At 37.9% G+C, this 72,089-nt stretch overlaps 1 protein-coding gene, 1 non-coding gene and 2 pseudogenes across 3 annotated transcripts; 3 read left to right on the forward strand and 1 right to left on the reverse strand.

Moving 5' to 3' along the window:
- Nucleotides 1-13,220: 13,220 nt before the first annotated feature.
- On the forward strand, nucleotides 13,221-14,899 carry LOC149821202 (protein CANDIDATE G PROTEIN-COUPLED RECEPTOR 7-like). The gene has a single exon (XM_089982002.1). It carries the CDS (start codon nucleotides 13,353-13,355, stop codon nucleotides 14,667-14,669), a length of 1,317 nt encoding a protein of 438 aa, XP_089838128.1. The 5' UTR covers nucleotides 13,221-13,352; the 3' UTR covers nucleotides 14,670-14,899.
- Nucleotides 14,900-20,712: 5,813 nt separating this feature from the next.
- LOC149821203 (protein CANDIDATE G PROTEIN-COUPLED RECEPTOR 7 pseudogene) lies at nucleotides 20,713-22,134 on the forward strand (annotated as a pseudogene).
- A 26,045-nt stretch (nucleotides 22,135-48,179) lies between these two features.
- On the reverse strand, nucleotides 48,180-48,285 carry LOC149821204 (small nucleolar RNA R71). Its single transcript, XR_016426922.1, has one exon. It is a non-coding gene; the product is annotated as a small nucleolar RNA R71 (small nucleolar RNA).
- A 19,171-nt stretch (nucleotides 48,286-67,456) lies between these two features.
- On the forward strand, nucleotides 67,457-70,817 carry LOC149821205 (receptor-like protein kinase HERK 1 pseudogene; annotated as a pseudogene). The gene has a single exon (XR_016426465.1). The product of XR_016426465.1 is annotated as a receptor-like protein kinase HERK 1 pseudogene (transcript).
- Nucleotides 70,818-72,089: the final 1,272 nt, after the last annotated feature.

The following is a 72,089-nucleotide window of genomic DNA, read 5'->3' on the forward strand; positions in this document are numbered from 1 at the left end:
AGAAATCACACCTTTCATAAGTACATATCGTTGTAACATTTGAGCTTCAATAGTAAATGTCGTTCCGCATCTCGCTCGTTGTCAAAAAATGATATGCCTTGTGAGACCTGGATTCCGGTTGATGATTTATGCTATTTACACAATGACGTATATGTCAGCCACAACGATTTGCCTTTATATAGAAAATATTGGAATATTATAACACAAATCACGGTTGTAGTAATATATTATCGATTTGTGGGATATTGTTTTGTTTGTTAATATCGATTTGTAATCTATTATGCTGAATTATCGTATCGATTTGTAATATATTATGCGATATGTATATCGATTTGTAACATATTATGTGTTTGCTAGTGTCAATTTGTAAGATATTTGTATTATGATATTGAAACTTGTGAGTGCGGCATTTACATTATTGCATGATTGCGGTGGTGATTTGCGTATTCAAATCGTTGTTGATTTAGCGATTAAAATTGAAATTGTTTCACAGCATCATAGCTGTCATTAAATCACTGTCACGTGAATCGCTATCGTCAACACACATATATAATAAATTGTTTCTTTTATTGGCACGGTAAATAACAACTCAATGCATAGTATAGTATGATGCAACTGACGATCATGACAAATAACATGAAGAATGATGTGCATGTAGATTTAATTTTGCATGGTCAGCAGGAAGAAATCCTTTCGCCTCATAAGTGTGTGTAGTTTTCATTCTCATCCTTCTTCCTTTGCTTTTCCTTCTCTTCGTCATCCTTCTTCTTCTTCTTCATCCTTAGTTCTTCCTCATCTTTTTTCGTTTGCTTTTCATCTTCAATATTTGATGGATCAGGCTTTGCATAATAAATATCCAACAATTTGGTCTTGTCTTTTTCATTCTCAATATTCATTATATTTTGGTACTTTACATAACCCTCATATATATCGGATTGGCGGATGATTTCTCCAAGAGTCATCCCCTCCAATGGTGAAGGCTTTCTTGTCTTATAAATTGTAGTCATTGCTAACCTGTATAACACATTAATTTAACCGCAAATCGTTGTAGAAATCGAACCCTTCATAAGTACATATCGTTGTAAATCATAAATCGCTACTGTATTAAATGTATAAATCATGGCTGCTTTAAATGTATAAATCATGAATCATAAATCATAAATCGGTTAAATCGCTACTGCTTAAAATGTATAAATCATTGTTGTATCAAACAAATCACTGTTGCATTAAATGTATAAATCATTGTTAAATTCAAACATACAAATCATTGTAGAAATTTAGCCCTCATAAGTACATATCGTTGTAATGTTTATCCTTCATAAGAACAAATCGTGCTAACTATTTTTCGATGCCCAGAAGGTGAATATGTACAAATCGATTTGTTTCAGTACAAAAATGGGTATTATTTAGCATGAATAATACAACCAGTTGTAAGATTTAACATTCGGATTTACATAACAAAAATCACTTTTTTTACATAACGAAACCATAAACAAAACTCATCGAAAGGATACGAGTTTTGCTAATCCGACAGTAGAGGAGAAACACCTAGAAGGTAGATGCAGCCAATGGTGGCAACAATGCACTGACTATGCTCTAATGGCAGTAGATGATGAAAATGGGTGCTCCGACGACAGCAAACGACGACAAAGGGTGATCCCATGACAGCAGACGACGTCAAAGGTTGTGTCGTCAAAGGAAACTCCTCTTACAGCAGATGGTGCATCGTCAAAGGGTGAGTCAAAATGTTTATGACGACATATTGCGAGGAGCTCCTGTTAAAGCAGAATCGTTTACTCCTTAGGGCGAAAATGATGATGATTTTAACCTTTTCTCTCTTCTGGCTGGAGGACATTTTTGTCATTTACTTGAAACATCGTTTCATAGCGCTAATGGTGGGAAAGGGTACTTAAGTCTTCGCAAACAAACTGGACTCCGATGCTAAGTGATGACGACACACAAGGGAAAACAAGCCCCACATGATTACATACGTGGCGCTCATTCAGACCCGAGAACACACACCTGCATGTTTCGGGGGGGAACATATAACCTGCTTCGATAATGGTTGGTATGAGTATTTATATAACTTTAGAAAATGGTGCAGTTTGCTAAGATATAGGAAAGCATATCTCCTACTTGTCATGCACAGCTTGAACTGTGCTTCTATGCCATCTTTATGTTGGTTGGAGTGGTAGCTGGTAACCATGTGGGACATGTAAGACCACATAATGGACTTTTCCATCAGGGTGTGTCTTGCTCACAATTTTACGTATCACCAAAAAGTTGATGAAATTTTGTAAAGGACACATTGTTATTGTGATTACGAGTGTTTAGTTCAAAGGTAATTTGCTCTACAAAATTTGGTCAAGGAAAATTTACACTTGGTTTAAGCTGTAATTAGCTATGGTTGACCCATCCAAAACCATTGTGGGCTCGCTGGGGGGTACATGTTATTCTTGTTTCTTTGTTTAAAATGCCATCTGTTTTGGTGAAGTCTTTTTGTTGTTTAGTGGCCTCTCTTTCCTCTTTTGTTGAGACACATATAATGGTATATTGTCTTCTTGTTTTCTTATTTTTTGATATATATTGGCAATTGTGTGATGTATTAATGAGAATGAGAAGGATACGCATTATGAATGGTATGAATAGGTATATCCAAAACATGAAGCTCGGTTGGATAGAAATAAATCATGATGAGGTCTTTGTTCCTAAAATATCTGATAATTATCTTATAAGAAAAAAAATAATACTAGATCATGAAAAAATATCAGAAGTCAAGAGATTATATAATGTTTAAAAATTTGATATGTTAATATATTAAAACACACTATTATGAAAGGATAACTAAAATGTGCTGAACCCATTAAAATCTAGAAAAAGAATTTTCATACATATCATGCTCTTTCAACATGTCTATTGGTGTCATTTTGACAGAAACCTTATTTTATGAAATATAAACTTTTCATGATTCAAAGGAAAATTGGAGAACCTTCTTTCTTATTTATCGGATACCATTCTGTGTTGACCATTGCGATGTACACACATGCACATACACATAGAGTCAGTAACATATTGTGCATCTAAATATACCAAGAAACATAAACAATGAGTGGGTCCCTGTGTCCCACTGAGCAGGGATCCATTTAGACCCTATGCTAACATTTAGCTTGAACAATGATTAGAAACCACCCCAAACATGGTAAGAGCACAACATAGAAACAATAGGGAACAACCCTATCAATTAACTGCATTACACGTTGCAAAACACATTTACATTTTCTAGGACATATTGTGTGTTAGCAGATCATGGAACTTGGATGTGTCCTTTTGATATGCTTTTGTATGACAGGATAGAGTGAAGAAGGCCACAAGGGGTCCTTATTGTTTCGATGAAAAAATTATATTTGGAGCCTAAAAAATTTACAAAGATTTTGGACTGTTGATATTTTGAATATTATAAAAACCATCCATATGTAAGAATCGAACACTTCAAAAGTTGAGCCCTATAAAATCAAGTACGTAGATCATATATATACAAAGAGAATTTAAAAATAAAACAAAAAAACCTAAAAAATCCATCAAACACGTATCACATGCACCTAATGTTCAAGCACCTATGCTTTACTCCTAATTTAATAGTATATATTGAGTCAATCATCTACACTCTATCATGTAAAATATACCTCATTCACTTTCTAATTAGGAATGTATTTCACCGACTCTCAGTAGGTTACTCCTTATCAGTCATGAATTCATAATTTCTTTATCTTACAAACAAACTCAAATAAGTAGAGCACACATTGTTAGTCTTGGGTTTGTTCAGCAAATTTCATAACCTCATCACAAGCTAGGCTGCCACTTATTTTCTAACTCAATTGTAACACAATCCATGTGTGTGAGATTATTTGTTTCTTGATGATACATGATAAATGATATGAATTTAGAAAGATATAGTAACTATATAATTACCAAACAATAACTATAGATGAAACACTCATAAACATAAAACTAAGCCAAGAAAAGGACAATAAAAATAACATATCCCAAAAGCAAACCAGAGAAAACAAAAACAACAATAACTATAGATTGAAGATCAAACTAAAAGGTTCACAAAAAAAGAAAATCAACCCAAACATCAGAATAAAACAAGAACAAATCTTGAAAGCAAAAAGAAAGAATAGAGGAAAAACATAAATGTCAATAAACAGAAAGATAAGGCAAGCAACAAATGAATATGACACAAACAGATTCAGTAAGAAAAGCACATGTGACACACAAAACAATAACTATAAATGAAAGATCACAAACAAAAATGTTTACAAGCACAAAACTAAAGCAAGGAGCGAACAAATAAAACAAGAACATATACAATGACAAATAAAAAAAGAATAGATCCTGGAAGCATACCAGAGACAACAAAGGGAAAAACATAAATGTTGACAAGAAACAAAAGATTGAAAAGACAACAGAGACAGTACATAGCCAAAAAAGAAAAAATATACCGTTTGTATAATGCAATTTGCCTGTGTGTTGCCTACTTTCGCACAATCCAAAACAAATGACAAAAATCCATCATATGACTGCATGATGAATGTCTGCATCCAACTATCAAAGAGTGCAACTTGGTTGAGCACATTCTTATCCCTTGTAACTTGAGCTAACATTTTGCACCAGCACAACATAACCAATAAAAATGTTAATTATTTACCACTCTATGGTTACATAAACAACCTTCTTCTTTTCCTTGTTTGGTTGGTTTTGACGGGTGCAAGAGTATAAAGGTGATGCACTTTTTTGAAGGGGCTAGGTTTCAAGCAGCTATTGTCACTTTCGTAAGCAACTTTTGTCACCTCCAATTGCAAAAGTTGCCACAGGTACCAAGTGTCAAGATAATACTCACAAACACTCTCTTTTTTCTCAGCATCCACATGGATACATACACAACACATACTAAAAAGAAAAATAAGTCAAGTATATCTTTGAATGCAAGATGACAAAATAAAAAAGAGATGTTGATAAATGGCAAAAAAACTTTACCGAAATAGATGAAATTTAGGTAAAAAAAACAAGTACCCTCCAAGTACCCAAAACTTGCATGTAGCACAACAAGAACACGATATGTGACGATAGGGCCCACATGAAGGTATACCTGACACAAGGCAATGAGCACACATATTACCTAAACCTTAAAAAGCACAAAGTTGTTAGAGGATAACCAAGGAGGGTCTCATTCATCACACCACATACTACAACACCATAATAAACCTATATGTCAGAAGAGAATTACGACTCTTACTACAAAAAGAAAAAAGAGAAAAAAAATAGGTATACCCTCAAACACATGACAACAAAAAAAAGAAGAAATGTCACTAAACAACAAAAAAGCTTTATTGAAGCAAATATAATTTAGGAAAAAAAAACAATAGGTACCCTCTAAGAACGTGTATGGAGCAACAAGCAGACGACATGTGGCGATGGGTTGAAACCAAACGTCGGGTCTTGGATTTGATTTAGAATATGGAACTTTCTCAGGCTTTAGGTATGACACTGTTAGAAGTCAAAATCCGAGGATGGATATGAGATGCAAAGTAACCAAACACCCAAAAAAGGAAAAATTACCAATGCACACCGCAAAATCTGCTAGTGTTCTAACAAAAAATTACAATTTTATTGTGGTATTAATGTTTTTATGAGGTATTTATTGAAAAATAAGTGATTTTAATTTTTATATATTTCTTATTTAACATTCATCCTAATTTTTTAATATATTTATCATTTGTTGATAAAAACACAAAGAAAACAAAAAAAAACTATTTTTCATGTATTTCCCATCTTGTCATTGATCTTGTAAGTAGGGGTGTCAATGGGCCATGTTTGACCCATACATCAGGAAAGGGTATGTGGCACAAGGCAAAAAGCACATGTGTTACCTAAATCTCAAAAAGCACGAAGCCACTAAAGGACAACCAAGGGGGTTCTCATTCGAGTCCGAATCGGGTGCAATATGATTGCACACAAATTTGTGCATTAAGTACCCGATCGCCCTCCATGAGGTCCCACATTTGACAGATATCTGTAACGTCCCAGATTTCCAAAACAAAGCTAAGTTAAAATTTTCATGAATTTCTTTTTTTTTCCCTTGCAGTGAAACTTGGAAAAACTTTTAGTAGCGGAATCAGACAATAATGAGTCGTCAATTTTAGAAAACTCCGAACGCATTACAGGTATGTGATCAAGCAATTCATTGACCACCAAAGTGTTCTATTTTATCGAAAACCACATGTTTATTACAACATCACTGCTTGGAAAAGCAACATAGGTTCAATAAAAGAAAGCAGTACAACTCTATCTAGAGAAACCCTTAAACTTGATGTCGCTTTGCTCCGCATATCGCAACACAGGTTCAATACACGAAGTCTCCATAAAACGGGGTTAGAACCACTGATGGTCTGTTAAGCAAGCAATCATGCATCCATTTAACTCAAGTAAATACGTTGACCACTCAGGGTCGCAGTTCATAATAACGACGCTCAAGTCTCCATGACTTAACGTATATCACAAGAGCCTCCTCATGGCTATGAGTTTGAACATCCGCTCAAGTCTTCATGACTTAGCGCAAGCCTCTCCCAGGCTAAATGTCATGCTCAAGTCTTTACACTTGGCATATCCGTATCCCACACATCTAAGGACAGCTCCTTGAGCTTCGCTTAATCGTGCAGATACAATACAGGTCTTTGCTTAGTCGATCCAGTCGTATACCGATCATGACAACTTCACAAAGGTTATGCAGGACTGACTCAACAACGTCCATCCACTCATACATTCAAGTATTGCTGAACATAAGCTAATGCTTTGTTTCGATAATTAACCCCTTCTACTGAGCTTAAGGGATGTATATCTGAGCACCAACGCGATGATCTGGGGGTTGATTATTCTATGTATTTTTAGATACCCCAGAGGCCTGTTGACCCCATCCCTCTAGTAGGAAGGTACAATCATACCGGAAGAAGTCCCTACTAGGTATTCGAATGCATTCTGCTACTGCAGTAGTTGGGTTCAATCCTTAGAATTTAAGGATAACCACGACCTTCATACCTCTGAGTGACGGAAGCCATCATGAACTCTATTATGTTCGAGAATAATATAAGTCACTCAAGGCTACACCATCACCATCTTCCTCGGTGAGAAATTCTGAAGGGGTCTGTCGGTCTGACAAGCTACTTAATGCATGCCTATAGGGCAGCTGTTGAGAAGTATGTACTCGACCTCATTCAGTGTGCCCCTAACACGGTCATCAACCGTGGAGTCTTTTTATTTTATTCATATGCATGCTTGACTCTGCTCTCGGCACTGCGGCCATCACGTGCATTTCACCTCTTTTGGGTGGACAACGTACTTTGGCTCTGCGGCCCTTACAAGTCTAGTTGTATGTTAGTCTCTCGATGAGCATGCATATGACACGATCTCAATAGATCGTTTGCTCGATGTATTTTTATGCAATGAGCTCACAACCTAGTCAAGGCACAACAACTACTCTAACGCAATGGCCCTTACGAGCAAGGTGCCCTTACAAGTATCAGAGAGACAAGTCATTCTGACATCGTTCCAACAACGAGCATCGTTCTGCCATTTAACCGGTTCTAGCAGCTCTTCTGTCAACCATTTCGTCAGCACCTCCCCTGCTCCAATGGTAAAGATGCAACGATCCTTTCTACGTTATAGAAAGTGTTCATGAACTGTGTAGCAACTCCTCTGTTTGACGGAGTAACCTGATACATTTTTTCTGAGCTATTTCTAGCTTCTTCAGAAATTCCAGCAACACTTCCTCTCTTTGATGGAGAAAGCGTGCATTTCTTTTAACCATTTCAGCGGCATCTCTCTTCTTTGGCGGAAAAATCGCTATGCTAAACTCGGGGATGAATATACATCATTGTATGTACTTTGCATCCATCAAGGTTGATTGGAACCGTGGGCCATAGCCAGGCCATACACAAATGACTTAATCTTTACGAAAATGCAGTTTTGTGCAAAAGTGAAGCATTTCCAATAGAGGGTTCATTCGTTAAGCAAAATCTTAATCGATGAGCGATAAGAGAATCACATCGGCGATTTGGAGTTGATCTTCATTTGAATGCTCATTTACGCGCCATATATGTAATATAAGCAGAAGCCTGTGCTTTATATAGCGGCGACATAAAAGAAATGCATATACTTATTGTTCGGGGTATGTAACCGAATAAAATATTATATATATATATATATATATATATATATATATATATATATATATATATATATATATATATTTGCAGAAAGTAGGAGCCTTGACGTCATTCAACGCGACGACGTAAGTTAAGTGCATAATCGAAAATTGCAGAAAACAAGAAGCCTTGGCATCATATGACGAAACAACATAAGTTAAATGCATAATTGGAAGTGCACAATAAAAAATTACAGAAAACAGGGAGCCTTAGCATCATACGACACAACGACAAAGGTAAATTATAAGGCCTTGGCGATATAAGACGCGACAGCAGTTACCAGACGATATACATGAAGTTCAGCATCCAACGAGAGTTACGATGCAAGCGGGTGAACACCGAAGTATTTCGAAGGGCTCAACCAACAACTAGGGTAAGATACCATTTTTAAGAATGCATATACTGCGTATTTAACATATAATCCGACGATAGTTACGAGGCGAGCGATTGAATACCGAAGTGTCCCAAAGGGCTCAACCAAGAACTAGGGTCATATACTACTTCAGAAAGTATATGCTATATACAAACAAGCAAATACTTGAAAGAGATGAATCGACAAAGCAAACTTACTTCGAATCGCGAAAGAAACAACTTCGATCCTCTTTTCGAGAGGTCAAACTAGGTCAGATGAGTTCGACCTAGTTGAGAAAGGAGAAGAGTAGGTCAAGCTTCTCAACCTAAGTGGTTTGAACCAAACTGGGTTCGGTCCAAGTCAACTGAGTTCAGTAGGTTCGGACTTAGCCCAAGTAGGTTGGGTCTGGTTCAGAAAACCAAACCAGAATCTGAAACCAAAAAGGACTTTGACTTTGACTTCAAACCAAACCAGGTTAAAGTTAAGTCAACTGGGTTTGGACCAGATCAAGTGGGTTTAAACCAGGTCAAGTGGGTTTAGACCAGGTCAAGTAGGCTAGGTCCAGATTAGGCAGGCTCAAGCCAGGTTAGGCAGACTCAGACCAAGTGGGCTAGGTAGGGGAGGTTTAGGAAGGAGGAGAGAGAGAGAAGGCTAGAAAGGGGGGGATAATTTTTTCTAAAGGGGGGCACCTCTATTTATAGAAAATGAAACTTGACCCCCAAGTTTTTCTTTTACCTTTATGCCCTTTGCTTCTTTTTAATTTCAAGAGGTTCCTTGGTGTGGGGCCCACATGAAAATTTAATGAGATATTTTTGTGGGTCCCACCAGATATTTTCTGAGAAATATTTTTGTGGGTCCCACCAACATTTTCGTGGGTCCTGCAAAAATTTGAGTTTTCAGTGATTTTTTTTTTCGAAAAATTCTGAGTATGTCATTCCCTTCGTATTGACGTAACTAAAAAAGTTGGCTCGAGAAAATCTCTTGATTTCGTTCAGGTAAGAAGTTATGACTTTCAGAGTATTTGAGCATAAATTTGTGAAGTGACGAATATACTAAGTATAATTGGTTCATTGAAATTGATTCATTTCGTATTTCGAGTATAAATGCTATTTTCACCGATAAATGCCTCATAAATTTTATTTAAAAATTATACTAAAAAAGTATGAGTCTTACACTATCCCCAAGATGGAGGGTAATTAGGTGCTTAATGCACAAATATTTGTGCAATCATATTGAACCTGATCTTTTCAAGTTCTCATTCAGCCTTACTAGTATTGTTATAGTCCAACCTTCACGTTCAAGAAAAGAAAAAGGTATTTTCTATGAAAAATGCACCAAAATCTCCTGAACCTTTTTCTCTCGTTGTAAAGGTCCTTGTATTGAGTTCACTTGTAGATAGCCATCGTACATTTGTATCATTAATAAAATCTATCTTATTAAAAGGTTCCGGTGTTTTTACAAGGTAAGCTTTTTACCAAAACAGCCCTTTTTACAACCTTTTAGAAAATAACCCTCAAGTTATTTTTGAGAAATATCTAAAACAGCTTTTTTACAAAAAAAAAAAAACCCTTCAGTTTCTTCTCTTCTGTTTTTGCATTTCACTAGTTTAAAAAATCCCATGAATCATACCTATGGAGCATCAAGTTAAACAATGGTTTAGGAACCTCAAAAATAAAATAGGAAAGAAGAAAGTCCTGCAATATTTTGGTGAAAGAAACTCCTCACTTGTCCATAATTGTGTTCTAAAGATCCTCTAAAAAGAACCTTTAGGTCGTGAAGGAGATGGTGAATCACTTTCACAACCTACTCTTCATGGCTAAGAAATCCTGACGTCTTAACACTTGTAGAACCTTCCAACTTAGTCTGGATCCTGATCCATTTAGTTGTCCGCATAGAGCTGCCATGGTGTTTTCACACAAAGATCCAAACTCCAACTAATCCACATTATAGTCACAAATCTCCCTATCGGGATTTTCTAGGCAAAGAAAAATCTTGCTATAAAAAAGAATTGCTTTTCTCAAGAAGCTATGGGCATATTTAAATTTTAAGTAAAAAATATTAAAGATATACAACATATATGAATATCACATTAATAACGCGACAATATCACGACAAGAACATGATATTTTTAAAATAGGCAATTGTTTGAAAATATTGTTGTTTTTTAGATAATATCGGTTTATGAAATTTTAGAAAACAGTTGATATTTGTGACTATGATCCACATATGAATACATCTTTAAATCAGTGTGATTAATCTCACTGTTGATTTTTTTCTTGGTAAGAAAAAAAAATCCTCACGAGATTTTGAAAAAAGACATTTTTTCGGAGAAAATATTAGGAAAAAACTCAAACACAAATAAAAAGTGAAGACTCAGATCAAAAGTAAAGAAAATAATTCCCCTTATGATAAATTCGAATATATTAAAAACAGCAGTAATTTGAACATGCCATTATTTAGTTTGAACTTTTTGAGATGTTTACTCGGACATTCTCAGAATGGTTTCCGTGGAAGCAGGGGTGATCCCGTTGGTTTTGTGGCCTTTTTTCTGTGCTGAAATACCATACTACATTTGCGTAGCAAAAACTTTATAAAAATTGTAAGTTATTGATTTTTGAAATTTTATAAAAACTTATAAATACCCCAAGAAATGATTCCTATAAAAACAACCACATAGATCACATCTGTCAAGATAAAAAAAATACTGAAAATCCAATAGCATGTTTCATTTAGAACGGTGTCCATTTTGTAGGTTTTCATTATATATATATAAACTCATAACCTTGGATGGGTTTTTCATTGAACTAAAGGCACGTCCGATTTGCATTGGGCAGAAAATGCACATTTAGTGGGGGTTGCTACCACCACCATTAAATGTGCTTTTTATGAAAAAAATGGCACTTCACCTCTGATCTTTGTGTGATCAAGGGTGGATATGCATCCGATAACATTGAACGATTCGCGCATTCACTCTGAGCTACTATATATATATATACATATATATATAGAAATATGAGCATTTTCAACACTTTTTTTTTGGCAAATTCAGCGTGACAAATTTGCTAAGAATCAACCATTGGATCATGTATTTTCAATGAAAAAATGTGACTTTTTGAATGCTTGAATATTTATGAAGACTATGAGCCATTGATTTTTAAACTTAAAAAAACGAGGTATATGCATCAAAATAGGATGATTCAAGAGCATATTCTTATAAAACCAAGCATGTAGATTACATTTGTACGGTTAGATTTAAGAAAAAAAAGAACAAAACAATCTATGAAAATAATGGCTCATATTCTAGTGATTATATATATATATATATATAATGCATGTGTCAACGACCATTTATTTCTACATCCATTTATATATTACATGATATAAATGGTTGGCCACAGTGGCCCAACTAGTTATCCTCACATTTCTTTTAGGTTACTCGTACAAAACAAGTACAAATTGGGATCCATATTATTTTCTCCATGTTTTATTGAATGCGGGGCCCACACAAAAAAGAGCAAGAAGTAATCCGTCGGATTATTTGGGAATGGGGTGCACCCACTTATCCATAAAAAAATGGGAGAAGTCAGGGTATTTCATCTCCCCATAGTTGCTGATCTTGACTTGTTCCATGCCTAGGGAATGATCGATGCGCCGTTTCGAAACGAACACGCCATCAGTCCAAGATTCAGACCCTGTCCCAGTATGAATCCGGGTCAATGTTAGTCCCAAGCCCCAACCCGTTGACATCCTTATTTCCCAGGAATCAACCAGCTCCAAGTCCTCATACTCAAAGCCACCCAAAAATCCACGATTGCGACAGAATGGAGCTATGGTACCACATTATTGGCCCAGAATAAGGGTGAAAACGGATCACATTTCCCCAAACCTCTGATCCAAATCCAACACATTGTTCTCCCATATAGTCGTTAAAATAAAGTTCGCAGGCAGATTCAAATCCCATCCTTACTTACAAGGACGACATTCCAGTAAGATTCTGATCGATAAATTCTACAGGATCTATATCTGGATCCATATCAATTCCAAGCACAAACATTTTTCACATTTTATAAAATGACTTAGGGATGTCAACGGGTTGGATGCAACCCGACATACAATCCAAATCTGAAACTGATTAGTCAGATTCGGTAGCCAAATCCGGACCTGATTAGAAATTGGATTAGGTTTGGTATTGAGTTTTTCATTGAAACCTGACCTGATTCCGATTAAAATCTTAATCCCACTAAAAACAAAACCAAATTAAGTGTAAATATCGGGTTTTAATCTAGTTGGATCTGGATTCAGTTTTTAACTTTTTCCATCCGACTCTAAATCCGAAGCTGAATACTATCCCGACTAGGTTGGATCCAATTCGATTTTATCTTTTTTTTCATGGGAACCTGACCTGAATCCGACCCATTGACATCCCTAAAACCACAATTCAACCTGTTTTTCACCAATCCAGTATAAAAATTAAAATTGGACTCTGGATTCAACTCTGGGATTGGGACTTTCAACCAATTTCGAAGTCGAATCTACAATGATCCGATCCGTTTCCTCCCTTCAGAGACACCAGATAATGGCCCTCGCCCCCCTCGTCTTACATAACATAACCGACACCCCAACCAAACACGAAAGAAGAGAAAGAAGAAGAGAAAGAAGGAAAAGAGGAACACAAAGACAAAAGAAGAGAAGCCGAAAAACCAGATCCGATCCCGCCGGCTCAAATCCGACCACCGTCCATGGCGGAACGAGTGGCAGTCCTCCTCCCTCTCCTCCTCCTACTACTCCTTCGAACGGTTGTGGCAGAGATCAAGCACCTGCGGATCGACTCCGACTCTCGCCCGATGATCCTCTTCGAGGAGTTCGGCTTCACCCCGACTGGCCACGTCACCATCTCCCTCTCCTCCGTCTCCTGGTCGCCGGAGGACCCCTCCTCCGCTGCCATCTTCGACCCTTCCTCCATCGGCTTCCTCCTCATGTCCGAGGAGTCCCTCCTCCAGATCCTGGCCGATCTGGAGCAGTCCCCTCGGTTCTGCGTCCTCCGCAGCCCCCACGCCCAACTCCTCTTCGACTTACACAGCCTCGACCCCACCACCCGCGCCTTCAACCAGTCCTTCCCCGTCACCTCCCCCAACCAGTACAGCCTTTTCTTCGTCAATTGCCGACCGGAATTCCGGGTCTCCATGGCCGTCTGGACAGAGATCTACAACCTCGACGGCGACGTCCGCGACTACCTCCCCGCAGGCCAGACGCAGCTCCCCAAGCTCTACCTCGCCTTCGCCCTCCTCTACTTCGCCTTCCTCTTCGCTTGGGCCTACTTCTGCTTCAGGTTCAAGGACGCCGTCCACCGGATCCACGCCCTCATGGCCAGCCTCCTCCTCGTGAAGGGCCTCAATCTCCTCTGCGCCGCCGAGGATAAGTTCTTCGTCAAGCGCACGGGAACCCCTCACGGCTGGGACGTCGTCTTCTACGTCTTCCAGTTCCTCCGCGGCATCCTCCTCTTCACCGTCATCGTCCTCGTCGGTACCGGATGGTCGTTCCTCAAACCCTTCCTCCAGGAGCGCGAGAAGAAGGTCCTCATGATCGTCATCCCTCTCCAGGTTGTTGCCAACATCGCCGCGGTCGTGATCGATGAAACCGGGCCGTTCTCCAAGGATTGGGCCACTTGGAGACAGATCTTCTTGCTCATCGACATTGCCTGCTGCTGCGCCATCATCTTCCCCATTGTCTGGTCGATCCGGACGCTCCGCGAGGCGTCCAAGACGGACGGGAAGGCCGCACGGAACCTCGCCAAGCTGACCCTGTTCCGGCAATTCTACATGGTGGTGGTGGGGTACCTTTATCTAACGAGGATCGTCGTCTTCGCTTTGAAGACGATCGCTGCGTATAAGTACAGGTGGGTGACTACTGCTGTTGAGGAGGCCGTGACCTTGGTGTTCTATGCCTTCATGTTCTATATGTTCCGTCCCGTTGAGAAGAACCAGTACTTCGTTCTCGATGAGGAGGAGGAGGAGGCTGCTCAGGCAGCTCTCCAAGATGAGGAGTTCGAGCTGTAGATTTCGAGAATGCTCTGTATGGTTCGGTTAGGTTTGGAGAATTGCAAACCATGGGGAGTGAGGTTCATTTACAGAAATCTTTCTGGTCTTTGTTTTTTGTTTAATCAATGATCCCATCTTAGAAATGACTTGCTTTCCTCTTCCAAAGATATATGTTTTAGATTGGAACAGGAGTTGATTGTTTGAATTTGTTATTCACGAAATCAATGTTACATGTATGTTCGATGTGATCTAGTTTTGATTGCATAATTCTCTCTCTCTCTCTCTCTCTCGTGGAGTTCGGTTGTTTAGCAAGTGTTCCATTTTTCTTTTATTTTTTTTAAGTCTAGTGTGCTATGAACTTGTGGACACAAGTAAGGATGAATACGTATGCAAATAATATGTTCTTGAACGTGATTAATATATCATAAACGTCTCTAGAGAAATCATGATGGACAGGGTATGAAGGTAAAAGAAGTGAGGACTGAGGAGTACTAATTACACTCTCAAAAGGTCAGCGAGAAAGTAAGGCTGCATAGCTGAAAAGTACCTTGCACATTTTTTTTAAATAATGCGGTGCATGCTTATGATTGACATTTGAATTCTGGATTACAATATGTACATCAAGATATCGAAGTGCTGAATTTTGATATAGTTGGATGTGCATTTAGCTACCTAATGTATACATAAATAGAATCTTTAATATAGTTTTGCTTTAATAGTTTGTTGAGATATGATATACTTTGAGGAAAAGTTGTAGACACATTAACCGTGGATGGTAGTGGGAGACTGACCTTATGTCTTGTTTAACCCAATGTAGCCTATATTGAGGAGAAGATATTTCAAAAATACTGTTTCTTCATTGCATAATGTAGTTAAGTTCTCATGATGGCCTCTACTTTGGAAAGGATCCTGTAGATTTCCCCCTCACCCTCCTCTTTTTCTTGCAGCTTGGTGGTGGTGGAGGAGGAGGAAGGCTATTGATGCTACTTTAATTGATAGAATTTTTGGAAGGAAAATACAAAATATTGTTTCTCAAGCTGTTCAATCTTTGTCTGATCTTTATGTGTTGTCTCTGTGGGTCCTGTTTCTCCATTTATTTTCCATAAGTCTAAGCTCTTATCCCTCTACTATCCTCCTCTTACTGCCTTTGTAGATGCTTGTATCAGTTCCCAAAGACTTCTTTCCTAGATGTTCTCCTATATGTCGCATGCATACAGATGTGGGAAAAGGACACAATGTGGATGTGCTTGGTACCACATGGCAATTTTCAAGAATTAGGTCATGGAGATATGATTTTGCAAACAAATGCATCTTTCTTAACACAAAGCATTGAAACATAAGGATTGTCTCAAATGCAAGCTCTTGAACAATAATTCTAAATCAATATAGTTTAAAACATCAATTAATAAAACTAAGTTGAAAGTAAATTATAGTGTAATTGGTGACATTTTAAAGAAAAAGAGTGCACATGAATATAAAATAAGTAGTTGAGATTATAAAAGGAAATACATAAAATTGATGACACAACAAGGTTGTAAGTATCGTGTCGTAACCCGTATTGGTCGGGCCCAAAGTAAGATACGAATCATATCATATCGTAAAAAATCATAAAATTCACTAAAAAGATCTTTAAAAATCTAAAAAACAAAAAAATATCATATAATACAAGAACACAATTTATTTATGTAATAAGATTAACTAAACATAGAGATCTTCTTAAACATTAAACAACCACACATTTTGTTATGCAGCCACACATCTAATCACCACAAATACAATCGGTTAAGACAAAATAATGATACATTCAAAAGCCAAAAAGTTTTCATAATAAAAGTTAAAGTTACATTTTTTAGTTACAAAATGCCATGCTAAGGGGAAAGACATATAAGCTAGATTTCAAAAACATATGTCTATATATAAAAGTCATCTTCAGTGTTAAACTTCGGCTCAATGATTTTCTTCGTTTATTGCATCATTCAATGTATTGAGATGATGATGAGTCTTCTTCATCTTCTGAATCAGGGACCACCTCTAGCAATTTCTCTCTTGCAAATATTGCACTTTCTCGTGCCTTTCTTTTATCATCTTCTATAAGACTAGTAAGAAGCTCAATACGAATATCAGTAGTAATGCGATATGTACATAATTTTAAGGTGGAGTTGCTATTAGCCCACAACATGGCATTTAAATCTATACAATCCTCAATGCATTACAAAACCACAAAAGTTACACTTCACTATTTCTTTCAAACACATCTCCAAGTCCATTGATGTACAATATTTCAATGTAGGATCCTTTGAAAGGCATCCTTCAAGACCTCCACCCTTCGTCGACCTCTTAGAGTACGAATTACTGAATCTAATCACTATAAAGATGTAAAACAATGCTCAATAACATACTCAGGGACAATTTTGAGTTCTAAGGGCACAAAAAATGAGATTACGGGTAAAAAAAAAAACTAAAAGTAAAGTAATATCTTCTAAAAACATCAAAAAAGAAAGGAGCTTACCCTCCTTCAACTTCAATCATACACAAATGAAACAAAGAACAATTATTTTTTACCTTATCTCACTTTCTTGAGTGAAAATTAGGTGAAAATGCACTTTTACTTAAGAAAACTGCAAAAGTCTTCTTGCTTGCGCACGGATCGATTCCCAAATCACACTCACGACTCCTAGGGTGTGTGAATATCCCTTTAATGGCCTCTATACAAATTAGGGAGTCAGCCCCAAAGTTACCGGAAGCTTCTTAGGTAGGTGGGAAGCGCTCTTCTCGGAAACTCGCTTTGGAAGCGCGATACTCCTCGCTTCCAAAACTTCATGGGAATATCGATTCCCCCACATTTCTTCTATGCTTCCCACACACATGGTATATGTTTCCTATATGCTTTTTTGAAGTTTCTTTTCATGTTTTTCATGTATTTTCTTTCATGCGTTTTCATTCCCTTTCTCTAAATTGGTAACCATCATTGTTAGATTTTAACAAAAATTTAACTCTTACTGAGAAAACATGAAATATAAGAATAATCAAATTTATTTTATGTTTTATTTGCTTCTTGTTCGATTCTTATTCAGTTACCATATTGCTTCATTTTTTATTTACATTTCGCTTTCAAATTGATACTTCGCTTCCTTCTTCCTATAAAATTTCAAAATACCTCGCTTCTCGCTTTCGCTTTCTATAAATTTCAAAATGCCTCGCCTCTCACTTTCGTTTTTCGTATCGTTTCCCGCTTCTGCTTGCTAGTTTGGCAACCTTGGTCAGCCCTCAATAAGTATTTAAAACCCCAAAAGAAAAACTTACAATTCGGCCCTTTTTAAAGTACACCGAAGGTGTATCATATGATACGGTACGATGCATACGATACAGATACGATACATACGATACAGATATGATACTCACTAGTATCGTGATACAAATGTATATTGTATTGTTATTTTCCATAGTAACAATACATATAGTACCGTATCATACGATATGGTACGATACTTACAAATTGTGACAGAGTGTTGACTGACATCGGTTTGGCTGTGTCCATGAAGTGTCTTGGTGTATTTGGGGTGTTGTGTTGTATCGATGTGGGATACCCATGCTAAGTGAAGTATTCATGTGACACAAGTTCTCCTTTAACTCAACTACCATCGAAATTCTTTTGAGATGCTCATTGCTCATCCTATCTCTTGGATTTCTGTAGATATCAATCTTAGATTCACTTCCAAGTCACTTGCAAATTTCCTAACTTCCTTGTTGATCAACATTCTTTACTATGAAATAGTATACATTCTGCATCTTTCGTTGGAAAATCTGCCTGCAATAAAATCATGCCTAATTATTATACTAGTATACTGCTAGCTTTTCCGAGCATACCACTTTTATATATGGCATGTACAAAAGTTTAGAATTTCTAAAAAGTCCTACTAGCACTCAAGCAATCGAATATATTGCACCTTACACAGTAGTGCCTTTTATCTTAACTGTTACCTTCCTTTTTTTAACCACTAACCTTGCAAAGTGTACTCCATTTTCATTCTATTAAATTGTAATCCTTCTTTGTCTTTTCTTTGATAGGTAATGGCCCTCTATCTATCATCTTTAGAATGAAATATTTTGGTTGTCTAATCTATAATATATGCATGAAAATTTACATTCTGATGTTTTATAGCCGTAGATTTCAAACATTGACAACAAGACCTCATTATGTACCTTTGATATGTTAATGGCACAAATGAACTTGTCAGAATAGATAAATTATATCAACAATAGCTCACCTTTTCTAATGTATTTGACTATTTAGATGTGCATTGACACTCTCAATCTGTGTTTTAGGTGAATGCAGGTTGAGTTGGGGTGAACCAATGTATCCCTCCTTTATGGAATGAAAATATCTTTATAGTTATGCATTGAAGAAGGAAAGCAAACCCTAAACATGGCTTACGGATGGTTAGGGAATCCACACTAAAACGTGTTAGATTTGTAGCAAGTGTAGCATACAGGAATTCTCTCAGGTCTTGGTTAGTGGTCTGGCTGCACGTTCATGGTAGGCAGTCTAGTTGGACGCTTGTGGCTCTGCACTTACAAGTGTAATTGTAGCAAAAATTGTATTGCATTCGTGAGTTGTGGCCTAGTGAAGGCCAAATTCATCATTCATTCAGTATCTCTCTTTCTATGCAAAGACAATCTTCCTTGACTATGATGCAAGGCAGTACATCTTTTATATATCTGTTTATTAAAACCTCCACTGTAAATTCCCATAGTAGATTGGTTGGAGAACACTGAAGCATCTTCTGCAGATTATCACCCTTCACATGGTTTGCTTAGTGGGAGTTAACTTGAGGCTGCAGAGTCATCCAGTCATCTTCCTGTTTTCATCACATAGATACTGTAATTTACTCCCATGTAATATCCAACTACATACTGTTAATGAAGAATTACACAAAAACAACATGTCCTGTGTCCTTTAGGTGGTGTCCATGTGGCATAGCCTCCTGTGTAATTTCTCGGGACTTTATTCATTAAATATGACCAGGTGTCACTTATGAGTGAGCTGACTTGTTCAATACATGTATTAGGCTTCTATATCTTTTGTAGTGAGTGGGAATTATTGGCATAAGAAACATGATTTGGTTTATAAAAGAGGTAAGTTCAGAACATAGGTTGGTATTTAGAGCATGAGAGTGGGCCGTCCTAAGGGATAAATACAATTCATCATTTTTCTGTTCTAATACTTGCACCCATTCAGAAGTAGGCAGTTGGGTTATGTCTGACTGAACTGTGTCATATTCCTTGAGAGTTGAATAGTCATTGTACATTGGTTTTGCATCTCCTTATCTTCTCCATCCAGGACAAAAAGCTGACCTATTGTACATTGGTTTTGCATCTCCTTATCTTCTCCATCCAGGACAAAAATCTGACCTATACCTTATTTGTGTTTCTTTTTCATATTAAGGGATTGATCTTAGAGTAGTTTATTTGGTTATGAAGCGAACTCTAGTCATAATATTAAGGTTGCTTATTTGTAAATCAGTAGTGTTTCTCTCCTGCAGATCATATAGGGCGATTTGGTCAACTTTGAATTATAAACATGAATAAGGTATACCTCACGCCATTGTGTCCAATGCTTAGACACCACATGCATGTGGCGTGTGTGTCTATACACACACACACACACACTACTGTCTACTGTATGTACAGTATAGTTGGAAAATCATAGGTGCAAGTTGTATCCACTCAATGTGACCTCATAGATGTCTTCAGCATGGTTTGTTAGCTAGGGATCACACTTTGAATCATTTTTTTTTAGTTGTAAAAATATGATTTTTTGAGTCATGAAATTCTGGTACATTGTGGGCAGTTGATTTTTGAATCCCATGGAAAACCAACTTACATGTTGGAAAAACATGATCCAAAACCTGTTTTCTACCAAAGAAACTATAGATTTCATATATAGAAGGTTGAATCAACCAAAAAAGTGGAAAAATGTGAAAGGAGTGTTGTTTGTACTAGATTTCATGTATGAACTATATATATATGGGTAATACATCCATGCTAAATGAAACATGCTAAATGGGTTTTTTGGCTTTTCCGTTATTTTTTTTCACGGTTCCGACCCCATAAATGTGTTGGGCATGGTTGATTTACTAGGAATCCACACTTGGATCATGTGTTTTTTATGAAAAAATGATATTTGGAGCCTCGAAAATTTACATAGATTTTGGTCCATTGATTTTTCGAACCTTATAAAAACCCACCCATGTATTGGAATCGAACGCTTCAAGAGCTGATCCCTATAAAATCATGTACATAGATCACATCTGTATGGTCAAAATTTAAAAATAAAATGAAAAAATCTCAAAAAACTCATTTGGCATGTTTCATTTAGCATATTTCATTTAGCACAGATGTATTACCCACATATATATAATCCAAAACTCAAAAAGAGTGATGTTTTCTACTAGATTCTGTGTCTCCATGTCCATCCGCATTGAGATCTACAACCTTGACGATGATCCACACGACTACCTCCCCGTCAACCAGACGCAGCTCCCCAAGCTTTGCCTCGCCTTTTCTCTTGTACTTTGCTTTTTTCTTTGCTTGGACCTACTTTTTGCTTCAGGTTCAAGGACGCCGTCCACCGGATCCACTTCTTCATGGGCGGCGGCCTCCTCGTGAAGGGCCTCAACCTCCTCTGCATCGGCAAGGACAAGTTCTTCGTCAAGCAGCTGGGGATGCCCCATGGCTAGGATGCCATCTTCTACATCTTCCAATTCTTCCGCGACATCCTCCTCTTCACCGTCATTATTCTTGTCCGCACCAGATGCTCATTCTTCAAACCCTTCCTCCAGAAGTGCGAGAAGAAGGTCCTCATGATTGTCATCCCTTTCCAGGTTGTTGCAAACATTGTTGCAGTTGTGATTGATGAAACCGGGCTGTTCTAGAAGGAATGAGCAACATGGGGTCAGATCTTGCTCATTGACATTGCCTGCTACTGCGCCATCATTTTCCCCATTGTTTGGTCGATCCTTCCACAAGGTGTCCAAGACCGACAAGAAGGCTGCATAGAACCTCGCCAAGCTGACCCTGTTCTGGTAGTTTCTGCATGGTGGTGGTGGGGTACCTCTACCTTACGAGGTTCATCGTCTTTGTGTTGAAGATGATCACTGCACACAATACAGCTGGGTGAGTACCGCTGTCGAGAAGGCGGTGACCTTGGTTTTCTACGCCCTTCATGTTCCCATTGAGAAGAACCAACACTTCATTCTGGATGATGATGAGGAGGCTGTGCAGGTGGCACTCTCCAAGATGAGTTCGAGCTATAGATTTTGAGAATGCCGTGTGGTTCGATTTGGTTTGGAGAATAGCAAACCATGGGGAGTGAGATTCATTTACAGAAATTCGGACATCTTTCTGGTCCTTTTCTTCTTGTTTGTTTCATCAATGATCCCACCTTAGAAATCACTTGTTTTCCTCTTCCAAAGATTTTACTGGAATTGAAATTGGAATTGGAATTGGAATTGGAATTGATTGTCTGAATTTGTTATTCGCGTCAATGTTAAATCTATGTTTGATGTGATCTAGTTTTAATTGTTCATAATGCTCTCTCTCTCTCTCTCTTGATGTGTGTGCGGTTTGATTTTTTTTTAAAGTGCTTCATCCTTTTTCCTTTCAGTCTAATGTGTTAAGAACTTGTAGTCACAAGGGTGGATACATATGCAATTATATGTTCTTGAACGTGATTAATATATCAGAAAAGTGCCTATATAAGGCATGGACGTTGTAGATAGTGAAACATGCATGATTTGGAGTCCGTCGATTGAGTGTCCATCTCACCTGAGTTGTGTCTAATAGAGTTAATTCACTTAACGCCCATGAACTTAGACATACAGAAAGATAGCTGATGGTATAGATTTTCCCTTTATTGCTATATATTTGCTTGCTTCTTCTTGGTCCCTGAGAACTCATTGGTAGCAATTGTCAACTATTTCATCAATACATCTATGGAATGTTTGAAATGAAGGTAAAAGAAGTGAGCAATACTATTTTCCATCTCAAAAGGTCATTTTCCCTCTTTCTCTTCAATGTTTGTAGGTGGGTCTTAAGGGGGTGTTTGCTTCACCGTCCCTGCCTGTCGGCGAGATGCCTAGTGCTTGGGGCCCACACATGTTTGCATGCTCACACAAATGGGGGATGTGTGGACGCTTTTTCAGTGCATTTCACGGATGCAAAAACAATGTCCTCTGCAGTTTCGTTCCCCTCCCCCTGCCCCATGGAATAGGGATGATGAGACAATGCATGACAAACACAAAAAATAAACGGAAAATGATCGTAATGTACAAATAATTTTACCTAATTTCTTAAAAACCTTATAATTTTTATATTCCTTCGATGTCTAAAATCACAAATAGTTGACATCGTTAGGGCTTTTTTACCTTTCACAACTGCGAGTTGAGGCTTTATTGTGATAAAATTGTACTGCCTGCCAGTTAGGTTGAACTCACACTTAAATTCAGAATCATAGGTTTTTTTATGCGGACTTTATAAACTTGAATAAATTTATTTGCGATTTTTGGTGAAATTAAAACCACCAAAATCACAAATATCTTGCTCTTTTGTATATACATTAATATTTTGCATAAATATATTTGCGATCCTCTTGCACATATCATACTTTCTCATGTATACATTTTGAAATCGTATAAATTTATATGCGAAACCACTTACCACTAAATTTGCAAATAGCCTACTTATTCACATATACTGCACGATCTCACATAAAGTTATTTGTGAATATCTTTATATCGTAAATATCATACTTTAGTATTTACAAAATTATGACAAATATATGATATTTCTTATATTTTGCGGATTTCTTGAATCATATATAAACCCACTGTGGTCTCCAACCTGCGTATTTTTACATAATCTAAGATTTTTTTGTCTTTTATCCACAACCAATGGTCCTCAACCTGCTTTCCTTTTGATAACTAATCTAGGGTGATTCACAAATTATTTTATGCGAGATCGTGCAATATATATGAATAAGTATGAATATTTGTGATTTTAGACATCAGAAGAATATAAAAAATTATAGGATTTTTAGGGATTTGGGTCAAATTATCTACACAACACGATCATTTTTTGAAAAATAAAGTGGCAGTTGGATAAGGGAAAAATAAAGTGGTAGTTTTCTTATCAAATTATCCATACAACATAACATGTCATGCCCTATTCGCAAACCGAACAAACATGACACACACAAACTCTCTCTTCTTATCGTCCTCGTTTTTTATCTTTGGCTCAGTTGCGAGCGCCTCTATCTCTTTCTCACACACACACTTTTATAGATCGTAATGCTCCCCCCCCTCTCTCTCACGCACCACATACACTTTTATAGAGTGTAATACCTGACACAACATTAAGGCCAGGTAGGGGTGTGAACGGGTCGGGTTCAATCAGACCAGACCCGTACCAAACCTATAGGGTTCAAGTACGGTGATAAATAAGAAGACCCAATTAAGGCTTGGGTCCAGACCTTCTGATTAATACATGGAGTTGAGTATAGTTTGTGAATTTTTATACCAAACCTAGGCCCAACCCAGTTCCAATTAAGACCCACAAAATGTCAATGTAAAAATGATAAAAGATATTATTTTACTAAGTATGGCCTGGGTTTAGTTCATGTAATTCTTATCGGGTTTGGGTATGGTTTCTCTTATGGTGGGTCTGATTAGACCCAAGTCCAGACCTATAACCATACCTGAAAATCGGGGCCAGGTCTAGTTTCACCTGAGTCCGAACCAAACCCGACCCGTTGACACCCCTAGGGCCAGGTGTTACATTAGATCACAAGTCCAATTAGGGTATGGTGCGATAAGACCTGGGCTACGATTCCATATCTGATTTAGTTTAGTGAGACCTAATTATTGACTCAGGCCTGGTTAGACTAATCAAATCTTGGTCTTGAGCACAAGACTCAAGTTTGATGAGCATGTATGTATAGGTTGAAAAGAGCGTGGTTAAGGCCTCACAAAATACAAAGTAAATTAAATTAGAAAATACATAATTATAGATGAACATGAAACCTCCTTTGACTTCTTTAATATAGAGCCCATTTTTCAAGAATCACTTGGGCTTCTCCAAGATCCTTTAAAGAAGGATTTCAAGAGGTTTGGGTTCAATAAGTGGTTTGGCTAGGATTTTTGGTTAAGAACTGATTGAACATGTTTAAGGGGTTTTAGAATGACCTAAAGATATCTGTAAGGATCTGATATATGTTCTAGGGATTAGGGATATCAGGTTGAGTTGTGGAAGATGTTGGTGAGGTCGAACGGGCCAAACTATGTGTTTTCTAAAATCAGTAAGTGTGATTTCTGTCTTTCGACTGTGGAAAATAGGTAGAGGCTTAAGCCTCGGCTCCACCTAAAAAATCGATAGGTGGGCAAGAGTCGACTTAAACCTGGTCTTAAGCATGTAGAGTAGATCATCTAAGGAAGTTCTATATGGTCTTATAACCAAAACTTTGGAACTTATAGTTGTAAATTCCTATGATTGGCTTATAAAAATCCTCCGCCAGGGTGCAATGGTTTGGGTGTATCTGTTTCATCCCCAATTTCTTCTCCTTAAGATAACTTGTTCATCGAGATTTCATGTTTCCATGGTTTCATTCTTAGCCCACCTTCTTGAAAAACATATTGATACAAGGCAAAAGAGTGCATTTTTTATAAAAGTTTTTTCAAAAGGATATCCAATCTAACTATAGAAAATTTTCAAATACATCCCTGATTGTATCATATAATTCAACTCCATTGGAATTGATTAACTTGTATGAGTTCCGAAGGACTTGTTTGACAACATGGGGTCCCTCCCAATTAGGATGCCACTTTCCCAAGCGATGTGGTCACACATGGTGAATGAATTTTAGACCATCTCATTGAAGAATCGTTCAATCACATTTAGTATAGTATCATTCAATTTTTTTCTTATATTTCTCATTGTGTTTGGCGATTAAGAGTCTCTTCTCATCTAAGAGAGATAGTTTAGCTTCTAGAGGCATTTTTAGAGCAGCAGCTACCCTCAGTGAGGATAACTATACGTGGAGATAAAAAAGCTTGAGTCTCATACACAACTGGAAAGAAGTGACATTGGTGAGTATGGGATGGTACAACTTTTTATGACAATCTCGATCAGTTTGTACTGTTCTCTCAATTATGTGGATGAATGTTCTTGTTCCATTGACCACATGGGTAACCACACGGTGGTCTCAAATTTCATATGTTATGGGGTCGTTCAATGCTGCCATGCGATTGGGTGTCATGATATTAGTTTTTTGTTTTTGTTTTTTTATTTTAAGAAAAGGGTGTCATGATATTGTTTATGCTAATATCGATGATTGGATCCCGTCGCACTGATTGTGATATCAGATGACAGAAAAGGTGACTTGGACTGTTTTTCCATCCAAGACCCATGGAACTGATCAGCTCTCGTTGCAACCACTGAGATGCAAACAATTCAGATAAGCACAATATGTCACTGGTTTATATGCAGAGCAAACGTATAATCTTCTTTAGGAAAGCTGTAAGAAGGAAAAAAAAAGAAAGAGAGAATAAACGGAAAGACTAGAAACTGACGATACAAAGAACAGAAGGCATAAATGCACCCATCCCAATAAACCCAATGCCAGAAAGCAAGCCTTAATTAGAGGAGGATGAGCAAGAGAAACGAAGCGATTGCAGTCCCCGCTATAACACTTGCACTGCCCCTCTTCCAGTATGGATTATCCGCAGAGTTTTTGGTAGTAGTTCCATTGTGGGTAGCAGACCCATTGCATGAGTTCTGAGGGCCACACAAACGGGGATTGCCAGAAGTGCTGCGATGTGCATGCATAAACAATTAAGGTAAGTTTATTACAGCAGGTAAAGATCTTTTTATGCAGAAACTTAGTTCTTTAGATTCTTTAAATTGATTGTATTTGTTAGTTCTTTAGAGTACAAAATGGAGAAAACCTCCTTCTGTGCACCAGGGCACACACACACAGGGTTTAGTATCTTGTAGGGGAGGCCCCTTAAGTTGGCCTCTGTTCCTAGACAGGTTCTTCGTCATCAAAAGAAAAAAAAAAATGGAGAACAACTATTTCGGAGACTTGGAAAAGGAAAACTAAACAACAAAATAAGTTGATTGTATTTCCAAGGCCATGGAGTCAACACATCCCTAACTAGGTCAAATTAGTAGCGTTTTTTGTTTTTTGTTTTTTTCTTAAATCTAGCCTTTTGAACGTGATCTACATGATTGGTTTTAAAGAGACTGGCTATTGAATCACCCGATTGTCATGCGTAAACAGGATTTTTAAGGCGTGAAAATCGATGGTATAGATTTTTCACAATTATTCAATCATCCAAAAATCTTTTTTTTTTGACAAAAAAAGCATGATCCAACAGTTGATTCCTAGCAAATGAACCATGCCAAATGCACCTGCAGGGTCAGATTTGCAAAAAAATATAGAAAATGCCTACTTTATACTTATTCTCATATTTTCAGAGGGTTGACATTTGGTACTAATCAAGGTATGAAACTATTGAGCTAGAAATCATAAGTGCAAACTGTATGAACTGAATTTGGCCACACATATACATGGCTCTTTTGCTAAGAATTAAACCTTAAATCGTGCTTTTTTGGATGTAATAACATGATTTTTTTAAGTCATGAATCTTTAGTACATTTTGGAATGTTGATCTTTGAAACCCTTGAAAACCTGCTCATGTGTCACAATTGCATGATTCAGAGCTTATTTCCTACTAAACAAACAATGTTGATAATATTCACAGGGTCCAATCTAAGCAAAATCTAAAAAATATGAAAAGTTTATTTCTATGAAATAGTTAAGCACCTTCAATATTGCCAAATATTTACCTATATATATACACACGCACAAAAAGGGGGTAACGGCTTCATCTGACAAAAATCGGATGTGCCTGAGCATGTCCAAGTGTTGTTTATATAGACATTTAGCGACAGCCTTTGACCGCCGATCTGGTCTGAAAAAAAATACTTTTTTTTTCTTTAAAGTGTTCTGCGCGTGCACGATGTAACGTCGAACTCTTTGTGAGTTTGACGTTACACACTACTCTCTCTCTCTCTCTCTAAGTATATATATATATATATATATATATATATATATATATATATATATATATATATATATATATATATATATTGCAGCAAGTTACAAGAGTATCTAGGCTTAATTGTTTTATGGCTTTAGGACATGGCAATCTTCCACCGGCTTTTAATGAGGGAAAGCTTTTGTTGGGGTTCTATCCAAGCTCCTCTAATATGAACCCAACTCTGGTGGCACATGAAACCAATAGTTAGTGGGTTTGACTAGAGCTCATTAATTTGGCGAAGCAGGTTATATGTTCCCCCCCCCCCGAACAGGGCATCTCATGATCGGGGGTCCCAAAGAGAACCACGTATGTAAGCATGTGCGTCTCGTATCCCCATGTTTGTCAGCATTAATTAGCGTTGGAGTTTGATGCGATTGCAAAGACTTAAGTACCCTCTCCTCCATTGGTGCAAAAAAAAATGACGGTTCTTGAAAAGGAGTGGTTGTAAAGACTTAAGTGCCCCGAAGATGATTATTTAAGACCCAGTCTCTGCACTGCAGGATTATCCGAGAAAGAAATCTCCCCTGGAGGAGGCCATGAACATCAACCCTCTTACTCTCTCTCCCTTCTATTTCTGCTTCTGTGCACATCCATTAGAAGATCATACATTGCTCCATCAAGCACCGACTGACCTGCACAGGAAGAGGGTCTGGGGGCTCCTCCCAGCATGGGTAGCATCACCAGTGTGGGTAGCATCATTCAACTTGAAGAGTTATGGAGTCTGATTCAGAGCTTTTACCCTTACAGAAGGGGGGTCTGAGGGCTCCTCCCAGCGTGTTCATGGCCTTTTGCCCTTACAGGAGGGGGGATTTACATTTCGTAGAACACCCGTCACCGGAACGAGATGAACACCCGTCACCGGAACGACGGCTCCGCTGAGACCTCCTCGCTAGGGAGAGGAAGACGACGTGGTGGAGCTTCTGCTGGCCATCCTCAGCGTGACTGCACCAACTGGGTTGCTGTCGAGGAGGAGGGCGAGAACGGTGACTCTTAGCTTGGGCAATCTTTCTTTTGATGATTGTGGTTGTAATGTATCGTTGAAGTTAAAATGGGGAATAAAATGACAATAAAATTTGCTGAAAATTTACAGAAATAAACTAGACTCAATAACGAAGACCCCACTTTTTATGGATTTGGAACATGACCTCTGGTTAGGGAGATATGACCCTGACAAGTTGGTTATAATTCGGGTAGCGATTTACAACGATTTGCTTACTGAATAACATTACAAATCGCTATAGCGATTTGCGGAAACACTACAAATCGCTATAGCGATTTGCGAAAGAATCTACAAATCGCTATAGCGATTCACGGAAGACACTACAAATCGCTATAGCGATTTGCGATTTGTAGTGTCTTCCGCAAATCGCTATAGCGATTTGCGGAAACACTACAAATCACTATAGCGATTTGCGAAAGAATCTACAAATCGCTATAGCGATTCACGGAAGACACTACAAATCGCTATAGCGATTTGCGATTTGTAGTGTCTTCCGCAAATCGCTATAGCGATTTATAGTGTCTTCTGCAAATCACTATAGCGTTTCGTTGGAGACCCGAAAATACTACAAATTGCTGTAGGAAAGCCCGATAATACTACAAATCATTGTTGGAAGGCCAAAAAAAAATACTACAAATTGCGGGATCCGCGCCGGGGGGGAGCCCCCGGACCCCCCTCCTGTAAGGGCACATAAGTAGAGAGAGAAGGGAGAGAGAGTGAGAGGGTTGGTGTTCATGGCCTTCTCCAGGGTTTTACAGTGTTTTACGAAGAATGAAGAAGAAGAAGATGACGATGGAGCAATGTAGGATCGTCTGTTGGATGTGCACAGAAGTAGAGAGAGAAGGGAGAGAGAGTGAGAGGGTTGATGTTCATGGCCTTCTCCAGGAAGAACTCTTTGTTTTCCTTGATTTCTTCTCTAGAGAGAGAGGGTTTTATAGTGTTTTACAGAGAAAGAAGAAGAAGACATGTTTGTCCTTTTTTTGAACAGAAAAAGAAGAAGACTTTGAAGACTCAACATCATCCTCGACTTTCTGGATGGAGGACATGTTTGTCCTTTTTTTGAACTATTTGTTTTTTCTTTTTTGAATGAAGGGCATTTTTGTCATTTTCTCAAACCATCACTTTATGAGAAGAATAGCAAGAAAGGGTACTTAAGTCTTTGCAACAACACCAGAGTCCGATGCAAAGTTATGTCAACATACACGGGAATACGAGCCCCATGTGCTTGTATACGTGGTGCTCATTCAAAGCCCCGAACACAGACGTGGGATTCAGTGAATCATCGGGGGCGAACATACACAACCCTCCCTGCTTCAACGCATGCCTCCATTCATTTACGGTCTCCGACTCTCCATACTCAACTCCTTATCATTCCGGTGCTTTGCAAATGCAAAATTTGGAGGCCCTTAGGCGGTGGTCTCAAATTTCAGAGAGGCCAACCGACCCTGATCCTGTGCCAGCTTTCCTTGAGTAAAACTCTTCCTTGATTCATTCCTACCCATGGTGAGGATGTGCTTACCCTGTGCCAGCTTTCCTGATTCATTCTTACCTTGCTTGAGGCTGGACGTGTTAACATGTTTCTTTCCTTACAAGGCATTGTTCTGTATCCGATTCTGAAGTGATCTTATTACTCACAAGAAAAGAGAGTTAATATATTTGCTGTTATGGGCTTTATCGTGACTAGTTGTAGAACATATGAAGGTGTTTGGCAAAGGGAAATAATCATAATTTAGAAGCGTGAAATTTCGTGCTTCTTTGAGGCACTTTTTGTGATGCAGATGACTGGAGATGTGATGCTAACGAACACCCAAATAGTGTTTGAAATGTAGAATCCTACAAAACTACGGGATGACAGACATCCTATAAACTATAGAGAAACGTGCACACACTCTCTCTCTCTCGAACACGGACCCATTACTCTCTCTCTCCCCGCACCCACCAGATTCTCTCGCTACCGTCCCTCCCCTTTCATCTACCGTCCCTTCCCTTTCGCCCTTTCATCCAAACACCACCCTTTCATCTACCATCCCTCCCCTTTCATCTACCGTCCCTCCTCCTCATCCTTCCCTCCACCCCGAGATCCATCGGAGATCCGAGAAAACCACACTGGTTTTCGCCGGAATATCCACATCCGGGGGTCGTTTCCGGCGAGGTCGACGCTGCTGCTTCCGAACCTTGCGCATCCACAGATCCGCAGTCGTGTGAACATTTCAGTCGTGAGATTGGGGGTTTCCAGTGAAGGTGCGGAACCCTAGGATTGATTTTCTGTCCCTTCAGCCGCGACATCGCTCCTTCTACCCCTCTTCCACAGCTCCGATAGATCTTTGGTTGCCTTCCTTTCCACTCCTGCTACTGCTGTGGACCTGAGGTTTATCCGGTGATCGGTGAAGGCGACATTCGAGTCAGTGTAGCAACCCTCTCTTGCCCTTGCCCAACTTTTCCTCCTTTCCCCTCCAACGGCTGTTGTGGTTTTACCGGTGATTTGCGTCGGTACTCAGCCACCGGCGATCGACGTTGTGGTTTGAGATCACGTATTGTTATTCACATGGGAGTTGCCTCTGTCTTCTTCCAACGTTGCTGAGCTGCAACACTCCGATGCCAGCTTCGCCCTGCCATCGCAGCGTCGTCCCTCACCACATCAGAGCCACCAACGCCCGACCTCTACAACATCGTCCCTCACCGCATCGAAGCCAACACCAGCTGCAATCGCCCACCATCCTTCAGGCATCAAGCTCTTTGGCGTTTTGACTGCTGAATAGGTCGAATAGGTCGACCTCCTACTGCATCCATCGACCATCCCTCCGGCAGCCAGGTGCTCTCCCCCTATCCTTTCTTACTCATGAGTTGCTCGTCGCGTGTTTTTTGGGGTCTTGCTTCTGATCGCTCTTTAGGAGCAAATCGAAGGGCCCTCCATATCATTCAGGATGCACTTAATGACTGTGGTGCAGCATTCGCCCTTCGACGGTGGGGTCTCGATGTTGACCTACCGTTCAGACTCAAGCATCAATTATTTTTCAATCTCTCGGATGTTTTCGGTTCATGCTTGGATGCAGGCTCTCTTCATATCTCAGATGTCAGAAAATTTATCTGCACCGTCAGGAGAGAGCCTCTCGAAGCATGTTCTGTCATGGCGCTACTTGACCCGCCTTTCTTTTTTTGGGAGCTTCCACATTGAGTCACTGATCGAGGCTGGCAGCAGGTTCAACCTTCATGGCAACACTCTTTTTGTGCCCTTCGCACAAGATCTCAGTTGCGTCGCTCTAGACCAGGAGATTGGTGGTGCGCTTCATGTTTTTCTCTAAAATTTTAGAAACGCTTTGATTGCCATAGGTGTGGTTCATCTTTCCTTGCTCGTCGTCATCCTTTTTGGAAGCGAAGGCGAATAAGTGTTCCTCACAACCATTCAACCAGAAAGCCTCTTCACTCCCATAAATTTCCTATGTTGGGGAGCCACATTGCCTGTCAGAGCTCTAAGCGACCTTCACGACGTACTTCTATTTCGCCATGGGTGCAGATTGAAGATCTTCAGGAGCCGAAGATTTCTTTTCGTGCCATCAAGATTGGGACTATCTGGGTCCCGGTCCAGTTATCTCATGCTCTGCTCAGACAGTTCACCGAAAAATCATTTTCTCATACCGCTCTGGCTATATCATCACCTCTGGCATACGTTGCCAAACGACCGTCGAACGTGCTGCCGGGGGGCCCCATGATTTCTGCTGCAACTAGTTTTGATTATTATCCTACCGGTGATAAGTCCATCAGTATTTTCCATGCTCATGCCCATCACGATTTCTCTATCAGTGACTCAATACCTTTCACGACTAGGGCCCCTTCTCGAGGTGGATTGGCAGCTTGGTTAGGCAGTCATGCAAAAGGTGGGAAAAGGTCAATTTTGCTATCGTCCTTCATTATTTTTCCATTGAGGCATTTTGATTACATGGCGGTTCACATTATGGCGTTTAATGCTCATTCCACTGAGGCTCACAGATGCATGATTATTGGTCTATCGGTTCCTTTTCCTTTATCGTCAGTCGTCAATGAGGCCACCACTACTGCCTCTACCGTCACTGATTCTGTGTGTAGTTTTTGGACGTGTGTGGCTCTCCATTCCACTTCACCGGTTCCTCGACAGTCTCTCACTCTGTCGCCTTTGGGTGCTGAGGTTGAAGAGGCAGCCCAGATGCTTGATATCTCTCTCTCCTCATCATAGTTGATTCATATAACTGTCGATATGGTTTCTACCATTTCAGCAGTCTCTACTATCCTAGGTGGCTCCTTAGATCCTTCAATTGATATTGGCTCTGGTCTAAGGGGTGATTCCCCAGGTTCTTCGAGGGCTACTAAGCGTACGGAGGTTGTTCGACACAGGCATGTCAGCAGTGGTAGTAGAGGCAAGAGGAGCAACCCTCTCAATGTTACGACTTTCGATGGCAGGTCTCCACGAAGGTCGGCGAGGCCACACACTCCCCGGATTTTTCCAGATTGTGTGTCATGAAGTCTCTGTGTTGGAATATCAGGGGCTTGAATTGCCCATCTAAGCGTACGTTTTTGGCTAATTGGGTTAGATAGGAGAAGCCTGACCCGATTGCTATCTGTGAAACTAAGATTGATGAAGTTTCTCGTTCTGTTGCCTCTGGTATATGGAGGGGTGCTGACTACTTTTTTAAGCCTGCGGTCAGCCATGCTGGTGGTATCCTTATTTTGGGAAAGCAATCTTTAAATATTTCTCAACTGGACATTGGTCTGTTTTCATTGTCTGTTGCCCTAACTTTGCAGGACAGTGGCAGGAGGGTTGTGGTCACTGTTGTGTATGGCCCGAATCACGCTGTCATGAGGCCTGCTTTATGGAACGACTTAAATAGGATCGTCATATCAAACAGAGAGTATCATTTTCTTATGGGGGACTTTAATTGCCTTTTGTCTATCCAGGATTCTAATAACCTCGTTCTTCCCAATCCATCCATGCGAGGTTTTCAAGATTTTGTTAATCAGCATCACCTTTACCCAATTCCTTTTATTGGGGAGCATTACTCTTTGTCGAATAGGCAGATTCGCCCATGCTGCAGAGTTCTTGACAAGGTTTTTGTCACTCCAGATTTGCTGGATCTCATTCCCGATGTCAAGTGTGTCTTGATGGCTCCCTCTATCTCGGACCATGGTCAGTTAATCACTATTTGGGGGGATGGTTTTAAACAAGCCAAGAGTTTTGTGTTTGAACAATGGTGGCTCCAAGAGGCAGACTTTTACACTATTATTTCAGACTCTTGGAACAAGCCTTCCAATGAGCAGTGGGCAGCTATCCGGTGTCATGAGAAGTTGTCTCGTCTCGCTAAGGATATCAAAGCTTGGCTCCACAATCGAGATGTGGCTAAATTTCATCAAATGGCTACTTGGGAGCAAGAGATTTCAACATTGTATCAAACTATGTCTTCCCCGGAGTCTCTATCTGATTCTCACCTGCAGAGTTTGCAGGATAGATCTATTGACTTATCAACGCTTTTGAAGAACCGGAGGGTCAAAGAGGAAATTAGATGGAAGCAACGGGCAAGGGTGAAATGGCTTGCGACCGGAGACAATAATACTAAATTTTTTCACTCATATGCTTCTCATCGTCATAGGAGGAATGTCGTCCCATCAATCACCATTGGGAGCGTTTCGTACCTTAATCAACATGTTATTTCAGCTGTCACTCAGTATTTTAAAGATTTATATTCTGTTTCACTTACTGCGAAGGGTGTCATTGGCCCTGTTTCTGTCGGTTCGATTCGGCAAGATCAAGCCAGAATTATGCAAATGAGGTTCTCTGAAGATGAGATTTTTAGGGCCATCAAAGGTTTGTCGGGGTGGAAAGCTCCAGGTTCTGATGGGTTTCATGTGGATTTCTTCAGAATTTTTCGGTCTTGTGTGAAGCCTGATATTATTAACATGTTTGATGAGTTCTATCGCAACTCTAGATTGCCTATTCAAACCCACTTGGCAATTATTTCTTTAATTCCGAAAGAGGATGTTGCCACTGATATCTCTAGGTTTCGCCCGATTTCTGTTATGAGTGCCTTTTATCGGATGATTGCTAAGGTATTGGCTAATAGATTGAAGGTCGTGGCTCACCAAATTTTTTCGAACTCTCAGTTCGCCTTTATCCACAATAAGAAGATTCACCATTCATTCATCTTGGCCTCTGAAGTCATTCACTCCTTACATATTAGTGGCCAACCCTATTTTCTCTTAAATTGGATTTTCATAAAGCCTTTGATTCTATGCATTGGCCCTTCTTATTTCAAATGTTATCCAATTTTGGCATTGGTCGTCATTTTTCTGGGTGGGTGAGGGAATTGGTCTCTAATGCTCATGCCATGATTAAGATTAACAACACTAGAGGTGGCCAAATCAAGTTGGGGTGTGGATTAAGGCAAGGCTGCCCTCTATCGCCTTTGTTGTTCAATGCCATTGCTGAGGGTCTCGTGGTGTTGCTCAAGCGTGCTGCGGAGAAACGCCTGATAGATCCTCTAGATGTTCCAGATTTTTTGGACCATATTCTTATTTATGCTGATGATATGATTATTTTTTGGCGAGCAAACGTGCAGCAAATGCTTAGATTCAAGCTTATTCTCCAGTTCTTTCTTTCTCTTTCTAGGCTTTCCCTAAATGATAACAAATGCTCTCTTACTATGTTCCATGTTCAGTCTCCTATGCTTGCAGTGGGTAAACAGATTTTTAATTGTGCAATCTCTGAGTTGCCGATGACATATTTGGGTCTGCCGTTACAAGTGAAACGCCTCTCTTCCGCTGCTTGGGCTCCAACTATTCAAAAAGTGAAAAGCAAGCTTCTTTCGTGGCATGCTTCTTATCTCTCCATTGCTGGCCATCTGACTTTAATTAGACATGTTCTTTCTTCTATCCCTGAATTCTTCATGTCAATGCTCGTGATGTCTGTGGGCGTGGAGAAGCAAATTTGTCGTTTAATATCGGATTTTCTTTGGTTTGGGTGTCAACTTAAGAGTAAGCGCCATTTGGTTGGTTGGCGAACGGTGGTGTTACCGAGGCGTATGGCTGGCTTAGGTGTTTTTGCTCCAAGACAGAGGAGTATTGCTCTCGTAGCCAAGAAATGTTGGATGGCCCATCAACCAGGCTCTCCATGTGCTTGCTTGCTCCATGCTAAATATGGTGCTCCTGATTTATCTCTTTTTCGCCATGGAACCCGGGGTCTGGCGATCTCGCAGTTGCGAAGCATGTGGCTGAGAGCCTTATCGTCCTTCAGAGATCAAACTGGGGATGTTGTAAATTATGATCAGTGGTTGCAATGGGCGATTACTCCAAATGGAGCGTTCCACACCCACAAAGTGTATAGATCGTTGCTCTCCCCAGGGGCAGATTGGTTCCCTGAGTGTGCGTTATGGGGTAAGGGCCCTTCTCCAAGATCTCGGTTCTTGGCTTGGTTAATTTTGCATGATAGGGTTCAGACTCACAGTTATTTAAAGAAGTTGGGCTTTCAGTTTCCAAGTTGGTGTGTGTTGCGTCAAGCTGCTGAAGAAACTACTTTTCATTTATTTTGGTCCTACCCAATCTTTGTGGCCCTATTTAATAGGACGTGGAGATCTCCGAACGTAATTGTCAAAGAAGAGTCTTTTGCGCTTGATCTTCTCCTGGGCCCTATTGAAATTAGATGATGCAAGCGATGGAGATTGATCTGGAAGACATGGTTGCTTACTACTTGGTGGTTTGTTTGGATGGCACGCAATGATGCTACTTTCCGTCAAATTCCGGTCATCTTTAATCATCTTGTCCATAAAATCCTGGTTGATGTATATGCAATATTACGTATGCATCTTAGAGACCTCTCCTCTCATCTGAACGACATTCACTCAGCGGTGGTTTCTTCTAATCCTGCGGATCCTGGTTGAGTAGGCTTTGTTGTTTTGTTGCTAGCTGTCTGTAGTTTCTTTTTCTTTAGCTTTGTTTTTTCTATATTTTAGTTTTGTTTCTACTTTGTTCAGTTCATGGGTTCAACATTTTGTTGATCTTCATGAGTATTAATGTTGATCTTCTTTCGTCTCTCTCTCTCTCTCTCTCTCTCTCTCTCTCTCTCTCTCTCTCTATATATATATATATATATATATATATATATATATATATATATATATATATATATATATATATAGAAAGAGAGAAATTGGTATCTGCTCACACATTAGGTGCTAAATGATACGTGCTAAATAAGGTTTTCTGCCTTTTCTCGCAATGCTGACCCCATAAATGTGTTGGGCATGGTCGATTTATGAGGAATCCATACCTGGATCATGTGTTTTCAATGAAAAAATGATATTTGGAGCCTCAAAAATTTTAGACCGTTGATTATTTTAACCTTATAAATACCCACCCATGTGTGGAACACTTTAAGAACCGATCCCTATAAAATCAAGTACATAGATCATATCTATATGTTTAGAATTTATAGATAAAATGAAAAAAGACTGAAAAACTCATTTAGCACACTTATTTAGCACCTAATATGTGAGCAGCTAACAATCACTATATATATATAACCAAATTGTATATTCGAGAAATTATGTATATTTATATAGCGGAACTATAAATGTTGTTAAACTGGTTCCATATGGGAACAGTTGACACTATTTCAGTGAGGCGATTCAGCGGATGTTCACATGATGATTTAACCCATAAAAATGCTATTTTGCGAATTCAAAACAAATCAAAACTTTGTTCAATCTGAAACAAGACCAAAATTGACGTCAAGCTTGTTCTAAACTGGAACAACCCGACTCTGAATTCAGCAAGGGCATCTCAGCAGATTGGACATCAGTTTTGAACAGAAAATTCAGACCAGTTTCGCAGTTTAAGCATACCAGAATACTAAGCCAAACAGATGTAGAATATGTTTGCAGGCCAAATAGATGTGTGTGAAGTGATGTCTGTGGAATCAAATTTCACGTATACACCTAATACACATAACAGAACCTTAAACAAACAGTTTGGGACTTTTAGTAGGCACTCCCAAAATGTAAACAATAAATCCAAGAGTGCAATCACTAAATTTTGTCATTGATTTACATAGAACAGATGCTAAAAACTAAGATAAATCTAATTGCAAATAAGACATTCAATGTTCAAGCCAGAAAAGAACAAACTTTATTTTCACACATTCATTTGGGAACAACAGTAACCGTTTTGATTTCAATCAAGAGGATGTCAAACTAAATCTTGGAAGGTCGGTTTGACGTCAAATGCAAGAGAAAATGTGAGACGTCCAACCATGTTTTTGAAACAGTTGTAAACCAAACAGTAAGTTTTAATATATTCAATTAATATGTCATCGAAACAGGGTTTTGAATTACATTAGCACATATTGTTGAGAATAAATTAAACTTGAACAATGTTTCTAGAATTATTGAGCATGTACAAGCTTCAGAGTTTTCTAGAATTATTAAGTATGTACAAGTTTCTAAGAGTCCTTTAGAGTTATTAAGTAGATACAAGTTTCTAAGAGTCTTTTGGAGTCTCAATACATCTAGAAAGGTCTAATTAGTGCTATAAAAGCCTAGTCTAAGAGTCATTGTATGAATCCAAGTGTGAAAAGCCTTTTTGAGTAAAAAATATTAGAAGTCATTATTCATCATCGTTCTCCATTTTTCTCTCCATTCTATATTTTATTCTCTTCAAATTGGTATCAGAGCTTTGTTCGCTTAAAATGAACAACTTTATTTCTCTTCCTTTCATCCCTCAATTAGCCAAAGAAAATTACGGCAATTGGAGTATCCAAATGAAAGTTATTATTGAATCTTAAGAATTGTGGGAGATAGTCGAAAAAGGCTATGTTAAAGTTGAAAATGAAGAAGAAATGTCACAGGTTCAAAGAGAGAGTCTAAAAGCATCGAGAAAGAAAGATAAAAGAGCTCTTGTGGTAATCTATCAAGAAGTAACCTCAAATAAAGTCGCTTTTAAGAAGATTGCGTGTGCTACTTCCTCAAAGCAAGCATAGAAAATTTTAGAAAGTTCATTTAAAGGAGGTGAAAAGGTAAAAAGGGTCTGTTTGCAAATTCTTTGAAGAGAGTTTGAAGGTTTGCATAAAATAGAGTCAGAATCAGTTTCTGATTATTGTTCACGAGTATTGTCTATAGTTAACTAATTAAAAAGAAATGGTGAAACTATGGAGGATATTTGTGTCATTGAGAAAATTCTTCGTTCTTTGGATTCAAAATTTAACTACATTGTGGTAGCCATTGAAGAATCAAAGGACTTGAATACCATGATCATTGATGAACTTACGGGCTCGTTGCAAGCTCATAAAGAAAGGCTAATAAAAAAGAAGAAATAAGTAGTTTTGGAGCAAACACTCCAGTCAAAATTGTCTCTAAACGAGAAGAAGGAAAATTTCAAAAATCAAAGAGGTCGAGGACGTGGTCGTAAAAGAAGTGAAAGCTTTAGAGGAAAAGGCTCATATGCTCATGGAAGAGGCGATTATTCAAGCAAGGAGAATGGCTTGAATCAAAATTAAAATTTCAAAAGCTCGCAAAAAGGAAGAGGTCATGAAAATCAAAGAGGGAGAGGCCGTAGCTATTTTGAATGCTACAATTGCCATAAACCTGATCATATGGAAAGCGAATGCTGATACAAAGAGGAAGAATGGTATGATGCTCGTTTGGTGTATGAAAACAAAAACTAAGAGCAAAATCATGACACTTTGTTGCTTGTGTCTCATGGTAAAGATCTTGATGATGTCTGGTACATAAACAGTGGTGCTAGCAAGCATATGACAGGTAGCAAAAATTTATTTTCTAAGTTGTTTGAATCTAATTATGGTGAAGTTAAAGTAGGAGATGAAAAGACTTATAAAGTTAGTGGTATTGGTGAAATGGAGTTCAAAACAAAATTAGAAAAAATGAAGAAAATGTTTGAAGTTTATTTCGTTCTTGGTTTGAAAAATAATTTGCTCAGTGTGGGGCAACTTTTGAAGAAGGGATACAACATTCATTTCCATGACATGGCTTGCTACTTGTCAAGGAAAAAGCAAGTTATTGCAAGGGTTGTAGTTGCTTCAAATAATCTTTTTTCACTCACTCTTCAAAATAAAAATGTCTTGTTTTACTAGTATTGATAATAGAGTTTCTATGCTATGACATGATAGATATGGATACATGAATTATAGAAATTTGAACTTGCTCTCAAAAAAGATGATGGTCAAAGGCTTGCCTCAAATTGATCATCCTGATGAAGTTTGTGAAGCATGCCAACTCGAAAAGAAACACAGAAATTCATTTCCTCCTCAATCATCATGGCATGCAACAAGACCTTTGAAGCTTATTCATTCAGTTCTTTGTGGTCCGATGACGGTGACATCTTTGGGAGGTAATCGTTATTTTATCTCTTTCATTGATGATTACTCACGAAAAGTTTGGGTGTATTGTGTCAAAGAAAAATCTGAAGCTTTTCAGAAATTCAAAGACTTCAAGGCGAAAGTTGAAACATTTACTAGGCTGAAAATCAATACTTTGCAGACTGACCGCGGAGGTGAATATTTTTTAAATGATTTTAAAAAATATTGTAAGGGCAATGGTATTCAACATGAAATGACGGTCCAACATACACCACAATAAAATGGTGTGTGTGAAAGAAAGAATCGAACAATTATGAAGATGGCCAAATGCATTCTTAGGAAGAAGAAGTTGCCAAGAAGATTTTGGGCAGAAGTTGTTTTTTGTGCAGTTTATCTTATTAACAGATCACCAACAAGAAGCTTGGAAAATTGCACACCACATGAAGCATGTTATGGTTCAAAGCCTAGTGTTCACCATCTTAAGGTATTCGGGAGCGTGACTTGTGCTCATGTTCCAGATGCTATGAGAAACAAATTGGATGATAAATCAGAGAAGTGTATTTTCATAGGTTACAACGAAAGAAGCAAGGCTTACAAGCTGTATAACCCAGTGACAAAGAAGATTGTGATCAGTCAAGATGTTTAATTTGATGAAAATTCCATATTTGAAGACTTGGAGGTTGAAAAAGAAAATTTGCCTATCTTTTCTTTTGAGATCAAAGAAAAAGAGAATGATCCAACATTTGAAAATAATGAAAATGGTGCCCATGCAGGAAATTCTTATGCTTCCCCAAGTTCTTCATCAATCATCCCTATAAGAAAAATGAGAAGCATCCAAGAATTATATGACATCACAAAAAAAGTTAGTCAGAATGATGCCATATTTTTTGCCTTCTTTGCAGGTGAAGATTCAATTTCTTTTGATGATGCATGTCAAAAAGAAAAATGGATGAGAGCCATGAAAGAAGAAATTGCTTCAATTGAAAACAATAATACATGGGAGCTTGTAGATTTACCACCACACAAAAGTTCTATTGGAGTAAAGTGGGTGTGCAAGACAAAAATGAATCTAGATGGCTCTATCAACAAGCATAAGGCAAGGCTGGTAGCAAAAGGGTACAAGCAAAAAGGAGAAGATTTTACAGAGGTATTTTCTCATGTTTCAAGACTTGAGACTGTTCATTTAATTATTTCTATTGCTGCTCAGAATAATTGGAAGCTTTTTCAAATGGACGTAAAATCTGCATTCTTGAATGGTGTTCTTAATGAAGAAGTCTATATTGATCAACCATCTGGGTTTGTCAAGGAAGGGGAAGAAAAGAAAGTGTACAAGTTGAAGAAAGCTTTGTACGGGTTGAAGCAATCACCCAGAGCATGGTATAGCCGCATCAATTCATATTTTAAAAAAATGTGGATTTCAGAAATATCCATATGAGCATACTCTCTACATCAAAGTCAATTCAGAAGGAAGATTCATTGTTGTAAGTCTTTATGTTGATGATCTAATTTTCATAGGGAATGATGTGCAGATGTTGAATGAGTTCAAGAACTCAATGATGGCAGAGTTTGAAATGACAAATTTGAGTGAATTGTATCATTTTCTTGGTATTGAAGTTTATCAAACCAAGAAAAGAATTTTTATTTTGCAGGAGAGCTATGCAAAAGAGATCTTGAAAAAGTTCAAGATAGAGAATTTAATCCAGTTTTGACTACATGCATTTCAGGTTTGAAGCTATCTAAAGAAGGTGAAGAAAAACTTGTCAATTTCACTATGTTCAGAAGTTTGGTTGGAAATCTAATGTATCTCACATCCACAAGGCATGGCATTATGTATGTTGTCAGTTTGGTGAGTAGATTCATGAAGAAGCCATATTCAAATCATTGGGAAGCTGCAAAAAGAATTCTAAAATATACGAAAGGAACTATCGATTATAGAATTCTTTATGAAACTAATGTTGCAGTCAACCTTATTGGTTATACTGATAGTGACTTAGCAGGGAGTGTTGATAATAGCAGAAGTACTTTAGGTTATGTATTTAATCTTGGAAGTGGAGCAATTTCGTGGAGCTCAAAGAAACAACCAATTGTTGCGCTTTCTACTATGGAAGTAGAATATATTGCTGCATCTTTTGCAGGTTGTCAGTTAATTTGGTTGCGTAGAACTTTAGAGAGTTTGAAGCAGAAGAAAAATAAGCCAATGACTTTTTTCTGTGACAACAACTCAACTATCTCAGTTACAAAAGATCCAGTTCTTCATGGAAGGACGAAACACCTTCGGATTTGGTATCATTTTCTAAGGGAACTTGTGCATGAAGGTGATGTTCATGTGGAGTACTGTAGAACGTAAGATCAGATGACAAATATTTTCACAAAGCCACTAAGTGGACAAGTCTTCAAGAGAAATGCAAAAAGATTGGGCGTAAGGGGCAAGTTTAATTTATAAGAGGCATTGTTGAGAATAAATTAAACTTGAACAATGTTTCTAAAATTATTGAGCTTGTACAAACTTCTAAGAGTCTTATAGAATTATTGAGTATATACAAGTTTCTACGAGTCTTCTAGAGTTATTAAGTAGGTACAAGTTTCTAAGAGTCTTTTGGAGTCTCAATACATCTAGAAAAGTCTTACTAGTGCTATAAAAGCCTAGTCTAAGAGTCATTGTATGAATCCAAATGTGAAAAGCCTTTTTGAGTATAAAATATTAGAAGTCATTCTCCATCATCGTTCTCCATTTTTCTCTCCATTTTATATTTTATTCTCTTCACATATGTGATTCTCTCTCCTTATGATTCAATTTCAGCAACACAATAATCAACCAGAAAATCGATCTACTCAGTATTCAAAAACAGATTTGACCGACATGATTATTCTCAGAGCCATATACAGTATTCAACAAGCAATAATCAACAAGAAAGAGAGGGAAAATGTCTAAATTTGTTAGCTCCTACACAGGATGCCAGCCAATACAAAATGGTGTCCTTCTACACATCCTTAGCACCCACATGGACCACTGGCTGGAGGTCGACGCATGGCCAAGGGGGTGTTTGTTTATAGCACATGTCTAGGATAGCCGCAAGAGGAGCACAATAGATAGAGGGAGGGGATTCAGCACACGCTAAGCTCTTCTTTTTTTTTCAAAATGTAAAAAAACCTCTTTTTCTTCTCATTTTTGTTCTTTTAAGGAAAATGTGAGAACCAAGAAAGGGGTTAGGTTGTTGCCCCCTAGGCCAATGGGAGTAGTTCTCCACCTCCTATTGGGGCCAATAGAAGGCTTCCCTTTCTTGACCCAATGGGAGTGGGTTCGCCACCTCCCATGGGAACCAATGGCATATATTCCTCTTCAAGGTCCAATGAGAGGAACCACCACCCATTAGAACAATGAGAATTTCTTCCACAGCTCCTACAAGCCCAACAAGCTATCACCTCAGTGCTGGCTAATGAACTATCTTTTGGATCCATAAGTTAGAAATTGGAAAATCTAAACCCATAATGGAAAAATATCCAGATCCAAGTATAATGGATCTCAAGCAAAAAGAAAGAGAATATTGGATTAAAGAAATTAGATCCAGATCAAAACTACCCATTACACCCTCCAATAGCCCTAAAGAGATCCTAACGGGCTATTGGAGCTAAATCTAGATATAATGATTCAATCAAAAATCAAAGAAATTATTTAAAATAAAAAATAAAAAATAATTTCTAAGTCCTAATGAATAACATTTCTGAATAAAATTAATGTCTAACAAAAATCTGAAAGTTCAGAAAAATTAAAATTTAAAGATATTTTCATCTTATATTTGTGATGGTTTGTGCATTCGGGTCTGATAATACATCTTTCTCAAACATGTCTTCTAGATGCACTGCATCATTTTATATTTTGGATTAGCAAGCTAGAGTTAGTTGTTGATCTAGTCCGGCATCCAGTTCAAGAGGATCCAGTTATGTTGATTTCGACTTACCTCTCAACCTCAAGAAGAGTTCAGAAGACTCAATAAGTATTGTAAGCCAAGGAAGATCATTACCCATGTCTGGGAGGTTTTCTAATGAAGAGAAATTTTCGTAGGAGGAGATTAGAACTATTTTCAATGTAGAAAGAGTTTCTAATGTTGAGAAAACTTCTACTATTGAGAGGATTCCTAAAAATGTTGGGATTAAGCAAAACAATGTTAGGAAAGGTCTCCCATTGAAAGATGTAACAAATCATCCCTTTTAATATAAATATCTATAGGCTCCCTCTCTTATTGATTATAAAGAAAGAGAGAGAAGAGGCCTTTCATCATGGACGTAGATCCTCATCGATCGAACCATGTAAAATCTTTGTGTTTCTTGCTTGTCATGTGATTGTTTGATAGGCCTAATATTTTCACATGGTATTAGATCCAACAACTTAGTTTGTTTGTCCACGACTCCACGTCAAGGGAAGCTTTAATGCGTCATCAAGTAGTCAGTCATCTAGTTGGCTTCTTCCGGTATCGCATGTCCTGAATAATTTTTAATATTACATCAATACTATGCTTATTGCTGATAATTATGTATTGTGGGCAACACAATTTAAGTTGTTATTGATGTCTTATGATTTCGATGGGTACGTAGTGATGGAGCACAATAAGGGCTACATCTTCACACTCAAATGCATGCATTTTTATAGCTTTTTTACATAATTGTTCATGCTTAGTGCTAGAAATTGCACAATAGAGAATTAAAGCCGAAATTATAATTTTGGGTTTTAGAGCATAATTTTGGATTTGGATCTCAACAGAGGATCCAATTGGTCCAACCCATAACCCCAAGACCCAAATTCATTTCGATTGGATTCAAGGTGCAAGGTGGATTGGATATGGGATCCATAAAGTCAACACCTTCTAGAAATTTAAATTTTCGAATTTCTTTTTTGCATGTGTGTAAGGTGGCAAGCACCACTTGCCAAATTCTTTTAAGCATCTGACAAAAAGGAAAGAGAAGGAGGAGAAGGGAGCGAAATTTCCAAAGTCTCCTTGTTCCTTCTTCATCTCATACTCAAAAAAGAAAAAAAAAGGAAAAAGTCAAATCTTTCTTTTTCATCTATCTTCCTTCCTCTCCCTTCCCCTTTCAAGCATGAATGAGAAGGGGCAAGTGGTGGACCAGATGCACCAAAATAGGCTCTTTTGAATAAAAGCCTCAGAGAAAGAGGAGAACCCCATTCTTCCTCTACATTCACGATTTTTCCTGTGCAACTGCCCTCCTCCTCCTCTGCTCTAAATCGAGTACTAGCATATCTGGTAAGCCTTGTGTTTCTTACACTTTCTTCTCTCTTCTCCAACCCTCTTCTACATCTGAGGCAAAGTCGAAGGAGTTGTCCAGCCTAACCCCACCAACACTGCACACGAAACCCGCCATTGAGATAAGAATCATCACCTTATATCCCTGTCTCTTGTTTGACACAAATTTGATAGCCTTCTGTAACTTTAAAAATCTTCAAAAAAAACATTTTTCATTAGGGAAGGTTGTCCTCAACATTCTGTGACTTTTTTGAGAAGAAACACATTCTGGATCAGATCAGAATCACCCAAATACAAAATTAGGTTTTTAGATCTGAAATAGGCCTATCCGATCAAAAACAGCCAGGTTCAGGCAGTTGTCGATCTCCGATCAACCTAAAATTTGGATGTTGCAGAGAACACATCCAACAAGTATGTGTTAAATTTTGGCGTGATTTCATCCAGAGATCTTGCTTATAAAATCTGAAAGTCGAGGGGCATCCCTAATGCCTGGCGCAATCAAGATCTGTGAGTTCAATATTGTGTAGCACATATTTCCTTCATTTTTTTGAGTTTTTTTATTTTTTTTCTTTTGTATTGAAGTTCTGTGTGTCTACTTCATACTTTGATTTTTTGGCAATTTTTACAATATTAGAGCATAGAGTTTTAGATGTCACATACCGATTAGCTGGATCCTGTCAGGAAATCGACTGATTGGCACTGTTGACATCTTTTTATGTTCATTTTTGGTCAAATCGAGCCTAGTTTGGGGTTGTAGTTTGTTGATGAACACAGAAAACTACAGTTAAAATTTCATAGCCACCATTGTTTAGAGCAGTCAGTGGTGGAGATTTTAACACACCGGTTTTTCTGGGTTTGTCGCAGGACAACATAGATTCAATTAGGCTTGGTGCATGGGCTCAAGTGTTGATTGACCCAAGTTTAGTTTGCATGATTTTTTGCCATTTTTTTTCTGTTTCATGTTATTTTTAGGTTGTCTAGAGTCATTTCTAACATTAGTTTGAGTCGGTCAAACATTTAGTTAGATTAAGTTTAGTTTTTTCAGTTAGCTAGTCAACTTCGTTGACTCGGTCCAATCGGCTAGCACAGGGAAGGGTAGACTAATCCTTTCACTTGGGCAACGGTTCAAAGTGAACCCCGACATCATTTTGGAGATCTGAGCACTTATGCTACAACAGACTATATGCTGGTTTTTTGTCAAAAACCAAACCTGGTCTGTTTGCAAAACCGATTCAATCGGCTAGGCCCGAATCTAGTTGGTGGTGCAGTCTAGTCAAAGTGTTGGACTAGACCGTTTGCATAGTCATGTTTAGTCATTGTAGCTGCATTTAGGTTTATTTTTAGAGTTATTTAGGTCTACAATTTTTTTTTGTCATAGCGTGCATTTAGGTCTGCATTTAGCATATAAGGTCTAGATTAGGTTGGGTTATACTAACTCTTGAGCAAGCAAGTTACTTTGGTTTTGTGTTTGCAGTGTTTTGCAGGTGAAGGCAACAATCTCGCGCACATCACCATGACAAGGACATCAAGTTGCTGATTTTATTTACTTTCAATTTTATTTTTATTTTCATGTAGTTAAATTAGATCTTAGGCCAATTTTAATTTGGGTTGTATTAATTTTTATTTTTCGCTCGAACACTTGTAATAGGCTTGGTGCTCGATCGTTTTCATATTTTTTTTTTATTTTAAGGCAATAAAGAAGTGTGAATTATGTAGAATATGTAGTCTTACTTCGTTCTCTGTAAATTTGACCCAGACTTCATTACTTTCATGTGTGAACTGGTTATTATTGAAATTTGGTGTACGATTACACTAATATTTTATTGAAAAATCTACTTCAAAATACATTTCAAAGCAAAAACACACCAAATTTTTAGCACCGTTGCCAAAGAATGATGCTTGAGGCTAGGTATTCACTTTATTGCCTAGTGTTTGTTCACGAATATCTAGGATTGTTAGTTTGCTTTCGTTCATTATTTAGGATTGCTAGTTTAATTTCTTGCTTTATATTAAGATTGTTAGTTTGCTTTCATAAATTAGCTAGGATTGTTAGAACCACAGTTGTATATTAACCCTAGAGCTATCTTATTTTTACTGCCCGACCCACCTAATTAGGGTACCCAACTTAGGTGACCGAGCATTTAGTTGGATTATTGTTAAGATAACTCTATTGTTACAAGTGTGTGATTGACTGTTTATTTGCTTTTGTTATAATTGCATGCTTCGTGGTGTGGTTTGATTGTGATTGCACGCTAGTGTAGGTAGAAAGTCATTTCTAAGATGTTTGCTATACCGAGTCTAGATGCGGTATATGCAAGGGCGATGCTCCCAAGACCCAGATCTCCAACTCGTACTTACCAATCCAGAATGTTTGTTTAGGAGTTGTTCTCCATAAGCTAGCACAATGGGTGAGGAGGTCCTAACACACCCACTTAGGGAGTACATCATTCCTAATGAGTACTCCCCCAACCTCTTATATCACAAGACTGGATATAGGGGCAAATACATTTGAGATCAAGGCTAGCATTATTCAAACGCTTCTATCTTTCTATGGCCTTAGTAATGAGGATCTTTATCTTCACCTTAATGAATTCTTAGAAATTTCCTTGACTATGTGAATGCATAATTTTGTCGATGATGCCTTAAAACTCACACTTTTTCCCTTCTCTTTGAAAGATAAGGCAGAGCATTGGTTAAAGTCCATTGACTCGATTCAAATTACCACATGAGAGCAACTTCAATTTTTTTTTAAGAAATACTTTTTCATTGGTAAAATGAATCAGTACAGGAAAGCAATCACCAACTTCCTACAGTTAGAAGGAGAGAAATTTCATGAAACATGGGAAAGGCTCAAGGACCTCTTGAGAAGATGCCCTCACCACTAAGTACCTAAATGACAATTGGTGCAATATTTTTATGTCGATTTTACTGAAAAGAATCGTCAGATGGTGAATGCTGCTTGTGGGGGCACATTCATGCTCAAGAACGAAGATGAATCATGGTGACTTTTTGAATCATTGAGCAATAACTCTATGCACCATGCCTTATCTTCGAGGTTTGAAAGGACCACTTTCGATCCAATTGGTCCTAAAAAGGGAGGAATTCTAGAAGTTGGATCCAACCAAGAGATGCAAATCAAAGTGGAGCAGTTGGCCAGAAAAGTGGATCAACTGTTAGTTGGCCCAACTGCATTGAATCAAGTGTGCGAGCTTTGTGCTAGCCCCACACACTATATAACAGTCTGTCTAGTGGCACCTCACTATCCTAAGTTTATTAAAGAGAAAGTGAATGCTACCCAAGGTTTTGCCAGACCGATGTATGATCCATATGCACCTACTTATAATCTGGATTGGTGAAATCACCCCAATTTTCGATGAAGAATTTCACAAAATACCCTGGCTCCAAACCAAAACCAAGGAAGACCCAGTGGGTTTGGCAGTTTTCAAAGACTAGTGCTTCAGAACTCTCCCTTGTTAATGCAGAATGCCCATCAAGAGACTTCGACGAGTCAGTCTTTTAAAGAGAATCTCTTGCAAGCATTCACTGATATAAAGGCCAATCTAAATTTCTATACCCAACCAATCTTAAAACTTGAAGTACAGATGGGGCAATTGATGGAGGCCTTAAGCAAGAGGAATGAGGAGACATTGCCTAGCCAACCTCTGGTCAACCCGAGAGGCTAGGAACTGACCTAACCTGGTTTGCATTTCATAGAGTCCCATCATGAGCAAGCCAAGGCTGTCTTAACCTTATGTTCTGGTAAGGAGCACAAGAAGAAGACGACTCAGAGAATGGATGCTCCTACATCCACACCCTTTCAGTCACCACCTCAGAACCATTTAGAGGAAAAGAGAAAAAATTTGCAGGAAGAACCTTCTACTTCCTATGATCCTCCTGTACCCTTTACTCAAGCCCTTGAAAAGTCTAGAGCTTTCGGTAAACAAGGGATGAAAATGTAAAAAATGCTTGAATTATTCAAGCAAGTCCACATCAACTTTCCCCTGTTAGATGACATCCAACAAGTGCCTGCATATGCAAAGTTCCTTAAAGAACTTTGCACGCAGAAAAGAAAATCAAGATCTTTACCCAAAAAGATCTTCTTGACTGAGCAAGTGAGCTCGGTGCTTTAGCACCAAGCTCAACCTAAACTCAAGGATCCTGTGGCACCGATCATCTCTTGTATTATAGAGAACATAACCATCAAGCATGCTTTGCTTGATCTTTGGGTTCATATAAATATCCTTGTCGAGTTTCTTGTATAATACTTTTAGGATTAGGGACATAAAACCCACCTTGATCACCCTACAATTGGTCGACAGGTCTACCAAGATTCCTCATGGAATATTGGAGGATGTGTTAGTCAAGGTCAAGAATTTTTATTTTCTCATTGATTTTATTGTTCTTGACATGGAAGGCACTGTGGTCATTCGCCAAACCCTCATTATTCTGGGCAGACCATTCTTGGCCACTGCCAATGCTTGTATTAATTGTCATACTAGGGTGATGGATGTCTCATTTGGCAACAAAAAAATATGATTAAACATCTTTGATGTTGCCATGAGACCAGTGAAAAATAATGAATGTTTCAATATGGATGACAATGATCTTCAATGGGAGCAATCTGATCCACCATAGGAGTCAAAGTTTGTTGAAGATGCTATGAATGTTGCTTTAAATTATTTCGCATTCAAACGTATAATGTTCGGCTATGTAATGCACCAACTACTTTCCATAGGTGCATGATGGCTATATTTTCCGATATGATGGATGATGTGCTGAAAATTTTCATGGATGACTTTTTGGTTTATGACTTATTATTTGAGACTTGTCTCCACAAGTTTTAAAAAGTTCTTCAAAAATGCATAGAGACTAATCTCGTTCTTAGTTAGAAAAAGAGTCATTTCATGGTTCAACGGGGCATAGCTTTGGGACACATAGTGGATAGGGCAAAAGGTTGAAACCATATATCTCAGACCTCCCGATCGAGCATGACCTTGAGTCCATTCATCTCATGGATGATAAAAGGTAAATATAGATCTGTCTAGTTGAAGACATAAAACTTAGCATTTTTTTGGAGGTTTTTAACATGTATCATATTATGATTGACACATAATAAATTTTTATTATTATTTGGCTGATAACATGAGTATCGGTATTGGCTGATACACCTGAATCAGTGGCCACCGATACCGACACTGACAACATTGGGTGGCACTTATGGTGGTCACTGTAGAGAAGATGTTGATGATGAGAGAGAGAGAGAGAGAGAGAGAGAGAGAGAGAGAGAGAGAGAGATTAACCAACAATGAAATTAGACTAGCATGCAACCAGGGATCTTTGCATCTACGAACAACTAGGTGTAACCCGACAGGTTTTGGGTTGGCTCTTGTAAGACCCGTTTCCCACTTGAGTCAAAAAATTAAACTTAGACCCAGCTCAAGTTGGTTATGGTCCAGTTTCAGGTTTGAGTGGCTAAAAATTAACGACATGCATGAGTTAATGAGTTTGGGTGCAAAGTTGAGTCAAGTCCAAATGGTTCGATTCTGATGTACACCTACTTGTTGATTAGGGTTAAAAATTAAACTCCAACCTGACCCAATTTGATTCAGACCTGGTTACTTATGGACCCATATTGGTACACAGGTCTTGGTGCAAACCGAAGCCCAGTTCAAATGTGTCAGGTCCTAAATAGACCTATTTTTAAACTTTGTCCAATGCAAATTGGGCCACCAACAAATCTATATTTGGCGTCATTGGGTCGTACTTCGATTGGGAGCATACCAATTGAAAGGAACAATTACATGACATGCCCAAATTGAGCAAGGTCCAATTAGGCCAGTATCTTAATTCAATGCAAACTAAACTTTCAATGCTGACCCTTGAGATCTATTGACACTTTGTGTAGGAGCTCACACGGTCCTCTAGGCTATTCAAATTTAGGGATGTCAACGGTTCGGGTTTGGTTTGGATCCAGGTGGAACAAGACTTGGACCAGATTTTTGGGTATGATATTGAGTTCGGACCCGGGTCTAATCAGGTCTACTATAAGAGAAACCATACCCAGACCCAATAATAACTATATGAACTAGACCTGAACCATACCTGGTAAAATAATATTTTTTATCATTTTTACATTGAAAAATTGTGGGCCTTACTCAGAACTCAGGTCAGGCCCAGGTCTGGTATAAAATTTCACATACTATACCCCTGTCCATGTATTAATTGGACCTTCAGGTCCGAACCCGAGTATTAATAGGGTCTTATTTGTCACCATACCCAGACCCTATAGGGTTTGGTTTGGGTAAACCAAACCCATTGACACCCCTATTCAAATTGATTCGATATGTTGGATTTTGGATCCAATTTAAGCTTATTGATTCAAACAAAAAAAATTGATTTAATTTAGGAAGGTATTGTTGTATATAACTATTTGGGTCAACTATGAAAATGGATCAGTTATGATATGGGTTTGGGTTCATGTCGGTTCAAATACATATTGCATACAACTGGCTGGTTTGGGTATGGAATGGTCCTAGTACATATCAAGTTCAGGTTTGGGGTGCTTTAGGTATAGATTGCATAGAACCATTTGGGTCAGACATGAAAATGGGTCAGGTACAATGAGGTTCAAATTTGTATTTTTATAAAAAAAAATTGATACATTTTTTAAATGGGTCTATCAAGATTGAGTTGGGTCTAATGGGTTTGAGTATATAGTTACCACTACTAAATTAGCACCATTAAAAGTATGCCTAGCACCTTTATTGGCACTAATGTAGCATTAGTAGTTTCGCCACTAAAAGTGTTGCCGATAATGCATTTACTGATGCTAATGCATAGCGCCAGAAAAGGCATTTTTGCAAGCAGTAAAATATTGCCAGAAAAAAATACTTTTTTTGGTGCTAAACTACTACCAAAAAATATCTTTTCTCACTCTAACATAGTGTCAGAAATAACACATTTTCTGATGCTAAAGTAGCATAAAAAAAATCCTTCTCTAGCACTATTTTAGCACTAGAAATGGTTTTTTTCTAGTATTATTTTAGCATCAATGATAGTTTTTTTTGCTAATTTAATTTTTTTCTCGTGTACATTCATTAAAAATGAGCATGCTCATTCATAAATTCATTCATTCATTCTAAAATGATCATACTTCTTGCTTATACATATATTCATCCATGGATTCATTCATTTAAAAATGAACCAGTTCATTCATTCGAAATGAATCTGCTTATTTATTTCATTCATTTTAAAATAAACTTGTTTATACATACATTCATTTATTGTATTCAATATGAATCAACTCATTTATTCATTCATTCATTTTATCACCAAATGAACATGCTTATACATACATCTGCTAAAAAATGAATATATTCACACATACATTCATTTATTAAAAAAATAAACATAGTTATATATGCATTCAATCATTCATTCAAAAATAAATATACTCATACATATATTCATTCATTCATTCACTCATTTAAAAATGAACCAGTTCATATATTCATTGCATTAATTTCATTCATTTATAAATAAAATTGCTCATACATATATTCATTTATTGCATTTAATATGAACCAACTCTTATAATTATTTATTTATTTATTTATTTATCACAAATCATAATTCTTAATTATTGAAGTAGTTCCTACATTCATTCAATAATGAATCTTCATATCATCAACCTCCATTACAACATTCATATTTAAAGCCCTACAAGCAACTCAACATTTAAAGCATACATATACACAACTATATATATTTCTTTCTCCAACCCTTTATAACTCAAACGTTTATTACTTCAACGTTCACATTTAAAGCCCAATCATCTATTTAACATTCATATTTAAAGTCATACAAGAAACACAACATTTAAAGCATACATATATACACAACTATATATATTCTTTCTTCAGCCCTCTATAACTCTAACCTTCATAACTACAATATTTACATTTGAAGTTCTGCAAGAAACACAATATTTAAAGCATACATGTACACAACTATATATATATTTCCTTCTTCAACCCTCCATAACTCTAAAATTCATATTTGAACTAAAAAACTTAGAATATTAAATAAGTTTATGAATTAACATGTTAGAAAATGTCAACTAATAAAAAAAATAAGTTTTATTTCAAATATGTACAAACAATTTTATAGTTCATGAAATAAGAAAATGATGATATCTCATAACCTAAAGTTTTATAGTTCAAAATAATGCATTAATTGCAACTGGTATCAACAAGTCCGGTTTGGTTTGGACCAAGGTGAAACCAGACCTAGCCCTGATTTTTAGGTATGGTATCAGGTTCGTACCTGAGTCTAATCGGACTCACCATAAGAGAAACCATACCCAGACCCGATAAGAACTACATGAACCAAACTCCGGCCATACCCGATAAAATACTATTTTTTATCACTTTTTACATTGGAAATGTGTAGGTCTTAATCAGGTCTTCTTATTTATCTTCATACCCAGGCCCTATAGGGTTTGGCATGGGTTGGGTCTGGATAAACCCCACCAATTGACACCTCTAATTATAACCACTGATGAGAAGGGATGTAAGGTAGACATGTTGTCCGCTCATCAAGAGTACTATGTTGCTTGAAAATCTTCCTAACCTTATACCAAAAGTTTCTCTGTGCTTTTGTGTATTCCTTCAACACCCATGCTTTCATCATCTCAAGAATGTCAAACTTTTTTTATAATAACAATATATGTATTTTACCTATAGTTGAATGAATAAATATTAAAATTTAAAAATATTATACGATATACATATATATGGAATATACATACTAGCACTAAAGTCCAAGCATCTTCCTTGTAAGAATCTGGTAATGCATGCCAAGAAAAAAATATATATAAGGATCTCGTGTAATTATTCCTATGAAGCAACTCAGGTATTGTGCCTCTCATCCTATGGTTTGGCCATACATATTAATATCAATCTTACAGTTTTATCCCTACAGCGATATTTTTGATGATATGTATCTAGGAATAAGTTATTAAAATATTTGATAATAAGTTAACAACATTTATGACAAAATAAGCATGCATTCAATAATATATTATAAAATTATATATTATAATGCAAAACTCCTAAAAAATCTATCATACATGAAAAAAGAAATAAAATTTAACATGAATTTACTAAGAAAATTATAAAAATATGAATTAATATGCAAAGCTTTAAAATTTAATTCATACTTAAATCTGATTTATAATGCATTCAATCAATATTAACAAAAATATAGATTAAATATTTGACCTTATGAATAAGCTCAAGTTCACATTGACCCCTTTAGCGTTGACTCTGAAGGGATAATAAATGTTGCCTTTATCTTCAAAATTTTGCCCAAATATTAGAAACTTATTTTAAAAAATTATAAATAATAATTAAATATAAAAATAATTATGATCTTACTGAAGATACAACAATATAGATTAAAAGTTTTGTAGGAATTAAAACCATCGCTTGTCAATCTCAATGTGGCATTACGACTGTTAGCTACAAATGATGGATGTGAAAGATCAAAAGATTTCCAAATATATGAGTCTGTAGGATGCCTTAAATTGTCTTCTTTGATGCATCCTTTGTCATGTCATCTCATTTTTTAAAGCAGTCTTTATTGACATAAATAACCTATGAAGCATCAAAATCAAAGAAAAATACTGCAAAGTCCTCGTAGGATTATTGGTAACTTTCTTGTGATGTGTCACATCACCTTTATTCTTTCTTCATCTTAAAATTTCACAGTGAACACATTTCTTCTGTTTTTTATCTTCTTTTCAATATAATATGCAATTTTTGAGATATGCATCTATTTTTTTTAACTCAATCCTAGTTTTCCAATACTTTTTTTCATCTCGTAATAATCTTTATGAAATTGTACACCAGGCTAGAAAGATTTCTTGCAATAGTTACAACAACATATCAAAGTTCTTATTACTCCACTCATTAATGCATTTAAGATGAAACAAACATAAAAAAATATAGTTTAGTAAACTTTGAGCATCAAGTTATAATTTCTATATGTTATCATTTAGCAACCTGAAATACACTCACCCCTCTAGACTTTCACTGGCAGGTACCTCATCTACATGATCACTAATTGTCAAATTTGGATGTACTCAAAATCCATCCACTATCAATTCATCCATATCATATGGCATATTCAAATTTACTTTAGACATTTCAACTGGGAAATCACTTACATGTGGTATTATAGGTTCACCATGAAAACGTTAGTTGACATAACTTTCTAGAAATCCATTGCACATTATATGACCAAACACATCATACACTGACTTCCACAAGAGGTTGACACACTTTTGACATGGGAATTGAGATCTTTGGTGTAATACATTATTGTTCTGGACAACGTCTAAGAAATTCTTCACTCCTTTCAAATATTGATCAAGGTCTCTCCTATGAAATAATGGTTATCAAGGAAATGTCATCATCAACTATTGCGTCCAATTTCAATATTAACTTGCAAATAAGGCAACTCAAAAAACTACTTAAAATTATCTTTCAATTTAGATATAACTTTTGTCATTTATAATGCCTGCACACTTCTTCAGTTGTGCACTATTTCAAAGAGTATTGCCTAATTAGATATCACATAAAAAAATATTAAAGTACTATATCAATATATATATATTTAAATTAATTAAAAAACTCTGACAATCTAGTTATTTAGATATATATATATATACATATATATTAAATTAATTGCAAACATATAGATTAAAATGCAAAGCCTATAAATTCTAAGTCATATATGAGATACAAAACTCCTAAAATCAAAATCATGCTAAGAAAAAAAATTAGATTAACCATGCATTCACTAAACAAATTATAAAATTAGCAATTAAAATGCAAAACCCCCTCAAATCTAAATCATACTTGAAAAAATCAGATCAAGAATGTATTCACTAAATAAAATTTTAAATTAGTAATTGAAATACAAAACCCATAAAATCTAAATGATACTTAAAATTAAAATCGGATTAAGTATGAATTCAATAAATAAATATTTAAATTAATAATTAAAATATAAAACGCCTAAAATCTAAATCATATATGAGAAAAAAATAAATTTAGTATGCATTCACTCAATAAAAAATAGAATTAAAATGAAAAACCCTTAAAATCTAAATCATATATAAGAAAAAAATTGGATTCAGCATGAATTCACTAAATAAATATTAAAAATAAAAATTAAAATGCAAAACTCCTAAAATCTAAATCATATATAAAAAAGACAGATTTAATATGCATTCACTAAATAAAATATATAATTAAGAATCAAAATATAAAATCCCTAAAATATAAGTCATATATGAGAAAAAATTTAAATTTAGCATGCATTCACTCAATAAATAATAAAATTAGAAATTAAAATGCAAAACTCTTAAAATCTAAATCATATATGAGTAAAAAGGTAATTTTAACACATGCATTCACTCAATAAATAACAAAATTAACTATTAAAATATAAAACTCCTTGAATCTAAATCATACATTAGTAAAAAATAGGATTTAGCATGCATTGACTAAATAAATTATAAAATTATCAATTAAAATACAAAACTCTTAAAATTATAAACTATAAAAAATTGAGAAATATACCTTGAGTGAGGTAGTGGTGGTAGGTAGTTGGATAAGGCGATGATTGTGGTTGTGGTGGCTGGTGAACATAGAGGCAATACCAATGATGGTGGAAGATAGGTGGTCGGACAAGAGAGAGAGAACACAGAGAGCCAGAGAGAAGAAGAGAGATCATGCGGTGGTGACCGGTGGTGGTGGCAGATGAACACAGAGAGAACAAGAGAAATAGGTAGATAGAAATCTGACTGATGAAGAGAGGGTGAAGTGGCGACCAACGGTAGTGGTGGGTGAACATAGAGAATGAGAGAAAGAGGGAGAGAGCCCGAATCATTTTTTTTTAAAATCTTGTGTCTTTTTACTAGCACACTTTTTTTTGCGCACTAGGAAAAAGTTATTTTTACTAAAGCATATATTTTTTGGTGCACTTTTTATATGTGCCAAAAAAAGTATTATACTGGCTCAATACAACTGCCACCAATATAATTCACTTTGTCATTGGCGCTATATAAAATCATGCCAGTGAAAATGCTCTTTTAATGACACGTTAGGGGGACGCGCTAGTAAAAGCAATTTTTCTAATAGTGTACACACCTATGAACAATAGTCCAGGTTACGTGGAAAGTGAATAAAGGGTTGTGAGGGCAAGAGAGAGAGAGAGACTTAATAAGGATAGACTGCTTAAAGTTAAGCACTAATTACTCTTTTTTTTAACAATTCAATGGCAAAACCACTCCATCATCGACTACACGTTGGCTGACATCCCGTTGGTAAAACCCTTGAGTTCCCCCTAAGTTAAGGTTTAGGGTGATTTAGGTATAGATTGCATAGAACCATTTGGATCAGGCATGAAAATGGCTCAGGAAAAATGGGGTTCGATTAGGGATGGCAATGGACTGGGGCGGGGGACAAGGTCTCCACCCCTGCCCTATCTCAAAATCTGAACCTCCATCCCTGCCTCCATCTCTGCACGGGGATGGATTTTAACCTCCACCCCTGCCTCCATCCATGTTTTATGTCCTCCATCTCCGGTCCAAATGGGGGCGAGGCGAGGTGGGGTCCTATTTCCCCTCGGTTTAGTGTCATCCCTTAGAAGGATTGGGGATGGGGAGGGGCGGGGCAAGGCGGGGATCGAGACGGGGACAGGGCGGGGGAAAGCATAAGTCCATCCCCGCACGGGGATGAATTTTAACCTTCATCCCCACCTCCATCCCCGTTTCATGCCCTTCATCCCGGTCCAAAATGGGACGAGGCGAAGCGGTGCTCCACTTTCCCCCGATTCATTGCCATCCCTAGGTTCAATTATGTATTTTTATAAAAAACTGATCCATTTTTTAAATGGGTCTACATTTAGACCCAACCCAAAATGGGTCTATCAGGATTGAGTTGGGTATGATGGGTTTGGGTATACTAGATCCAGTTACACCTAAGAACATATGTCCAGGTTATGTGAAAAGTGAATTCAAAAGGTTGTGCGCACAAAAGAGAGAGTGAGAAAGAGAGATAGACGAAAGAAACATCAACATTACTAAGGCAGGGGATCAACAAAAAGTTGAGCCCGCGAAAACAAAAAAACAACAACAGACCCAAAACAAAGGGCCGAAAGCACGAAGGAAAAACATAAAAATAGAAGAACACAGAGATCAGCTAGGGTCTTGAGGAAGAGAAGGCGGCTGGAGGGGGTGAATAACATGAGAGTAGAGGCATAGAATTGCGTACACATCCGCCAAGATGCAATGGACGAGTTTATTGAAAGCTACCGAAATTTGACAAAAGATCGCATTGTTGTGAGTCATCCACACAGCCCACCAAGAAGTAAGAAGCCAAGTTCTCCAGATCAGCCGCCACTGCTTGCAACTGTGAACCCGCGGTGAGCCCCACAGAAGATCGAGCGTGAATGATTCCTGTCTCACGAATACTTCAGGCTGATTCCACGTACTTTTAAAGAGATCCACAAAGATTGGGCAGGCCCAAAACAGATGGTAGGTGGATTCTTTTGCCGCTTGGCAAAGGACGCACCTACTCGAATACTGAAAACTCACCTTTTTAAGAAAGTTGTCTATCTGTACCTTATCATATAAAATTAACCAGGCTAAGAACCGAGAGTGGGGACTTGACCCATTTGTTCATAAAAGATGCTCAAGAAACTAGTCAGCCCTAGGAGGAAGAAGAGACCAATACAGAGTTTTGGTGCACAAAATGCCGCTAGGCACAATTGCCCATTGCAAAAACTGTGTGTAAAACCCACAAAATTTTGAGAATTATCAAAATAAATAAATACCACCATTCTTGTTAATAGATACGCTAAAGTGATAGGGAGTCAAACCAATTGGATTTTGAATCCAAACTGGATCAAATAGATCCAGTATCTGGATTCGGGTACGACGAACAGATTCAGATCCTGAATGGATTTGAACCCCAATTAGAATCCAATTGGGTCTTAATGGATCCAAATATGGTTGAATCTCGTTCAAGATCCAAATATCTAGTTAGAAAATGCACCAGATCTAAAACATATCTTTGAGCCAACTCGTATTTAAGATTCGTTGAAAACCCTTTTCATATATAAATGAATTAATAAAGATGCCATATACACTTAAAAAAAATGGACGACGAACAAAGAGCAACAAGTGATAGAGTAGCAATGTGGTGGGGCGCACTACCAGAAGAGGGGACGTCCTAAGTTCAAAGCCTTGGACTAAGGAAAAAAAAACGTGTGAAAGCATTCTTTTTAAGGATTTTGGAATAACTTTGGAAGGAGATAAATAAAATAGCGTTGCAAGGTTATACAACAAAACATGCCATGGTGCAGTGGTCAGGGTGGTTGTCTCTTAGGGAGAAGAACCCGATTCAAATCCCCTTGGGTGCTAGAGTCTTTTTGAAAACCGTAAAAAAAAAAAAAATAACTCCTCATTAAAGTGGCTTTAATAGAAAAACACATTTTTTTTAGAAAGGAGGGCTGAACGATTTTCCTAAAGGGGAAAAACTGAACCGTCCAGCATGGGGAAGCCTCCCTTCCATTTTTTTGAAATGGGAGTTTCAAGAATAGGTATTAATGTTGCCATCCATTTTGAGGAGGGCCATAAAGTAGAAACGTTTTTTTTTAAGATGCTACAAGATCGAGGTGCCTTGATGGCTCCTGTCCTTTCCTCTCTCAAGCTCTTTTCTCTCTCAAGTTTCCCAGCCAGCCATGGGATTTTCTTTTTTTTTTATTTTCGTTGCTCGGCCACCATAGATCCCGGCGAAAAGCTTGAACGGGGAAACCGGATGTCCGCGAGGAAGAGGAACATCTTATATACCTTCGGATTTGCGTCATTATGAGGTAGGAGCATAATCTCCTTATATGTGTGCACGGTGCCATGGGGCATCTATATGTAATAGATTATCCGAACATAAGCACAATGATACACATAAAGTTTTTCTGTTTGTCTGCGTACATGGGTGAAATGGTGAGAAGAACAACGGAGTTTTGCTAGTTTATATGCAATTGCAAATGTGAAACAAATAGCATTTAGTGCAATTCTTGTTACGTGATATAGTCTGAAACACTTTATGTCTTTAACTATTGCCACATCTGAAGCTATGATTTATATGTAAATAGTTTTGTTTTTTTTTCAGCACCGTTAAGGACTTGGTTGGTCATCCATTAAAAATTTCCTAGTTTAATTTGATTATTTTAAAAAAAAAGATAAATGGAGAGCATAAGTTTCCTCTGTATTTCATGACATGTGGTAATATTCTTTTAATAAATGGAACATGACAAAAAGATCTGTGCATTATCTTTTCTTTTTGAACATGTGGAGATGCGAATATGACTGGTTGTATATGACCACCCGGTTAAACCAACATCATATGAAATGAATTCACTCATTTCTGCCCAAAAGACTAATATGTACATGTGTAAGTTTCTGGTATAAAAAAAAAATGCTCAGACCTGACCCTAGTGGTCGGCCTGACTGATCAGGGTTCAGCAGACCCGGGCCTATGGCTGTAGCCGTGGCATGGATGCTGAATACTGTTTGGGGAACTCGATTATGGTGGCCTAAGAACGTAACAGATGGGAAATTTTTGTATCGCAACAAGTTGAGGTTGCAGTCTATATCTGGTTCAACAGTGCAAATTTCAGCAAGTCCTCTCACGCCCTGCTGCGAGATGGTGGCTGGAACCTTATCGCAGCAGCCATGGTGGATCACACCGGTCTGCGAACCTCCACTTGGACAATGCAAATTCTGGTATGGATTACACCAATTAGAATTAAAATAGTTGAGCTGGTGGCTGCCACAACCACTACTCAACCTCTTAGCCCTGGAAGGCCTTGATGGTGGCCACTCGTTGATGATGAGTGTCGGTAAGGTACGTCTCCTTACATTGAGAATGGTACGGGAGCGCCATTTTGCGATTGTTACATAACCTTAAATAAATCCTTGGGATACGCATCAACATACCCTTATGGAGGAATATTTATGACAACAATTAGTAGTTAGAAACTCCTACAAAAGAAAGGCAATTGACAATACACGTCTCCTTGTGGTGACAACTTGTAAGGTTAAAACTAAATGGTAAGTTGAATAAATGGTGAGGTCTTCGAAACGGTTTGAAAGGAGGAATATATATATATATATATATATATATATATATATATATATATATATATATATATATATATATATATATATATATATATATACATATATTGAATGAACTCGTTATTTGCTTCTCATGCTAAGAGTATGCACACTAAACACAAATGCTCATAATATTGATAGTATGTCGAAGATTTTAAATTTGCACCTTCCATTGGTAAAATTATTTGAAATGAGTCATTCTATTCAGTAAATTCATGAAATGCAAGAGTTTCCTTGGTTTTGCCATCACTCATGGGAATCAGTGTACACCAGCATATTTTTGTAAAAAGTTGCATACCTTATCATGGGTGCACTAAATGAATAAAGTAGCCTTGCTGAACTATGTGAAATACTTGAAATGATAATTGTATTGGTCACTTCTCATATAAATGATGTATGTCTCGCAGAAAGAGGATATGATTGTGTCTCATTCATAGACCACAGTTTTTGCCAACTGTTTATTCTAAATAATTTATACTCTGATGAAAATGTAGAGTCTTGCTAGAGCTCATAAATGAGCCTGTGGTTCTGAAGAACCTTTGTAGTGCCATATAAGCACTTGTGAAAAGTTATACTTAAGACACGCCATGTGAGTGCATGATCAGTGGGGTATGAAACATACACCCTAGCTCAAAAATGAAATTTTAAATACTGAAAGTATTAGTACTCGACTCAGAGTTGAGCCAAAAACTTTAAGAAAGTATGGTTGGTGCCTATTGGGCACTGATTTAGTATGTGCATACACTGAGATCACCCTGAGTGTGGATTTGGGAATTTTGAAAATCCCGTAAGGTGCAATGACTCGTACTAAGAAATAAACAAATTATAATATATGCACATATAACTTAAATGAGGGATTCTAGGTATACTTGAAAAATGGTATACGTTACCAATTTCTATTTGGGAATTCTGGGTATACCTGAAAGAGGGTATATGTTACTGGATTTTTTCCAAAGTTTTGGGTACACCTGAAAGACAATGTATGTTACTAGATCCAAACAAACAAGAATGAAAAATATGCACATATAAAATAATATATGGGATTCTGGGTATACCTGAAATGGTATATGTTACTGGTTTCCCGGGATACTGGGTATACCCGACAACGGTATATGTTACTGGTTTCCCAGGGCTCTGGGTACACCTGAAGACAGTGTATGTTACCGGACCCATGGTCTACCTTGGAGAGGGTAGATGGTACAACCTCCGTGGGACATTCTTGTTGTTGTGAGAGCTAGGCGTCTCACCGGTCCCCAGTCCACGGAGTTAGGGGGCCAGGACTACCAATGTGTCCTAGGTGGTAGATTCAAGTCTTCTGCAGAAGTACATAATGCATCCTAATTCTAGTTCTAGCCATTGGGGAGTACTCTCTCGGTCGTGAACCGTCCCCTTTGGATATCCGTACGGCTAGTCACACGGGTTATAAAATAATAGACCCTCGTGTGGTCTCGGTCTGCTACGATGTCGAATGCCTGTGCATACCCACAGGGTAATTAACAAGATGAAACATAAAGTTAGTGCATTAAGAAAAATCTTCAAGTAATTGCATACTGCTTGAGGTTGGAAATGTCGGAGTAAACTGTGACTCCTGCAGGGCATTATTCAAATTGGGATTCCTTTACATGAAAACTGTGACAACTTATGAATGGTGTGTTGAACATTGATATTTGTGCTTTATGCACCCTTCACATGAAACACTTTAGTTAAGTCAGGTGTACATCCACATTAGTATTAAAGTTGTTATTACTTATGTGAATATGGTTTATGCATATGATGGATCGTGCTTGGATGTGATGGAATATATCATGAAATGCTTGACTTTAGTAACCTGTACATTTATCAATTGTTAAATGGTTATTAATTCTATCTAAACATGTTGCACATATACTTGTACACATGACACTGTGCACATTCATATGGAATTTATGCTTCTTACTCAAACGTGGTAGTCTGACCCTTTCTGAATTAATGTTTTTCAGGAAACTGAACGACGAGCAATTGCGGTCGTCGCTACGACAGTGCCATATGACCATATCTTCTTCGGATGTCCTGAGGATTTCTGACTTGTAATAAATCTTCAAGTTGTAAATAATAACTTGTAGTATTTCAATGCAAGAATTTATTTTTCTTAAATGCCTTGAGTCTGTGCTATTACTTGTAACCCGCCCAAATATTTTGACTAAGGATTTAATAAAGTTTTTTCGCTGTTTAAAAAAAAAAAATTATTCCAAATTTTTCAAGTTAAAAATTTGGGGCGTTACACTGCGTGTCAAAACCGAGATCACCATCTTGCATAAGGACGAAAGACATGGCCTTAAGCCAAGACTTAACGAGAGAGAGACGGGTAATGGATAGGGCGAAAGATAAGACTTAACAATGGTAGATTGCTTAAAGTACTATTTTTCTTTTGGATAATTCAAGGGCAAAACCCCTCCATCACCGACTACACATTAGCTGACCTTCTGTTGGTAGAACCCTTGAGACCCAAACCCCCCCTCCCCCCAAGAGTAGACCCATCTTCCACCTTGCAGAAGGTATTCCACCAACCGTGGGCTTTAAACTTGTGACGTCCCATCAACTTAGTGACATTCACAAATCGCCCCTACCAGATAAGCTGAGCCCTTGTAATCAGAACTGATTAGGTATGGCTTCCAGTAATGGTAAAAGAAAATTTCTTGAATTACGAGATTCCCTGTGTGTGAATTTGAATTATTGAAAAAGAAGGGCCATGTTTTAACAAATAAAACCCAAAGCTTACCTTATTATTTCATGTGAAAATTACAGAGCACAAGACTTATGTAGTACGTAAAGTAGTTCTAGGAATGGGCAAATTGGGTACTTTCCACACTTACCAAACTAAATAAATGCTTGATCTATAGATATAATATGTAGTACCTTGTGTTGGGACGTTGCAAGTTCAAAAACCAATGGTACGGTTGCATAACAGCTTGGGGGTCTGCCTAACCCCAGCTTGTGTGTGGCCCTCCTCATACTAAATTTAAGATGTTTGCCTTGTTTGGATACATTTCCTATTCTCAAAAATTAAATACTAAAAAGAGCCATTCAACATATTGTGCTTTTACCCAAGCAAGGACTTAAGCTTGCAACAAGTAGATTCTTCTCAATTGGCTTATGCAATCAAAGAGAAACAACTAATTTTATTGAGGTAAAGGAAAGGCCAACAGTTGACCTACTCAAGTTCTAAGTAGTTTTGGATCACCAAGATTCCTGCCCCAGTTTCTTAGCTTATCAATGAATGTTCATGAGCTCTAATGATCTAGAATGTGTTCAATGGATGCGATTGTTTAAGTTTAACTCCTTCTGTTTTTTGTTTTTTTATGCTTTGTTTCTTCATCTCGTCTTGGGTTCAACTCTCGTTGGTCCAAGGGTCTTCTGTTTTGGCAATGTTATTGGAATTCTCTCTCTCTCTCTCTCTCTCTCTCTCTGGGCTGGTAAACAGGCCGAATTGTTTTGCTCTGCTCAGGTTGGCGTGCATTAAGCATAGTTTGCCTAAGCTAGCGGAGCCCAGCTCGAACATGATGCGTATCTAAATGAGCCTAGCCTGAACGCCCGTGGTTCGGTTCGGTTCGATTTACCGACCCTCTCTCTCTCTTGCTGAAAAAAAAAAAAAGCCGTTGTAAATGAATATGGGAATTTCAAAAATAATTTAAAATCATTTTGGAATTTTTTTTATATGCGAACTATGTGTTGACTGAGTGGAACGCGTGGGCCCTTGTCTGGACGGTTGATTTCGAAAAACGATGCCCCTACAATTGTTGGAAATGACATTAATGTGCTCTCATTATTATTATTTTATAACGGCTATGTTATCGACCGTTACTACTGGATATGGTCTGTCAGTTTGAGGACAAAAGTCGAACTGACAAAATGACAAATATACCCTTTGTGACATGCATACTTAATTCGGTTCAGCCACGAATCGGTTCTAAGTGTCCCGGTCCCTATTGTATCGTGTACCTAAACAAGTTTGGGGATTAGAGTAGTGCTAAACTAAGATTAGGACAACTAGTCATGTTTTTTGACTCATCTACTAAGCCTACAAAATCAAGCTGGCAATGAGCATCCTCACCTACTTGGCCTAACACCAGGTCAAATGGATCTGGGTGCTCGAATTTTTTGATACAGATCTTTGGTTTTGAAACCGTGCTTTGACTAACTTAAACCTTGATTACTGGAGTAAGAACCATCAAATCCCATTACTTTGATAAGTAGAGTTCATAATCCCAAGGACCAGGCTAGCAACATGGTAATGTTCAGATTTGGGTTGGATTTCTAACCACATCTGTATCCATTTAGTCGGACTCAGTAGAGTAGAAGCATCTGATTCACAATTGGATTCGGATCTGGTATGAAACTTTATGAATATGAATCCATAAAAGCATATATCATTAGCTATTTTAAGCTAGTCTGATCTGGATTTGGTACTATCTTTTTTCCATCAGAAGTTGAATCCGATTTTGAGCCTGATTGTGCAGTACCCAATTAGGTCAGATTCACTAAAGCTGTCATCCAAACTGAACACAACCTGTTAGATCATTAATGGTTTGAGCATTCTTTTAGACATCTTGCATGATGATCATGCAATATTTACTTCTGAGTACGAGAATAATATGGTTCACTAATGTACTCTCTCCTTCTATTGTATGTGAGTTTATATATATATATATATATATATATATATATATATATATATATATATATATATATATATATATATATATATATATATATATATATATATAGATAGATAGATAGATAGACGGAGAAACTGACCTCAGGATCAAAGACCTAGCCACACTGGCTCTACTTGCGGTATTTATGATCATTGTCCTGATAACCCTATTGCCCCAGAGAATGTCACGCTTCAACTTGTACAAAGGATGACTCATGAGATTTGAACCTAAATCATCAGATTATCATCATTTTTTTTGAAATTCAGGGTTGAATAAAATTTGATATGCAACTGGTAATAACATATACTTGGGCCATAGCTATCTAGTACTATCTCTTGCATCCAATTTTTTACACATTTTGGTATGAACATTGGTTTGAGAAAATCTATCCATGAAAAGGGGTAATGGGCAGTCAAAATCAGAGATATCAATGGGCCGGGTACCCGACTAATTAGGGTATACCCGAACCCGCTCAAATAACAAATTGTTGGGTTAGGGTTTTGTTGGGTCACAAAAATAAAATCCCGAACTCAAACCCCCACAGATTGGACAGTCCAAGTCAAGTACCCGAAAAAACCATGACGCAAACCCGACCCACATATTGCTAGGGTCGGATTCAAATCTACCCACATGTTATTAAGTTTGACGCCAATACCCAAGAATTCATTTTATGGTCAAGTTGGGTTTCCGTTACAAACCAGTCCATGGTGCTGCAGCTGCATGCCCCTTTTCTGCTTAGATGCACAGGTAGGTCAAAACTGGATACAACCAGTCTGTCTTAACCACCCTGTCCTGAGTCGACTCGGAAACCATTCAAAGTAACTTGAGGGATATGTTAGTCAATTGAAAGATTTAGTGAGATAAAACAAAAAGGGCCTCTGTTTCCAAATCTTTTTCACAAAGGGCAAAAAGAAGGGCAGATGTAATCCATTTTAAAATACAAATAAAACTTTCTGTTCAATTTTTTATTCTTTATAGGTAAAAGAGCACTTTTGTTTAATTAAGGTGTGGGGTAGAGAAAACCTTTCTGTATCCCCCAACTTGAACTTGCCAGCTTCATTCTCATTTCATTTACCAAGAAAACCAGGAAAGAAGCATCCTTGCCATTTGGGTGTCTCAGATCTCATGCCTTTGTGAACTTCATCTCCTCTTCCATCAAGAAAGGTCAGACTTCCACTACCTCCTTGCTCCAACCTCTTCTTTTCTTGGAAAATTTTCTCCTTTTTACCCAATGAGCTCTTCAGTTCTGCTGTTCAAATGGTAGATACAATGTTAGGATATCACTGGTTTTCTCTGGCTGAAGATGGGTTTTTCTTGTTTCTTTGATTGACATTCTATTTTTGGAGAAACGGGTTTTTATAATATACAGTTTGGCTTGGGGTTTGTATTGATTGTTTGTGTGTTAGTTATCTAGTTTTATTCACCAGTGAACCCAATTTTAGGAGGTTGGTTTTTCACTTTTTTCCCCTTAAGCTGCTCTTCATTCATTGTATGCATTGGCAGAATTGGGCATATTGGAAACTTATCTTTGGACACCAAGGATCAGGAATTTGTGTGAAAGCTGAGCTCTGTAATCGATATGCAAAGTGGTCTCTGTTAGACTCAGTTTTGGTTCAAGATACCATCTGTTCAATAATGGAGAAAGGTGTTCTGTTGGTTGTATTCCTCTTATATGCTGTGATGCATTCAATTGCCTATACGCCGGTAGACAATTATGTCATCGACTGTGGATCTTCGACGAATACCACCGTCGATGGCCGAGTTTTCACTGGGGACAATCCTGGCTCCTTATTTTCTGTTTCAACCATCACAAACATTTTTGGCACCACCAATTCGAGCCCAGTTGGATCTGTCAACGGATTGTCGCTCTATAGGACGGCGCGGATCTTCACCGGGAAGTCTTCTTATACGTTTCCGATCAAGAGCCAAGGACGGCACTGGGTTCGTCTCTATTTCTTCCCATTCATTTACCATACATATGATTTTACAACTGCAAGTTTTTCTGTTCAGACCCAAGAAACTGTTCTCCTGAGCAATTTCGGGACTCAGAATACTTCTGCTGCTGTTTTCAAGGAATATTCAGTTGTTGTAAATTCAGACAATCTTGTTCTGAGTTTCATTCCGTTGAATAATTCCTTTGTATTTATTAATGCGATCGAAGTTGTTTCAGTTCCCACTGGACTTATTTCAGATGAGGCCCAGAATTTGAATCCGTCGCAACGATATCAAGGCCTCTCATCTGAAACTTTAGAGACATCATTCAGAGTGAACATGGGAGGAGTTACTCCACTAACTGACTTGCTTCAAAGAACATGGGTGACGGATCAAGACTTTCTGCTTCACAAGAGCACCGCCATGACTGTCACGACGAGTCAGCAACTCACATATCGTACTGGAGGGGCCACTCCAGATACTGCTCCAGCTGATGTGTACAGAACAGCTGAAATGATGAATCCATCAAACACAGCAGTTTCAAAATTGTTTAACATAACATGGCAGTTTTGGTTGGATCTCAGTTACTCTTATTTAGTCCGGATGCATTTCTGCGACATAGCCGGTGTAGCACAAGGTCAGCTGGTGTTCAATGCCTACATAGGTGACTTTGCTGCAGCCAAAGATCTTCAAACACAAGCCTTGGCATCCCCTTATTACTTGGACTTTGTTGTGCCTGCTACTTCTGGTGTGGGTACCCTGAGCGTATCTGTTGGTCCCTCTAGTTTGACTGCTGTTTCAGCAAATGCCACTTTAAATGGACTGGAGATCATGAAGTTTGGATTGGCATCTGCAAAACCACCTTCAAAGGCAGGTCAGAAAATTGGCATAATTGTTGGTTCGGTATTGGGAGGTCTTGTCGCTATTATCTTGTGCATAGTGGCTATAATTTTCTTAAGAAGCCGGACTGTCCAAAAAGATCAGCATTCTTGGGTTCCTTTCTCTGCAAATGCGGGGCACAGCATGGGCACCAAAGTCTCTATTACAACTACAAATACTGTCTCATCAGGGCAGGCTCTTGGATACCGGTTCTCTTTTGCGGAGTTGCAGGAGGCCACAAACAACTTTGATGAAGCATGCACTATTGGAGTTGGTGGCTTCGGAAAGGTGTACAAGGGAAAGTTCCAAGATGGAACTGAAGTGGCTGTGAAGCGAGCTAACCCCGGGTCTCAGCAGGGTCTAAAAGAATTTCTCACAGAGATTGATATGTTGTCTAAATTTCGTCACCGTCATCTGGTCTCACTCATTGGCTTCTGTGATGAGCACTCTGAGATGATCCTTGTATATGAATATATGGCAAATGGGACCCTCAAAGGTCATCTGTATGGCAGTGTTCTTCCAAATCTGAGTTGGAAACAGAGGCTGGAGATTTGCATAGGAGCAGCAAGGGGACTCCACTACCTTCACACAGGTTCTGTTCAAGGAATCATCCATCGGGATGTCAAGTCAGCTAATATCCTACTTGATGAGAATCTTATGGCAAAGGTTTCAGACTTCGGGCTTTCAAGAACAGGTCCCGATTTGGATCAAACCCATGTAAGCACGGCTGTCAAAGGGAGCTTTGGTTATCTAGATCCTGAATATTTCAGAAGGCAACAACTGACACAGAAATCAGATGTCTACTCGTTTGGGGTTGTACTGCTCGAAGTCCTCTGTGCAAGGCCTGTGATTGATCCTACACTTCCACGAGAGAAAGTAAACATAGTGGATTGGGCATTGAAGTATCAGAGGAAGGGGCAACTGGAGCAAGTTATTGATCCTCGGCTTGCGGGTACTATCAATCCTGGGTCTCTGAGGAAATTCTGGGAGACAATTGAGAAGTGTTTGGCTGAATATGGTGCAGATCGCCCCACCATAGGAGATGTGCTGTGGAACTTGGAGTATGCACTGCAACTGCAGGAAACGTCAACACATGCTGATCCAAATGATGACAGTGCAAATCATATCATAGATATGCCTATGCAAATCTCACACATCAGTCCGTATGAAACTGAAATGGTTTACAGAGGCGGGACGTCTGATGAACTGTCGGGCATATCAACAAGCAATGTTTTCTCTCAGTTGATGAATAACGATGGTCGGTAAGTGCTGGTGAAAGGTTTTTTGTGGCCGCTTCAGTAAATCTGGTTCTGTTACTATTCACTGGGAGCATCAAGGTGGGCTCCTCTGTTTTTCCATTCAAAGACTGCAGGAGATTGTTAATCCATGGAAGGTTCGACATGGTTCCATGTTTGAGTTCCTGATATCGCTTTCATTTGATTTCTGCCAATTTTCATTTCTAAGGAGATGAAAAGCAAGATCCTACGCAGGGTCTGCAATATTGAGAAGGCAGTATTCAAGAACTTGCTTAGGGACAGAGACGTATGTATGCCTTCATATTACTTGTATCTCACTGCCATTTGTTATTCTGTTTATTTATTTATTTGTTTCTCATTGTAGCGGTTGTACAGTACACTTTCCTCATAATAATGATGTGTTAGTTTGTTCCTCGCTATTTTTTTCATGTTTTTGTTGTTGATAAGTTTTGTGGGATAGAATCTGATAATATATAGGTAAACTCTGTAGCCTTGGCTGATTTTTATAAGTTTCTACTGATTAAGCATTTGTACTGAATAAAACTGTCTGGGAGCCTGAAGACCGAGTTATTTTACTGGTCGGTGTTTCTTGCCAATCCTAGCATAGCTGTAAAATGTATGCAACTCCCAAATTAAACCAGATGAGATCAAGGTACTTTGACTCGATTCTCTGCATGAAACATTGACTTGAAATTTCAATTTGCAAGCATTGGACCTGACAAAAGATTTGGGCTTATACATTCCTTACACAACATGTGTTTTTGCTTAATTTATTTTTGTATGCTAATTGTGCTTGGCAATATAACTAGTGTCATTGTGTGTAGGTATAGGTCATTCAACATAGATAGTAAACCATGTATTGTGTGTAGGTATAGGTCACTATAAGCAGCAGAGTTTTAATTTATGTTGCTGTAATGATTGTGACGGCCACTGATTTACTGGTTAATAGTTTTTAATTAAGACTAGAGAATTTCCAAATGTCTTTGTGGCTGTTGCTATCAGATTTCCCAGCCTGTGATTCTTCTATCCTTGCTGCAATTTGGTTTTCATTAGACATTGTAAATAGCTTTCTTTCAATTATTGTGTGTAGGTATAGGCAGCGGAGTTTTAATTTATGATGCTGTAATCATTGTGACGGCCACTGATTTACTGGTTAATAGTTTTTAATTAAGCCTAGAGATTTTCCAAATGACTTTGTGGCTGTTGCTATCAGATTTCCAAGCCTCTGTGATTCTTCTATCCTTGCTGCAATTTGGTTTTCACAAATTGAAGAAGAAGAAGAAAAAGTGATTTGAGATTTAATTTGACATCATTGCACGAAAGTAACCTTTTTTCATCTTTTGACATCATTGTGATTTGAGATTTAATTTTTTCAGAGTTTATTCTGTTAGAATTCAAAATAGATTATATTCAATATGAAGGTTTTGAAAAGCTAATGAGAACTGTATAGATACGGAATTTGTTGATCTGAAGCATTAGTATGACCTGACAGCTTTTTATGGTGGAATTAGCAATTAGGATGGAAGTCTCTACAAGTTGTAGGGATTTAAGTGCGGCAACTGTTGGAGAGGGGGACCCCCTGAAAAGATGTCATGACTGGGTCTGGATCTCAAGATCCAGACCCAATTCATTTTATATTAAACACATGCTCATTAATGGCATGTGTTGTAATTTTCACACA

The sequence above is a fragment of the Nuphar pumila genome, chromosome 12 (assembly GCF_984573655.1).
Source record: "Nuphar pumila chromosome 12, dmNupPumi1.hap1.1, whole genome shotgun sequence".
Lineage (NCBI taxonomy): Eukaryota > Viridiplantae > Streptophyta > Magnoliopsida > Nymphaeales > Nymphaeaceae > Nuphar > Nuphar pumila.

What these genes read in the sequence shown, in the direction of transcription:
- LOC149821202 (XM_089982002.1), top strand. Translation starts at nt 13,353, where the DNA reads ATGGCGGAACGAGTGGCAGTCCTCCTCCCTCTCCTCCTCCTACTACTC.